Source organism: Dermacentor silvarum, chromosome 6 (genome assembly GCF_013339745.2).
Source record: "Dermacentor silvarum isolate Dsil-2018 chromosome 6, BIME_Dsil_1.4, whole genome shotgun sequence".
In the NCBI taxonomy this organism is placed as follows: Eukaryota; Metazoa; Arthropoda; class Arachnida; order Ixodida; family Ixodidae; genus Dermacentor; species Dermacentor silvarum.
Genome location: NC_051159.1, coordinates 70,386,400 through 70,458,488, shown reverse-complemented (window position 1 = coordinate 70,458,488; position 72,089 = coordinate 70,386,400). Strand labels below are relative to the sequence as shown.

The 72,089-nt window shown below is 46.2% G+C and overlaps 1 protein-coding gene across 1 annotated transcript; it reads right to left on the bottom strand.

Annotated features, from left to right (window-relative positions):
- Window positions 1-11,814: 11,814 nt before the first annotated feature.
- Window positions 11,815-49,450, bottom strand: LOC119455571 (uncharacterized). Its single transcript, XM_037716972.2, has 6 exons — window positions 49,033-49,450; window positions 21,680-22,051; window positions 19,073-19,423; window positions 15,163-15,183; window positions 13,398-13,490; window positions 11,815-12,440 (listed from the first exon to the last, which is right to left on the bottom strand). The coding sequence occupies exons 1-6, from the start codon at window positions 49,082-49,084 to the stop codon at window positions 12,379-12,381; spliced, it is 951 nt and encodes a 316-aa protein (XP_037572900.1). The 5' UTR covers window positions 49,085-49,450; the 3' UTR covers window positions 11,815-12,378.
- Window positions 49,451-72,089: the final 22,639 nt, after the last annotated feature.

The following is a 72,089-nucleotide window of genomic DNA, read 5'->3' as shown; positions in this document are numbered from 1 at the left end:
CCGAACACGCAATACGCGCTGACAGACAAGCACAGTATTGCAGCTCAGACACAGTAGCTGAAGGTAAAATGCTGCAGTTTATCGTCAAAAAAGGGCCTACATATCACTATGAGGGCACAACAACAAAGGAACCGCAAGGACAAGAAAACAATGCCATACTCGCACATGTACATACTGAAGCCTATCAGACGATGCTAGGAGCAATCCACACTAAATGTGTGGGTGATGGCGACTCCGCTCGATATTTCACAGGTTATAGTGCCCTGGAACATTCCGTATATACTGTTCTACAAACCTGCGGACTCACATTTCAAAATCTCGAGCAGATCAGGTCGGCCGACAGCGCCAAGTTGCCACCTTCAAATAGCGGTCGCTCTCGCGGCGCGGCCGCGGAGTCCTCCCTCTGACATCATACGCGAGAGGGCGCCACTCAAAGATTTTGGGACTAGTAGAGCGGTAGCGAAAAGTCTATCATGAAGGCCCGTAGACCGCAGGACTCTGAGTAGTGCGAATAAAGCCTTCTGCGCTCAACTTCTTTGAGAGCACTCACCTCGCAGATTTTGTTTTGATATTGTACGACTGTCTGGGTGGTCGAGCACTGTGCACATCACTTGCCGCGCGGGCAGACACAGATATCTGTGAGCGTCTCATCGCAGCTGCATGTGTCGCACGTGGTGTTCTTCGTCATCCCAATAAAGAAGGCATAAGAGGCATAAATGCGATGCTATAGCCACAAACGGTACAAAATAGTCTGGCAGTCGAGGCGGTAGATGTATCTGTAGATCTGGAGACAACGAACGTAAACAACGCATGCTGAGCACGAGCTCGCGGGATCGACTCCCGGCCACGGCGGCCGCATTTTGATGGGGGCGAAATGCGAAAACACCCGTGTACTTAGATTTAGGTGCACGTTAAAGAACCCCAGGTTGTCCAAGTTTCCGGAGTCCCCCACTACGGTGTGCCTCATAATCAGATCGTGGTTTTGGCACGTAAAACCCCTCAATTAAATTTTTTTAAACAGCACATGCTGAAAACGTTCGTGTCCCAGAAGGCCAAAGTACATTCACGGGACATCAATCGCTGTGCAGCTGCAGCGTCAGTATGCGAAAGTGGAATCAAAACCCATTGACCGCTTTCATGCACAGATCGGGCAGCTTCATCGGCGTGGTCATTCCCGCTGAAATTGCAGAATCCCGGAAGCTATTGAAAACTGATATCATGTCTCTTGTTATGGTTGCGATGATAGGTATTTCGAAGTTCTCAGTCCTGTTGTTCATTGTGTGCTTGGCGCATTGGGTTTGTTATGCAGTGAAGGGTTGCCTTGGAAACACACAACACTGTTCATTGTTCCGTTGGCTCCTGAATAATGAAATCAAGTGCAGCACGGAGTGCAGCAAGCTCGGCACCCTCCGATGTGGTCGCACATGCTGTGTTCAGCTTGATTTCTTCTTATGTCACCGAGATCATGACTGCAGCAAAAAAGCTATTGAGTTTCACCGAACCATCTGTGTAGGCATGTTGCCGGGTTCTGTACACGTAAATTTCTTGCAAGGTTGCTTGCTTTAAAGCTTGCAACGGTGCTCCACCTTTCTTTATCATGCCCGGAATTGTGAATTGTACTTGCGGTCGGGGCAGACACCACAATGGTGCTGACATTCCTAAAGCACGCGTGAATTGTGTTGGCAAATTGGCCTGATTTCTTACAATAGTTCTCACAAATATTTAATGCAGCCCTTTGCTGGCAGGCAAGCAAGGTCAGGTGCCAAATGTGTTCTCTCATGACATCTATAGCAATGTAGACTGTAACAGGATAATCCCTGGCCATGGCCACTGTTGCGATTGATGATGTATATCGCGGGGGACCAAAACACGTTCTGAGTGCCTGGGCTCGCACACAATGCCGCAAATATTTGTTGTGCAAGTATTTTCTAATACAGCTAAGCTGTAGTGCAAGAATCCTAAAAATAATGCGTTCTCTAATTGCAACATTGATGGTACTGGAACGTCCCTGTAATACCCGGCTAGATAAGGGAGTGTCCACAATAGCAGCCAAACGCTTTCTCATGTTCGAGACGTGAGGGCTCCAAGACAAGTCTCTATCGACGATGTCGCCAAGAAATTGGTGCGTTCGTCTGTTTGGTACAATTTGGCCATCGATCCGCAAAGCGCACGACGCCTTCACTTTGCGAGTAATAGCAACGAGTACATGCTTGCCTGGTGAAAGCTCTAGGCCTTGCCTACTCAGGTATGTTGACACTGCCGTTGAAGCCTTCTGAAGTCTTGTGCGAACTTGCACACGTATCACTCATGATGCATTATGTAAATCTCGTCCATATATAGGGATAGTACGGTTTGCTCTAATGAATCGGCGAGGCCAACGAGCACCTGGTTGAACAGTGTAGGGCCAAGTACAGCGCCTTGTGGTTTACTACAATAGATAAATATAGACGGCGATGGTCCGTTTTCAATCCAAACAAAGCAATATATTTCATCCCGACAGCTGCGTATCCAGCGAAAGACGTGTCCACCAATCTCAAAAGCTTCTAAGGCATCCAGAATTGCATGATGAGCTGCATTGCCATGGGCGTCTTTCACATCTTGGAATAAAGACGCAGGGATTTGTTTCAGGTGTTTCAGGTGCTTTACAGATGTTACAAGGTCAATAACGATGTCTAGTGACGAGCGTCCGCGTCAAAAGCCAGACATTGCTTCTGAATACACGTTGCGAAATTTCAAGTACCATTCTAACCGTGTCAGGATCCCTCTATCCATTACCTTACCGACGCAGCTGGCCAGTTCTATTGGACGGTAAGATAATTCCAAGGGAGATTTGGCAGGCTTGAGGACTGGGACTGACGCGACTGGGTTTGCACAAGGTAGGGACGAACCCGCCACACCATGATGCATTGCATATACCAAGAAGTGCATCTCCAGCCTGTTGACCAAGTGCAGAGTATCTGATACCGTCGGGTCCTGATGACGGAGAACGCCTGCACCCACCGAGTGCGGCCTCCAGTTCTAGGATGGAAAAGGGAGCACCAATACGCGGTTCTCGGGCGCCAGGGGTGACAATAGAGATAGGTGTGCCAGGGTTCCGCAGTCCAGGACTCCTGCGGCTTCGGCTACCTTCCGGCCCTGGCACAGCGGCTCTCACTGGCCATGAGGGTACACGTTGGGCAGCAGGGCTCCTACTGTTCTGGTGTGGAATGTAGGATGGAGGGAGGGATTGTTTTGAGGGGACATCGCCAGGTGGTATGACAGAGTGATGCCTATTCTTCACAGTGTACACATATATAGGAGTACAGTGTTGGGTGTATGACGTAGTAAAGACTAAGGCGTGGGAAGGTGTTTGTAGTTGGCGCCATGCCACGGGCTTCGTCCCTTGTGAGGCGGACATTCATCAGCTTTTGTAGCTGTGTCCTGTGCTCAAGGTACTTGGCAGAATATGATCAGGGAGGACAAACTGCAACCGAAGGTTTCAGTAAACTATACTTGTTGGGTAACGGTAAAGAAATGCGCTATATCATCGCTGCAGTACCTATACCACGCAAGGCTGCATGCGTTTATCTGATGCCCCTTTTGTTCCTTTTTTTATACTACGCATGCCCTGTGGCCAATCAATCGAATAAATAAGAAAGAGTACAAGCGGGAGTCGGTGAAACGCGGAGAATTTCATTTGTTTCATGTTAAATACTCATTAAACTACAGGCAAGGAACATTCTAGTATTTGGGCTACGCAAGTGAAATCGCACTCAAGGTAATGACATCTCTCTTCTTGCTCTCAGTATTGTTCTAAGAGCATCGGAGCGCACGGTTCACCTTGATAAAAAGAACGGAGATGCTGCAGGCTCCTAACTCGGCAAGCTGTCCCTTGCAATTTATACAAACCAAATCCGATAGCAAGCGCAGAAGTTCTGTGTGCGGGCCTCTTACAGTGCAGTCTGTCCTTTTTATTAGCACGCAAGTTCACGCAGATATCTGCTTCAGGAAGTTCCACTCATTGCCCTACCTTCTTCGCTCGTGTACTTTGATCTCTTTCTTTTTTGCGTCGCGAATGAGCTTTTCATTAAGAAAGCCGTCTTCCGTCCTCTTCAAACTCTCCCGCAGAAAAGAGAAGGGCGGATTGCTTAATTAATTGCGCTCGTCTTCGCTCATTAGCGCTACAGTTTCTCATTCTTTCATTTTCTCTGTTGTTTTTATAGATCTTTCGTCTGTAAATTTTCTGCAGCTGCGCAGATTACTTCCGGAGCAGGAGCGTGCAGACGTGAAATTGTGTTTTGGAGTCTGGTGCTATTATGTGCAGCAGAACAAAGCGGCTAGCTGTCAAGCCTTTTCTGCGAATATTTTGACGTAATTTTCTGCTCGCAACTGGCCTTGTCCTTAGGCATTTCCTTTTGACTTACTTTAAGGGTAACGTGCATTCACGAGTCATCGAGTGAGCCTTACCTCCGATGGAAATGTATTTCAGTAATGTTCTCTTGCTTTTTTGCGTAAAACTGTATCAACCTTGCGAATGCCCGAATTGTTCATTTGATTTTACTTGCGCCGACGCCGCTAATTTGCATTTTGATTACCAATGAAGGCTAAAAATGCTCTTTCAGCGAGTATTGTATGTGTCTGAGGTACTTCCCTGACAGACAATAGGTTTCGTACATGACTTGAGTTCCATTGACTGCGTCGAGAATGATCAAGCTTTATAAATAGAATTTCGTCTTGATGAATCCTCGGCGAATGCAAAAGTCACTCCTCCCCATATACCGAAAGTACCGATCCTTTATTTGGAAGTAGCTGTGGGGAGGGTATGAAGGGTTGACCACATGGAAGTCGGTTGTCCGAGGCCCTTGCGTGTCCTACATTGACAACGTCACGCCGGTCACAGTGAAGCCACCCGGCGGCTGCCGCCGCATTTCGATGAGTGTGAAATGTAAAAACACTCGTGTGCTTAGATTTAGGTGCACGCTAAAGAACCCCAGATGGTCAAAATAAGTCCGGAGTCTCCGACTACAGCGTGCTTTGTAATCAGATCGTAGTCTTGCGCATAATACCGCGAAATTAAACGAAGTTTTTTTTTTTCTTAACAAGCTAGTTAACTACAAGTATTACGGCCACCGCATATGTCCGTAACAGCAACAACTACTCGCATATGCCATCGTTCGACAGCTGGCGGAGCAGGTTTGTCGTCGTGTTGATAACCTCGGACACTGCCTATAGTAGCCAGTGCTACCAAGTTGCATGTATTCCGGCGTCAGCAAGGTGCTAGAAAGTGTTCATCATCATGTACCTTAATTTTTATTGTGATAGAAATTATATGGACACCCCAAGCCCATGTCTGCTGTCGGCATCACCGTGGTGGTGGACGTCGCTGAGGGTTTCCGTATTTAGTTCAAACACGGGAAGATCGTCGCCGCGCGCCGTACGCTGTATGAGCAAGTGAAAGCTATAGCGACGGTGCGGGGCGGAAGTGCGGAAGGCGGGGCGGAAGCGCGCTTTTTCCGTTGCGCGCGAGGCATGATGGGGAGGCGAGAGAGCAGAGGGGGGGGGGGGGGGGGGGGGATGGAGTGAGGGCATTCTACTCTGGCGGCGGCTGCTTCCGGCGCGGCCTCGCAGGCGCCGTATGTTGAAAGCGATCTGCGACGTGGAAAAAGTGCGCGCCCGCGTGCACCTCATCTTCAAAGTGATCTGCGCTGTGGACAAAGTGCAACTAGATCCGGTAGCTTTGTTTGCGCTGTGCTTTCGACGTTTACTTCTCGTTGAAGCGAGAGATGGCTCGAAGGTCAATTCGCTCGCTGCTGCTGCCGAGCCCAGCGTTCTGACAGCGAGTTTCCGCGTTCATCGAGCGAGATGTGTTCATCTTTACATGTGCATGCGTGACACCGTGCTTGTTACTTTAGTTAGTAAGTGAATGTTTACAAGTTTATACGGCCGATAAAACTGCTATCCTTAGTTCGTCTAGTTGTCTACCAATTCGCTATCGCATTCGATGCTTCGCCTTTCGGGTGAAACTGCGACATTTTTTTCTGTAAGGCCCTCACCGCAGGGAAATTCGATGAAAACAGGTGCAGAGCTCCCTCTGAATCACAGGATGGGAACGTCTGTCTGTGGTTTATCGTGGGGAAGGAAGCTAAGCACAACACCAAGAGTGGCAAATTTCGCAGCCAACGATATCATCAGATAGGACACGTGGAACTTAGGGACAATGGCTGTCGCTGTGAAGCTGTGGCCTAACTGTTCTGGTCGACTGAGTCATCAGCGTAAATGTGGAGTTCGTCGTTGTCGCATCATCAACGTACAACAGGTCTATCTTTAATATTTTTACAAGTGATCGCACCTATCCGTGTACATGCAGAACTAAAACCAATTGTGCATAGTCGCGCATACATAAAAAGAGGAGGATGTATTTCGATAGCGCGTGTTGGTGAACTAGTTGGTTCGGATTCATGATTAAATAAGGGCAGCGCGACTTCACGGAAATAGATAAAGAGCTGTGAAGAAGTTTCTGTGGGCCTAGTTGGTGCATACTTGATGAACTTTTTAGAGCGCAAACAAGAGACAAGGCACAAAAGGGAGGTCAAAGTTGAAATTAGCGCCTGTCCTGTGTTTGACCTTCCTTTTGTGCCTTGTCTCTTGTTCGCGCTCTAAAAATTTATGAAATAAAGAGCTGTGTTCGTGTCCTTTTCGTTCTTTGTCCTCGCCTAGCCGTGCTGCGCATTTTTAATCAGGAGGATATATTTGCAATGTTTTGGGATCATTTGGCCATTTGGTGCAAGCATATATCTGCAGAAACAATTCTACGCAAGGTGTTACATTGAAAAGCTTTGGAATTATTCCCATAGTTCTTCCGCGCCGGGTACATGAGATGCAATGTGAAGTTCATTGGCGGGAACAAATTGGAGGGATGAGAAGGTACCTCTGGGATCCGTAGCACAAATGTTTTACCAAACCAGTAATAGTGTCCGTTGGAGGCAACCGCTGGCTACCCAAACAACAGCAATAGCTTGACGGAAGTCAAGGTCGTATCGTCATATACGCAGATGATTACGTAATTAGGTATACTGAACGCTAGATGAAACCTTCGCAATAGTTACTGCGTGGCTGTCACCGAAAACGCACGGGTACTCGACAGCGAAACCTACTGCAAAGATCTGCGGAGACGAAGGGCTCCAGAGATGAATAGAACATAATATGGATACGATAAGCTACCATGCCGACAAAGAATGGCTACAAGCCATACGAAGTACGGGTGCAAGAAAAATAGTGTCGAAAAGCCAGAGATAAAGCTGCAAAGCCAAGCAGTGAGAAACTGTTCACGTCAAACGCACCAGGTCGACTCGTTACACCGAAACACAAAATAATATGACATATAGGATCAAAATTCACAGCTGGCATCAGAACCATGATCGTGCCATTGCATCTTTGCGCCTGTGTCTTGTTTTCTAGATTGGGCACGGACAGACGGCGTCCACGCAGGGTTACTGGTCGCATTGTTCTCCTTTGTAATTATTATTTGTATCCTCAGCATTGACAAAGCATTCCCTCTGCAGGAGACGGCTTTTCGCCTACATGTTTTTGGTGCAAATAACCGGAAACAAATCGTTTTTCTCAATAAAAATGACGTCCGGTCACAAATTCGCTCTACAAATCAATGTTAACGCAACGCTTTTCCGGAAGTAGGTGCGAACTACGTTGCCAGGGAAGTGGAAAACTTGAATCTCGAACAACGAATTAACCGGAATTCGCTAGTGAAATCAAAGGTGGAAATGTAGCTTATGAAGACGCGCAACAGCTACTGCAGAAAAATTACTAACTGTCAAGTATTCACACATATCTTACAGCACCCGTCGCGTGACCAGGCGTTAAGCCGATTTAAGCCGTTAGTACTCGACAGCGACTTATAATCATGCTTCTTTATCGCCTTTCGTCAAACAAGCTTTTCTAGTCTCAATAAAGAGCACCGAGAGCGTGCTGCTCTTTCATGCAACACTTATTAACCAAATGTCGGCAGTATACTGACAGAGCATATTAGTTTACCTTAAAATGGAGTTTCTTGTATTTTTTTATTTCCTTATGCGTTGCGAGCTTTGTCTGCTTGGGTCGACGCGTTTCACCTCAGTCTGGTGATATCGTCTATCCTAACAAATCGTACGTAAATATTAAAAAAGTGGTCAAAACATGGCTCCTTTTGATACCGCCTCTACCTAGATTTCAAAGGCCCATCATCAGACTTACACACCAGGAAATTCAAATGCAGGAAGCACTCAATAAAATGTTTCATCAGAACAAAACGCTTGCTTTTATTCTCTCTTCTTTCAAAATTGATAAGAGCAAGCTTGTTTTTACGTTCCGACTGAGGCTCTCACCGCCGCTGAGTAACTCATGTGTCTTTCTCGCAAACGCTACACCGCGCGAGGAGAAAACCTAAAGCATGTACGAGAGGTTTGAAAGAAAAAAAAACGAGAGGAGATTTGCTTTGCGACGTCGCGTAAGACACACAGTGAGGTCATAGCCCTCAGAGCCGAGGTAAGGCCACGTCTAAAAAGCAGCTTAATGGATCAACGCACTGTGGAGTGTTCCATTCCTCAGAAGCCAAAGCCAGTTCTATAGCAGCCGAACCATGCGATACGCCCGTCGCGCCGAATAGTCTGGCTGACTTCAAATAAATTAGGTTGAAGCAAGCGCGAAGATGTGGGGGAGTGAAAGTACACCTACACACATACCCGCCGCTTCGCAACAAGCAGCAAGTGAGGCGGTGTCTGAGCCGATTCTGCGCGTAGTTCTTTTGAGAGAATAAAGTCTCTCTCTGTGCACGGTGAGTGGATTTGAAAGAGCTCTTTTCGGCGATACCATTCAAGCCGCACCGACCCCCGTTGTCTGCTCTTTCTCTGCTCCCATCCTCGTATCTGTCACCAATGCTTGGCTGGTCGGCCAGCTTTAGGCGGAATGCCGACGCAGCTCAAACACATAAAGAAAGAAATTATGTTGTAGCCCGTCGAAAGTTTCAACACACTGCAAATCAGTATGAAATGAGGACGGAGTAGAATTGCGCAGCAACTACAATTTTCTTTCATTTCTTTTTTTTTCTTTTTTCTTTCCTTCTCTTTGTGCGTCCCTTCAAAGCTGATAATTTCGCAGGAAGAAACAAATGCAACGTCCGCCTCAAAAAATAATGAAATTGACAGCCCACTCGAAAATACACGCGAAGTAGTAGGTAATCTTGTGCGAGGGCAAACTTTGCGGCTTTTAAAAACGGATGAAAAACTTCCCGAGTGACTGCTATACTTCAAGCCTCAAGCGAAGGTAAAAGCATGGAACAGTATAGTGCCGAAGGGGTAGCAAATGTAAATCATGAGAAGAGCGTCAATCTGAAACGTATGTTGAAACAAAAAAGACTGTCAAGATTGTGCGCAGGCTATTATAGGCTGTGTATACTTATAATGGCTGTGTATAATGATGTGTATAATGGCTGTGTATAGTATAGTTATAGCGAAAAAGGTTAGGCCTAAGGTTAAGAGACAGGTGTGGATTAGAGAGCAAACGGGAATAGCCGATATTCCAATTGACATTAAGATAAAAATATGGAGCTGGGCAGGCTACGTAATGCGTAGAATAGATAATCGATAGGCCATATCAGTTACAGAATGGCTACCAAGAGAAGGGAAGCGCAGTCGAGGACGGCAGGAAACTAGGTGGGGTGGTGAAGTTAGGAAATTTTCAGGCGCCGTTGGAATCAGCTAGCGCAAGACAAGGGTAATTGGAAATCGCAGGGAGAGGCCTTCGTCCTGCAGCGGAAATAAATATAGGCTGCTGATGATGATAATTATGTTATGAGAGTTATAATGCGAATATCAGGAATACGTTCATTCGAGGGGCCACAATGTTTAAATTTTTATTATGCAGCGCAAGAAAATTTTGCGACGACGAAGGGTCGAGCCATTGTGCGGCTAAAACGGGTTGTACAACATGCGAAATGAATTATTTTCAATCTTCGGAGATGTTGGCTGATTCTGCCATTCCCATCGCCTTATCATCATACGCTTCTTTAACATCTTTACACGCTCACTCGGCATTCTTTTTTTTTTATTTATCCCGAATGCTCAGTTTCATCGTCAGCTCGAGATCACACCTGCTTTTTTTCCGGTGGCACGATGTGGGCACATTCAACCTTTAGTCGCCACCACCAAAATAACTACTGGCTGTAAAAACGGGTCGATGTCGAGGTCGCAAGGTCGAGAAGCTCTAGCAATCTCGACATCGACCTTGCAAATAGAAATCGCCATATTATCACCTTTCAATGGATACCTTCGCACTGTGGTGTGATAGGGAACGAGCAGGCAGACGCTGAAGCGAAAGCTGCTTCAAATAATGCGACTGAAGTACGCATTCCATTCTCTCGGCCAGACACAAATGCCCTACTTCGTTGCGTAATACGCAATTGTACGTTGCAGCACTGGACCCAACCAGATCATCAACACAAGCGAGTGCATAAATGGGGCCCAGAAATGACATACCGCATTCCTCACAAGCTCAAAAGAAGCCAATCAAGCATCGTGCACCGGATACGCCTTGGTGTCGCATTCACGAATCGTTACAGACATATGATTGGTTGCAGTGGCATTAGCCCCAATTGTGAATACTGCCAGGTACCAGAAACACTTGACCATATATTTTGCGTTTGTCCCGCGTACGCGCAAGAACGACAGAAACTGGTCTCTTCAATTGCAGAAGTCCATAAGAGGCCCCTATCAGACGAGTTTCTTTTAGGTCCTTGGCCCAATGCAAACAGCGCAGCCCTGATAACCAGTGCCGCTTTAGTCTTTCTACAAGCCACTGGGCTAGACGCGCGGCTTTAGAGATGCCACAACGTTGTAAAATTGTACATACACACCTCCTCCAATTATCATTATCATCCATCAGCCCTTTTCCTCCCCGTCCCTTCTCCCCAGTGTAGAGTAGCAGGCCAGAGCAAGTTACAGCTCAGGCCGACCTCTCTGCCTTTCTGTAAATAAATTTCTCTCATACAATACAAGGCTGTAAAAACCCTGGGGTTCTGTCATGGGCTTCTCCCATTGCCGATGCGAGCTCCTCGGAGCATTAAGGTTGCTCATTGGGCGTGCACTCCGCACTGCAGCACTTATACTTCAGACATCATAGTATTGGTCTTTATCCAAATTTCGTTCTGTTCACTGACAAACGGCAGCGAGTTCGTCGAGAAAGGCGTTGCGCCACTAACACCAGTGCAATACACCGAAGATTGCACAGATTCGGAAGATTCATGAAGCCATACAGCGAGAAGCAGTCGCTTTCATATTTTCCGGCTGTAAACGCACTTTCAAAAAGTCGTCGCACAGCGAAGCTCCTCATTTCCTATTTCAGGCTCGAGTCTCTCACCCTGCAAAATAAAATTCTTATGTAAGGTTCAAAGCGACCATCGAAAAGAAGTGCAAATGTGATTGGCGTATGAGTATAAAACGTAAAATGCAAGCTCATCTTTTAAGCAAAGCCAATGGTTGCCAAGAAAAATGAAGTTTCAAGACCTCCTCATCAGTGATTGAAGATTAAGGTGTACACGTGAACGCTGTCAAATAAAGCAACACTTTGTCTGAAGGAGGCAAAACCCTTTTTCGGAACGCTGCCTCCAATCTGAGGCTCCCACTGTATACAGCCAATGAAACTTAACTTTAACTAACTTGTCGAACCTATACTAGGACACGGCTTCGTTCAGGCTGTGTTGTCCTCATTCAATAGTTCACACAACACTATAGATTGTAATATTGGAGTGAGTCTAAAACTATGTTTCTCTTTAAAAATTATGTTTTGACAGCAGCTTTCAAATCTTCAGTTTTATTTTCACAGCAACAAGCATGCAATGCCCATCGTAGCTGGATCTCGACGCAGGTGAAACACTTCGACCATGACTCTTACGAATGGCGTATCGTGACAGTTTCTGTAAATAAATCCACACAATACATCCTTCGCGGTGCGGACTCATCCGAGGTCATTTAAGCGTTAGCAAAACCGCACCAGAGTACAACAAGTTGTAGAACAAGGAAGTACTTTCTCACAGGGCGTCGAAACACATCTTGGCACATGCCTTTGTTTCATCGGAGAGAAAAAAATGAGCGGGCAGTCACCACTGGACGAGTGTGAAGACTGCTACGAGGGTCACATGCAGCAACTTGAATCGGTGGCACTTCGTTGGCACCGCTCTGTCAAACATCCCCACAGTGGTGTCTCCTTGGCGCTGTCGGGTGCTTGTGCACGTTCACACCACGTTGGCGTTGATTTTGTTCATCTCAAACGGGCACCTTGTCTTCGAACCTTGCCTTCACTATGCGTGACAAACACTCAGTTACGGACTGTCACACGTTGCAACAATGCTCACTACGTGTCGTCCTGTTTCTTTAGGAAGTCCTCGATGATGTGATGCTTGTCCTCATTACCACCTGTAAAAATTCAAAAATGTGAAGTTTTAATGTTTCCACACATTTGAGACGTTGGCTCAGACGGCTTTTAAATTTAATCTGAACTGCAACGCTTTCTTTATGCTCGCTTGCTCGAAGCAGACAAAAAGCTGTAAAACAGGCATTTGCTCTTGTCGCACAATAAGAAATGATAAAAATTAAAATTTGACCACTTGACAACACGTTCTTGCGACGCAACAATGCATTTTTTTTTTTTGGGGGGGGGGGGGGGATACGGAAATAAAGGCATGCAAAGGAATTAATGAATACGGCGCTGGTCGCAGGCGAGTGTCTACTTTGGGCGACTGATGCTACGACTGAAGGACCGACCGAACAAAAAGAACGTGCAAGGCTTGGTTCGCAGAGCATCTACAGGTTCAACTGCTTCCGCAGCGTGAACAGGCATTCTAGAAAAAATTCTGAGTTCAGGTGGTCGCCATGCGGTACAGCACTAAGTTAGTATCTCACTCTCAAGTAAACTCACGTATGTGACTGGGTTAAGGTAAATGCTAACCAAGCCACGTTTTTATTACATGTCTTGTGCCATAATATATAGCGTGCTCCTTACGAAAACTTCAAAATTTCAGCCATTCTTCCCCTTATAAAGCTAGCAGTAATACAATTTCCTCCCCTATTCTTGTAGTAACAATATAAAAGTCGTAATTAATTACTTGCTACATACACTTTTACTCATGGAACTTCTTCAGTATTAAATATTCGATATTGCCAGTCATTTCATGATACGGCTACTGCTACGGCCCTAGCAGTGGTTCTCGTTCACAATGCAAGTTGCACCCAATAAGACGCCAAAAAGTATTAGTTACAAAGATAACAAATGTTAGTTTATAGCATAGCTCAAAACTTCATATTATTAGAAGCGAGAATACACACAATGACTGCGGACACATAATGTGCACATCAATCAAGGCTAGACCTCACCGTTTCTATGTGGCGTGTAAACAATATAGATGCTTAAGGCCAAGGCAACGAAGTACAGTGACAGGATCGGCACGCACGATGCTCCGGGAGAACCTGCAAAAATTTCAATTAGATTCGCACACGACCTTCTATAGATTACAATCATAAATACTTTAAGAACATTCGTACGTTTCGTGACAAAGTTTCAGACAGGCAATAACCTCCAGCAGGACAACGATGAACGCCGTCTTCCAAGTGGCAGCTGGATGGCAGTATGTTGCGCCACATTGCTGATTAGTGCCGAACTGATTTGGTTTTCAGAGTTTTACGTACAGTTCGCACTACACATGACCGTTCATTGTTGCGAAAGCATGAAACATTAAAGAAACAAAGTCTTATGGGACTTCGGTATATGATCAGTCTGGGTTATTTTCGTGCAGTTGTGGTGGACAAAATACAAACAATTTGCAGAGAGCATTGCGATACAATGTAAAATGTTAGCTCTCGCGTTGGCGCAAATCACTGAAGTCGTTAGTGCAGAGTGAGTTGTCACATGTACGTCTAGCAACCATCAAAAAAAATGAAAGAAGAGCGACGCGCTACGGGCGGCATCGGAAGTGCTTGCATACAAGAGAGAAGAAAACAATGACACTTACGTCATTCTCTTATTTCCGGTGTCGTAGCTTAGATTTATCAAAACGCATTCGTGGAAATCCCGGCGTGAATTCATGCGATTTTCTTAGGATTGAATACACGTATTCCGGGGAGGTCCAGTCATGGAATCGCGATAGCACGAATCACTCAATACTTCATCAAAACTAGGACAGCTGTTAGCTGCAGTCTATTGCGGGCGCTCAAAAGCAACTATACTGGGATCTGCTTGGTTTAATGAATTCCATGGTATTTCTTATTAACCTTTCGGGCACACTTTAAGACACAACAGTAGGAAGCATCCACCGTGCTTAGGCGGCGGCTCGTCGATTCTTCTGAAATTAAAATTTTAAAGGCCACTGGCATAACCAGACATCTGCTTGCCACAGTTACCGCATAGGTAAGCATAGCAGCGACTCCGTGAAACTCATTGAGACTCATTAACCCATGACTGTCCCATGGTGGGTTTCTGGGGTCCCAGAAATGCTACGTACGCATCGCATGCTGCGAAACACGACCACGCAGACGGACTACGCAGTAGCCCATATGGGTTCCCAAACGTAATTTTTTGCTTTTTTTGACATGGTCACTGACTCTATTTTATTCCGTCTAACGTGTTTCCGGACCAAACAGATTTTCGTCGAACGGATGACTCCAGCCATTCACTGTTTCTTTTGTTTTTTCTTATGAACACTGCCGGCGCGCCACACAAAGGAAAGGTTGCGAAGTTTAAAAGCCTGTGAATTTTGAAGGTTTCGCTTAGCAAGCATGCTTTCTTTATATTTCCTAAGCACTCTGGTGGCCATAAGCAGGCGTTCATACACTCACCTTCCTGGTACAGTGATCTCAGCACCACTTGTCTAAGAACAGGAACCAAAGTATACACTGCTTTTGTTCTCATGTTATGAGGGAGCACAACTTCAAATATATCAAGAAGCAAACAAATTCTCTAAGGCCAATGAAAACAACGTGGTAGCTTCACACTCTTCAATTCATCAGTCCCAATCAACTCCACATGTGTGGCGACATCTTGGACTTTGTTCGGCGAAAACAGGATGTCGAAGTTGTTTACCTAAAAAGCATGCAAACGATGAACTCGTATATAACACTACAAAAGCAAAAAAGGGGAACTCACCATAAGCTCCCCACGTGAGTTCTGCAAAGGACAGAAGTATGACACAATTATGGCATGGCAACAAATATGCACTGTCTGCAGTGAAATCAACAAAACATTGCGTCAGTTATTGCTGTAAGCGCACAGAGGCTCAGAATACGAACGCAAAAAGGAAGTGTTTGTCTACAGCCTATTCGGCGCATTAAGCATTCAGCAAACATTCGAAAGACTTCACGTGATTAGAAATTATTCACAAAGGAATGTAGTGAATGTTTGGCCATTTAGTACAAATATGTTACGCAGTGTCGGAATTCCTTGCTGAAGATTGATATTTTTTTTCTTCCACAATGAAAACAGAATTACGAACTCCGCAGTGATAAAGACAAGTAACGAACACCATAGGCAAATATTTTAGATGCACCTGCATTCTTAACAAAGCGTTGTTTATGCATTCAAGTACAAAAGTAACTGGAACGCCAGTGCATTTCTCCGCAAACTTCAGGAATTATTATCCAGAAAGTGATATCATCCTGAGAACTTGTTCCAAATAGATCCGCTTTGTGAACTCCACGGCTAGAATTTGTAAATTGCAACATGGGCCATAAGGTAATTAGTTAAAAACTTAATTAGTGAATTTTGTTAACTAGTCGATAATGCATTTCAATTTTTTGCAAAATATGTTCGCCTCTTCGAGTAGACCGGCACATCAATTACAATTGTGCTATCTGCCACAGGCAACCTTCAAAAACTTTTGAAAGTGTTCGCTCAAACACCGGTATGTATGCAGCACTTTCCTTGGTTGTGTGAATTGAACGGGGAAGCGTGCTCCTCTCGCGAATAATAATAATAATAATAATAATAATAATAATAATAATAATAATAATAATAATAATAATAATAATAATAATAATAATAATAATAATAATAATAGCTTTATTCTTGAAAACAAGTGGTACAAGGTGCCAAGGCATTAGGAAAAAAGTTGCTACGAACAGCAACTTGACTAGTCCGGATAACCAGAGGGTCCAAAAGGCAGCAGACAGCAAGAAGCGAGCAGATGAAACATCGGAGGTCCTATTGAACATTAGGACATGAATTGAACGTCGGTGCAAAACGACGTTCAATTCATGGCCAGATCTTGCATCCAAGAATATGTACACGTTTTATTTTCTTTGTGTATAAATACTACGAAACAAATTGGGCACATGCCTATAATTCTGAATCGCGAAACTAAAGAATGCAGGGCCGCTATAAGGTAAAGCTGTTCCAAACTTTTCTATTCCAATTCTGCAATCAGCCCACAACGATTGGTCAAAACATTTTCGGACCACTCCCAACTTCGCCTGTCTGTCACGCGACGTCACGTAAACCGCGATAGCTCCCCATCTTATATAACGTGTACACACTGATTATGCATGATTAAACCGCACAAAAGAAAAATAATTATTCCTGATTCGACGCCTTTTCACCATTAGCCCTCTGCTATTGGTCCAATGTTTTCGGGCTGCGCCCACTTAGCCTGTCTGTCACGCGACCTCACAACACCGCGAAAACTCACCACGTCAAAATGACGCGTACGCGAGAAAAAAAATCATTAATATGCCGAACAAACCTGAAAATTTTTCTGAATAGCCGCAGACTGCCCCGTTCCGAAAGGAATATAAGATGGCTGCCCGCCGATCGCTCAGGCCCTCGCTACTCGCACCTGCCGGTGAGCATGTATTTATTTGCACATGATAAACCTTTTTGCGTGGCAGTAAAACGTTATCGAGCCCTTTCGGCATGCATACGACATCGCTCTGCCAACTCTTCCTTGCTGAGGATCCGCTTTAGCGGCATTTTTATCCTTTCGTTGCACGCCGCCGCGATTTCCGACCAGCCACCGCAAGCTAAGTAAGGCGAAGCGGACCAATCGGAGAAGCCGGCACCACCCTCTTCATGCGGTTATCAATTTTTACTGTGCTGGCTCGACCCCATCGAACCCTCTCCACTAGAGCGTGCTCCTCGCCTCTTGTCAGCCAATTAAATAACAAACAACTCTCAGTGCAGGTAATGTTACTCGTTTTGAAACCGCCCGATGCTTGCGTCGGTGGTTACGTAGATTTGACGTCAGGAGTTTGGAATCAAAACAGTTTGGAATAGCTTTAGGTTATAGCGCCGCCCCGTACTGCTACACCTAGAAAGAATAACGTACAAGTCTTATTATTGTCGCTGTATTGCTCATTACATGAAGTATGAGTGCAATATGCTTATTAATGCAAAATTATTATTTGCCCCATTGCGTAAAAATCCGGCTCGTCGTCGGCGTGACCGAGCCATCGTACCAAAACTGACCGATAGCGCAAACGTTAAAAACACGTCAAGAATGTTCTAACTGGCGTCGGAATCCTCAGGGAGGCTCCTGTAAACACAGCAAATTAATGGCTTTGAGAGGAACATTTGCTACATTTCGGTCTGGGTGGGAATATAAACCGGACCTCCGAGGTGCCAGACGAGCATTCTTCCCCGACGCCGCGGCGTCTCCACCGTTCTGGCTGACTAAAGGTGTGCCTAGTGCGTGCGTCATTGCACACGTCGCGTCGCAACCATCTGGCTGACTAAAGGTGTGTCCTAGTGCGTGCCCATACCTCGATGACGACGACATTGTCGCAACAGAAGATGACATAATCTAGACAGAGCTACCATTAGACATAGAGGATCGCATAGCTGCAAATAAAATTAATAGTTCTGCATCAAAATGGTCCGAATGTTTCTGGTCTCTGGACAACGTTTGCGCAAACGCACCGCAACTTTAACGCATGTTGAATACATCAATCGAAAATATTTCACTAAAGGGACTATAATGCTTTGACATTCCCACATGTAAGCAGTCTTAAGTGTCTGCCGAGCTTTTTTTTTCCTTTTAATGCTATGTTACGATATAACCTATAAAAATAATTACTTCATCGGTTTGGTCCTAATGGCTTTTCAGCAGTACAGAAGACAGAATCGACCATTTCCAGCTAACCACTAAGATGTTACCAAATTTTTGAAGGAATATTTTAAAGTGGTTTTGGTCGTCTGTAAATGCTATAAATAAAGCCTAAGAAAGTCTGATCGTTGACTACCCAGCTGATACGTATATCAGCATACACATTCACTTCCCTTAATCAACACCCACTAGCACACACAGAGACAGGGTAAAGAATACAAGCAAATAAAAAGTGTTCTGAGAGACGTCTGCGTCTCTCACTGGTATGTAGTCTTGAAGACACCATCAACAATTTTGTTTCACACTGGACACGGAAAGATTGCCTTCACTCAAACGTTTTCTTCGAAAAATTGTGGCAAAAGTCATCGAAGATTATTGTCAAACTTAGCAATATCTTTGTGCGTAGCCCGCTGTAAATTGCCATGCCATCCGTGAATCGTGAAACTATATGGGAGCATCAGCACACACACAAAGTGGCCATCTCGCTGCCCACCAGAATGTCGAATAATACCACGGCACAGTATATGTTGTTATCACAGCACCCCAACTGAAACTCTAGAGCTGCCCACACTATCTCTAATGTTTTTGGCTGCAACGTCGTTGCTATGGCATACCCATCCAATGGCTACGCTCGACGGAAGAAGGTCTTGGAGAAAGTAAATGTACAATTTCATTTGTTATTTCTTCAGGTGTCTATATTTCGCAGTTTTCGTGGATGGGGCACTGGCAGCTGGCACGCGGCCTCCTTATCTTCGCCTCCCCCATTGTAGGACGTTACACTTGCGCTAACCAATCAGGTGCCTCGCTTTCTCTTCCACTCTTTACTCTTTTCCTCATTTGCGTTGAACCCTGTGGTTAGTATTGTGGGAGATGATCTAACGTCCACCCAAAGTGGTTGAAGTAGCTCAATGAAACTATAGCTTTCATACAGAGCAGTGAAAATTGGAATGAGGCTCTCACCATGCGCGATGCTCATCCTGCGTGTCAGCGCGTAGTTGCTGTGCGGAATTTCCAGTATGCACTCAAAGAGATCAGCCAGCGAAGAAAGCTGGCTGTCTGGCATGTCGGCATGCAGGACCACGTCGAACAGCCCCTGTTCGACTGTGGTTGTCGTGAAAGTTCGAAAACCCGCTTCGTCTGCCGACCTCCTCTTGGCTCCCTTGATCAGAAACAGGCTCAGTTCTGGCCTCGGGTAGGTGCCCCGCGCCACGCACAGCAGTCTTAAGGCGTTCACCACAGAATGTGACCGGGACTGATGAGCAGAGCCAGGAGTCGAGCTGCTGTAGTTGAAGGAAAACGACTTGGTGGGCACTGCGAATTGTGATACAGAGGCCAAGGGCGAAGGGACCGTGCAGAAAGAAATGAACATTTTTGCTTGCTGTATACTTACGCAATCATTAGAAAAAAAATTGTAAAACCGAGAAGTTGTGTATCTCGGCAAAATGGTAATTATAGGCTTACATGTATACTGACCTGCTGTCTGTAGCTTTGAACTATGTGATAAGTAAATCTACGCTGCCCCGGTTGAACATAAAGACAATCGACTAAAACGTAACATTTTAAGAAGTATGCAATCCCGCAAACGAGAAAAAAGTATACGATCATTGAACACTTTATTCTAGCATGGCACTTATGTAATGATTTACTTCATAAGAACTTGTTTTGTATCAGTTCTTGGCATGCCCCACCCATAGCGAAGGCGAAAGCAATGTTTCGCCAGAGTGTCTATAGACTCTGGAACACACCGGGACGAAGTATAACGAAGTACTTACGTTTACCCCTTTTGCGGCACCCTCCGCTAGCCATTAAACTAAAGCACGTCTTCCAGCTTTGTTAGCGTTGCCAGTATACTGGGCGAGTATTGTACGGGCTCTGCTAAGCTGCCGGAATTACCACTTCACAACGCACACGCTTAAACTATCTGGCCTCTTTGTCAACCTTAGGCCAAGCTCAGCAAGTTCTACCAATACCATTAGGTACAAAGCCCATTTGGAATGTACAGTGCCGCACGGTGTTACAAGCACGCCATGCAAGAGGCGCGGGTCAATGAATGCACGAATAGACAAATGCGTGGAATGCGTAGCGAATATCTCAGAAGCATTGGCGTGATTTGTTGTACTGTACAGTGATTTTCACAGAACTGAACAAAAAATTGGAGGACGCTTAAGCATCACCTTTAAGAGTGGAACGCGATAGCGTTATCGGGCTCCGTTCGCATCGCATTTTATTTAGTAGGCTTCACTGCAACACAGGACGTGGGAAAGCCAGCTTACAAAGACCAAGCTTACACCGATCCCCTTCACTTTTAAACAGAAATGCATTGCTGGGAAGACATTTTTCCTGCAGCAATATAAGTCATCTTATATTAAAATGTGAAGGCCCTAGCACCTTTCTTTTTACTTTATTAATTGCTTGCTATCGCCCCGACACGCGCGCGTGTCCGAAACGCATCCGGCAGGCGAAGTCCCAATTTGACCTGCCGAGGATGCGAGCGCCATCGCAAGTAATTTCGCAATGAATTTCGCAAGTAACCTATCCGAGACTGCCGCTGTTGGTATGGTAGAAATGCTGGAAAAGGGGTTTGTGTTTCCCCGTAAGAGAATTATGTTTTCTCGTACATTCAAATTACAATCCGACGCCACCATGTCTGTAGGTAGCGGTTAAGTCGTACTTTACCCTTTTTCTGACGGATTTCAGTGTGAGAAATTACATTTTTGTTCACTAACACCTTCTGCCTTGCACCACGAGGAGGGCCTGCGCGGTTGGGGTGCTTCGAGATGATTTTCTCCGCCACGGATGCCGACACCTACGCCGACACCGACGCTAGATTTTCAGCGACACGGGGCCCTTAACGCTATCGCGTTAATACAGATGGTCGCTTCTGCTACATTCAGGGAAATAGCCCTACCCAAAGCCAGTATAAACTTTTTCTGCTCTCGTATGTCATGCATTGCCGCACAATAAAGAATCCCAAGTGGTAAAAGAGAATCCGGAGTCACCGACTAGGCATCATGCCTCAAACTCACATCCTTGTTTAGGCGAGTAAAACCGCATAATTTAACAAGTTTTTAGCTCTTGGCGTTTTTTTTTTTTTCTGGCAAGACCAAGCGCCATGAAAATGGCGTATTTTGAAAATGTGGGACTCGTAGCCTATGTGCGTTATGCGTTTCTACTTATGCGAACATCTTATGTTAAACTACGTTTGTCTAACTTCCTCTTTTCCTAATTTATTTGAGAAGTGTTGCACGCTTTCTAACGGCACTACACTTCATGCGCTTAGAATGTTTTGCATCAAGCGGAGCATGGCAAAGAATAATGTGCAATTGCCAAGAGAAGCCGGTTTTGAAGATTAAGTGTGGACCATCGTTGCACTGGTGGCCTTTCCCGGAACGTGCAATAGAAGGACCCGGCGCAAATGAAGTCTAAAAGGCAATAACATTTTTCTTCTTCAGTCTGTCCATTTTACTGGATTCAGTGAACCGCGATGAGAAGCTAGCTATAACCTCGCAACTCATCCGCGGAATGGCGCTCGGCCCCGTAGCGGGCATGATACGGAACGCCACTCACCGAAGATGGTCATGTCCTGATGGCGGACGTCCTGGCCAGCCAGCGAAGTTACCACGCAGGTGTACTTGCCGCTGAGTTCCCACGTGGGTCTCAGGATGCGGATGGCGCGATACTGGGAGTAGGCGTCGCGCGAGTTGACGGAAAACGCGTCATCCAGGCGACCCTGAAGCACACCGAACGCTTCCCGGAGTCTCATCTCGGGTATCCACTGGTACACGGGCTCGGGTCCGTCGTTGAAGAACCACTTGACCACCAGCTTCAAGTCGTTCTCGTTGTACACGTAGTCGCAGTCCAGCACCGCGGGTGTCTCGGTTCCGTTCTGCACCCAGCGCGGTACGATCAGGCGTCGGATGGTCACGGCACAGCAGAAGCCTGCGCATGGTACCGGAAAGTTGAAAAAAAATTAAATTGATTTGTTTCTTTTTCAATCAGCACCAGTGCTGCATTAAGATAGAGAGTGCATTTTTGCTCGAAGTGATGACATAAAGGTGGCGTTTGTTGTTTCATTGCGCCATATCGTAGTGAACAAAGCCGGTGACCGAGCACATTTGTAGCTGTAGTACAGACGACTGTACAAGTATATACGCTCACTAGTTATATGTGTGCTGTCTTGTGCTGCGCCATGTTGGGTAAAGACGTAGTTTCCGTGAAACGTTCGTCGGCGGGAGACCTCGAGAAAAATTGCCTGTAGAGTAAAAACTTTATTTACGACAACCCGTAGTTCGGGTCGTTCATTGTATAGAAGGAAGCACTAGATCCTCCTCTTGCGGAAGAGTCAGGTGGTATGCCTGGAATGTGTGCCGCGAATAGGGGGCCATAGCGACGGGTGCAGATGCTGGGAAGGAGAGTTCCAATTCTCACATGTGTAGGCGAGGGAAGGGGAGAACATGAAACTCGTCTTTGCGCGCAAGAATAGCGTTCGCTGAAGTTTAGTATAAAAACAAAGCAGATAAGTGAGAACGTAGGAAATTTTCTCCTCTGTGGCTTCGGTTCGCGCATTGTTGGAAAATATTACTGCAAGCGGCCGCCAAGCTGCAGTATATTTCATTACTTTGATTGAATAGATTGTTTTTTAGCAATCGTATCTCTGTCAAACAATGCTCGCCTCACCTGTTCGTATTTACCGAACCAACGGCTTAATTTCGCATAATATTTCACGCTTTTATTTCCAGATTCAGAATAACACAGACTAGAATTGCGTTGTTGCTTTGCTAAAACTTTCACCGGGAAATAAACAGGTGAGTAATGTTGTATTATACGAGGAATATGAAAATAATGCTGAGATTGTTTTCCAAGAAATGTAGACACTGGCTGCGAATAATTGCACATAGTTTCCTAAAGGCAGTTCCGCTTTCCTACAGTGCCCTTCCTAAGCTAAGCGCGCCCGAAAAAATAAGCGGTTGGCTTTCGGTGGAGATCTTACTTTGGTAAAAGATAAACGTCATTGCAAATTCTCAACGCGAATCTTACTTTCCATGGCCTGGAAATGCCCAGTACTTTGCACTTCTGTGCACCTATGCGCTTTGTGCGACTGGGCCCGACTGGGCTCTAATTGCCTCTTCGGCCGTTACAAGCTCCAATCGCGGCTTTTAGCACAGCAGGCCATACAGCATACACCTGGTTCATTGATTGATTGATTGATTTATTGATTGATTGATTGATTCTATTGCATTGTAAGTGATGGGTAATTTTTTACAGCACATCTTAACTCTGTAAACGGCTTCAAACGAATACTAGCAGAATAAAGGAATGTTCTAGAAGTAGTGTTTTTTGTCTTCTAGTGCATCCGCTGTGTGATCTCATTTTATTGCGATAGCAATTATATGGACACTCAAAAGCAGATTCCTGCCGTCGGCGTCGCCGTCGCCGTCGCCGTCGCCGTGAGGTTCCGTATGACGTCATTTGGAGAATAAATCGTCGCCGCGCACCGAACGCTGTATGTGCGAGTGAAAGGGCGCGAAGGGCGCGTCTTTCACGGGGAGTGAACGCACGGCGGAGAACAAACGCGCGTTCTGCGCCGTGCTCGCTTAAGGGCTGCAGAAGTAGGCGTCTCTGTTCTCCTTCACAATCACCATGTATGTAGAGCAAACGCGCCTTCTTCCGACGAACGAGAGGCCGGGGGGGAGGGGGAGGGAAGGGAGGCGACGTTTAGCTGCGGCACGCAGTGCCTATTTATATCAGAGGCTCCAGCAACAGTCACCAACGCCGCACGCATTTTGAGCGAACGCGGGCAAAACGCCGACGGCGTCGACAACAGTTCTGCGTGTTGCCGATGCTGCTGCATGTCCAAGTTTATACAGCTGATAAAGCTAATATCATTACTCCGTATAGCTCTCTACAAGTTTGCTATCGCAATTGATACTTCGCCTTTCAGGTGAAACTGCGACAACTTTTTTACTATACGCAGCAATTTACGAGCTTTAAAATTCTTTCTCCCACTACTTCATTTTTTGCAAGTGTCCGATTGTCTTTCTCAAGGGCCAGTAGCCGCGATTGTGGAAACAACTAAGAAAGGCCGCGAGCGATTGCGACAACACGAAAAGGTAGGCCCTCGGCACCCACGCATAAGGCGTGGAGCCATAAATTGTCTTTCTTTCTTTCTTCTTTCTTTCTTTCTTTCTTTCTTTCTTTCTTTCTTTCTTTCTTTCTTTCTTTCTTTCTTTCTTTCTTTCTTTCTTTCTTTCTTTCTTTCTGCGTAGCCTGGCGCAATATTCGGCACCCTTTTCGGCGAAAGCGCGACAACGAAAGACAAACAACGCGGCACGACACCACGGTCGTGCCTCGGCCCTGGCCGCGCCCGGAGCCCATTCAATATCCGCTCCCTCGGTGGCTTTTGTTGCGTTTGTGCTCGTAGCAGCCGTCAGCTTTTCGACGGGCAGCCATCGCATCGCCGGCTGCAGCTTCCTGTATTCGCGTTTTGGTCCTCGCTTCGCATGCCTCAGGGTGAAGAGTGGTGCAAATGGAGAGTTTTAGCCTTGTCCATAACATAATGTGACCAGATCCCTCGGACGCCCAAGCGGGACGGAAGGTGAGGGGGGTTGTCGGAGATGGAAACGCGATTCAACATTTCCTCCAAGTTTTGTTCATTTCATATAAAGCATGTGTCTCGTTCTTGCAGTAGCGTGCACATCTCGCTCCCAATATTTCACATCAGACTGTATCCTATTTACCACGTTTTTATTTTTCCTCATATGCGCGATGTACTCGCTTTAGCACGTCATGCGCACATTCACTTTCAGCACGAGCACTGTTTCCTTCTCCTTCTTTCTGGGGTTTGAGTGTTTTCAGTGTCACCAGTTCAAACTGCGCCTTCTCTACGCCAACAAATGTAGCCATTGTAGCCGGATTCATTTTAGATCCATTGTCCATTGTAACTGGATCGCAAAAACGTGCAAGTCGCAAGTGGTCATACGTTTTAAAAGGCCAGGTCCAGGTGGCGCTGCCTCACTTACGGCAGTGTTTTGTTTTGCCGCTATGCCTCACGAGTCTTTTTGAAGGAGGCACCACTGCAACCTAGAAACTGAACCGTCGATTGGGCACCACATGGCAGGCATTTCGGGACAACTCGGGTTCCGTAAAGTCCAAAGCGGGACAAAGCACCATCCCATATGAACTCCGTAAGACTGTGAGGCCATGACGGTAAAAGCGGAGCGTGTCCCGATTTGGGGCGCTATAACGTAAAATGATTCCAAACTGTTTTAATTCAAATTTCTGCAATCAGCCTCCACGATTGGTCAAAACATTTTCGGGCCACTCCCAACTTGGCCTGTCTGTCACGCGACGTCACGAAAACTGAGATAGCTCCCCATTTGATATAACGTGTACACACTGATTATGCATGATTAATGCGCACGAAAGAAAATAATCATTACTTATTCGACGCCTTTTCACCATTAGCCCTCTGCTATTGGTCTAATGTTTTCTGGCTACGCCCACTTCACCTGTCTATCACGCGACCTCACAAAACCGCGAAAACTCACCGCGTCAAAGTGACGTGTACGCGAACAAAAAATGCATTAATATGCCGAACAAAACTGAAAATTTTGCTGAACAGCCACAGACTGCCCCGTTCCGAAAGGAAGAGAAGATAGGCTGCCCGCCGATCACTCAGGCCCTCGCTGCTCGCACCTGCCGTTGAGCATGTATTTATTTGCACATGATAAACCTTTTTGCGTGGCAGTAAAACGTTATCGAGCCCTTTCGGCATGCATACGACATCGCTCTGCCAACTCTTCCTTGCTGAGGATCCGCTTTAGCGGCATTTTTATCCTTTCGTTGCACGCCGCCGCGATTTCCGACCAGCCACCGCAAGCTAAGTAGGGCGAAGTGGACCAATCGCAGAAACCGACACCACCCTCTTCATGCGGTTATCTATTTTCACTGTGCTGGCTCGGCCCCATCGAAACCCACTCAACTAGAGCGTGCTCCTCGCCTCGTGTCAGCCAATTAGATAAGAAAAACCGCTGAGTGTAGACACTGTTATTGGTTTTTGAAAGCGAACAAAGGTTACCTCCTATAAAAGAGGAGAGTGTTTGATTGGGTTGTTCAGGCAACGCTGCAGGTCACCGCCCGATGCTTGCGTCGGCGGTTACGTAAATTTGACGTCAGGAGTTTGGAATCAAAGTAGTTTGGAATCATTTTAGGTTATAGCGCCCTTGGTCACTTTAACCCAAACGTATTGCAGTTTACATAATATTTGGTTACCAAAGGTGTTTCTTTTAGTAGCCGCGTTCGTGGAGCCATCTTCTGGCGCATGTTTTAATTACAGATAGAGTTATTATTGCAGTGGGCAACCACGTTCTAGTTACCTACTGTCGTAAAAAGTAGGCGGCGACGCTGTGATTAACACGTAGTCTGCCTGTCCTTTTGCTGTCGTTGTTGTTTTTTGTTTGACGAGAACACCGATGTAACAAAATTATTTCTAACACATTGTGGTCCGACAAAACCTCAAAAAATGTCGTAACCAGTGTTGCTACTACCGTCCACTGCTCCAATCATTCTCATTACAAACGATGCGCAAAAGAAAGTGGACACAAGCAAAGAACGACAAGGACACAGCCACACTCACGTTCACAAGGACGTGCCCATATTCACTTGTGCATTGTCTATAATGAATCTGTTCCCAATAGCCCAGCTTGCAGTCGCCCTCCACTATCACGTACTATGCAAACGCAATGCATTTACGGAAAAACTAAAGCTCTTTGATAATTTTTTTTATTTTTCCTAATATGCGCGAAGGGGTGTGTGAAGGGTCACACAAGGGGTGTGTGACCACTTTGTACCTTGTTATGGCTTGATATGAAAGGATCACTTCGCTACTGTTGTTGTTTTTGCTGTTGACGACGTTGTTGACGACGTTGTTGTTGTTGTTGTTGTTGTTGTTGTTGTTGTTGTTGTTGTTGTTGTTGTTGTTGTTGTTGTTGTTGTTGTTGTTGTTGTTGTTGTTGTTGTTGTTGTTGTTGTTGTTGTTGTTGTTGTTGTTGTTGTTGTTGTTGTTGTTGTTGTTGTTGTTGTTTAAGTGCGACAGTACGAGAAGTTCCGCTGTTGACGAGGCCGCTACGTTCTAATCACTTCGAATCACAACGGAAAGTAGTGCAGTATGTTGACGCTTAATTCCAAGGTATAAAACTAAAACACGGCACTAACATCGAGGTACACCGCGCGTGACGGGTACAAGCAAACGACCAGTTTTGTCTTTGTTTCTTTAGGCCCCAAATTTTATTACGCTCTACGTGCGCGTGCTACTGCCCCTTTTCGCAGTACAAACAGCGGCGGGCTACCTTTTCAGCAAACAAACGAGGCGTAGAAGAAAGGGAACCGCCACGTGCTACGAGAAGCGGCACAGCAGGAGATTAATCACGTAGATAGAGTGCCCAACAGTCACGTAAAAAGCACGACCTAAAAAAAAATATACATAACGTATCAAGCGGCAACAACACACTAAGTCGATAAAAAAAAATGCCAGTAGATAAAGCGCGCCGGTATTCCGGGCTTCTTACTGGCGGTGGGCACGCACAGAACTTGCTGTCAGCTACTGACTCCCTTTATTTATTTATTTTTATCTTGCATTGCGCAGGAAATATTCAGAAACCGGTACACCAGAACACAAAGTGTGTGCGTCAGGGAGTGTGCACAGGTACACAACAGCGAAAGAGACCGGGTGAAAGCGGGACAAGAGGCAAAGTTCAGTGAACAGATGAAGGTAGATATCAGAATATCGAACCAATGGGCTTGGAAGTCCCTACTAGGCACGCTTAGCGACTGCTTCGCGAGACAAACAAGCACTACTACCCTGTACACTTATATCTAAAGAGAATGAATATTCGAAACCTATTAGTAGACTACCCTTTCTGCGATAAGCAAAAACAAACATAAAACACACCTATCGTAAGATGAGGCTCGATAAGCCAGGAAAGAGCAAGAGACAAAAGGCGGGGGCGACGCCGCCTTGACGTTCCCGCACTAGCTGGCCGTGACGTCATAGATTCTGACGACATCTGTTGGATTATTTATCCGTACAGATTGACCGCGTTGTGTTATGAAAGAGCCACAGAGTGGAACGTGGCAAGTTTCGAGAACTTTTACCGAGCCACAATCACAGAGTTTCCTACAATAATTACTAGAGGGAACTCCTGCGCTACGATCGTTCTGCGGTCACGGTAATGATGGTCAGTAAGTGGATTTGTCTGATTTTCGTACTTGTCGCTTCGGACGTTCTTGTGGCCTTGTTTGATTTGTTTTATCTCTCTTTATTGGACTAAGTTTCTAAGCAATCTACACTTTTTGAAATGCATAATTCAGTAAGACGCATAATCACACACGCATAATCACTCCTGATTGCAGTGGTTCCGCTTGTCCGTGCAACCGCGGCGTAATAGGTTTCAACATTAGGCTTCTGTGCTAGAGGCCCTGCGTTCGAAATTCTGCCGTCGGAATACGTAAATAATGTTTATTATTTTCAACGCAGTACTTTCTTGAAATCGGTCAGTTTGAAAAGTCGCGAATCCATTTTAAAGCCAGAAGAACGAAGTTTAGTCAAATCCACGTACTATATCTCTCATTCCCATGCTGGCTGAATCGCCCTGCTGTGGCACCTACCGTATTACACTGGTGCCACAGTTGCCTCCGGTATGGCACTCTATGGCCACAGTGGCCGGAATACGCGAAAATACATTGAAATTCATGACGTCACACTGTCGCACCGGCGTTAAGGTTCTCGCGCGAATTTCAAAGCATGAAACTTCGGCCCTTCGTCTTTTCGTAATGAACTTATCGCAAAATTAGTAAAGAAGTAGAGTTTTCAAAGAATAATTTATTAGCCTAAACATGTTTAGTGTTTCTTTTTAGTGTCGCCTTAAGAAGAGAGGCAGTGATGGCACCTCCTTTTCCCAAGAGTTCTATAATTCTGGTTCTATAATTAGCCTTCTGTTGACTCCTTTTTCTCGAAAATTATCTTCTTTCCTCGTGCAGTATATTCACTCTGCTTGGGCACAAAAGCAAGCATGCAGCACGGAGACAGTGATGCAAGCCCGCATTTGCAGCTACTGCAGCCGCCGCATACGAAAATGCGATAAATGACGCTGCCGTAATGTCTTGCCTTGGTCAGAAGAGAAAGGGTAATTTCCTGGAATGACGCTCAAAGTTTTGGAGTGCTTTTCTGATCTTCTTCCTAAACATTAGCGAAAATGGTATAGCATAGGACCGAGCAGCGGCATATCAGACTGGAAATATTTCCTCTTTCTTATTCTTTCCGCTAGAGCAGAGTAAGCGGCAAGCGTTCAGACCATGCGTACGTGACGCAGGAAAGCGGGAGAATTCTCGATGTATTACACCAAAAAGTAAAAAAAAAAGATGTTCTGATGCCGAAAACATACGAGTCGACTCGGTAAAAGAAGAGGCTCCGTATCGCCACCGTTTTCCGAGTGTCATGAAGTTCCGACAAGCACATTATGCTGCAGAAGCGTTTTTCTTCGGCCTGACTTCTGGCGAATCAGCATATTAAGCTCTATCTTTTGGGGGAGAACTCCCACCTACGACAGCTCCAAGGCAACGAAAAAGTTTGAAATGAACTTAAGCGACAGAGCCATCGAACCGCCACAGTCACCCATCAGAATATTAAATTGAGCCTGCTAACTCTTTCTCGCCTGAAGAACATGTCCTCTGCGGTTATTTTTGGCATGTTCGTGTGCGTGAGTGTGTGTGTGCACGTGTGCGTGTGCGTGTGTGTGGGAGACGAATGCAGGACGCGATGGGAGGAGAAGCGGACAACGAAGTGCGCGTGCTTTAGCATAAAAGTATGGCGTCTCAGCCACGGCACGCCTCTTGCTTCTGACATTACACACACACACACAGACACGTATATATATCCCGCAATTTCGTGCTCATTGATATCGACCTCCAAATTATGCGTGACCTTGGCATCATAGCTTTTGTAAAACTACTAACTAAAACGTCATTCTATTTTCGTACATTCTGCTCTGACCTTGTAATCGTGTCGCTCATCGTCTTAAATTTTCGTCTCCCGCATTCCCCGTGATGTCCCTGCAATTCTACTTTCGTGTGACTTTAGCAACGCATGTCATAACTGGTATCAACAGAAACATTGTTGCTAAATGGACATGACTTTAATGCTGTCGGTATTCAATGCCGGAATTGATACGCATGCCATAATAAAACTAATAAAAACATCATAAACATCTTTTATGAAACCTTGGTAATTTTCCGTACAAGTCATGCCCACGTCTTCAAGTAATCCACGGCAGGATCGTGGTACTTAATTGCCACACCCTATCTTCTTGCGTACGAGGTAAAAAGAAGATGCCTTACACGTTTATCGAGTGTAAAGCATTCATTAGTTTGTTCCTTCTTTCATTCAAGTTGCTCCTCTTGCAAGAGGCCTCCATGCTGCAGTTACTTACGCTACACTTCTGCAACTCACATTTTAACTGAATCAATAAAGAACGCATCGAAAAGCAATAACTTTCATTGACATGAAAGCGTGCTCCACTTCCGTTCTTGGAGGTAAATAAAAACAGTAAGTTGAAATTATGCGGCAGTGACCATTAGTCTTTCATATAGAATGTTGTTTAGCTGAAACTAGAAAAAGCTTCCCAGCTTGAGCATCTACCCTGTTATATATAGACATATCTTGAAATGAACCAAAAGTAAATTTCGCGGCACGATACCGAGAGCACGGTCACAGGCAATTTCGGGCAGCATTATTTACGTCTTCGGGCAATAAGGGAAAAAACATCAAGTTATGTTTAGCAGTACGTAAAAAAAGCGGACGTATTGCACGAAGGAATGGGCGAGGAATAAACTGCTAACAATGCGCCCAGATAAGGGAAAGACGCACGAGGAAGTGGCACAGAGGGGAAACTCAATAACGCGGAAGAGAAATGTGTCTCGGTAATTCGTAAGAGAGGTGAAATCAAACAAATAAAGAGTAAAAATATTCCGTATTTGCTCCGTTCTAATGCGCCTTCGATCGTTACGCCCACCCCAAGTTTCGTTGAACCTGAGTATTAATTAGTTTCTTGAAATTATATAAAGTTTCAGCAGGAGGAATTTCAGACTTTGAAAAAAGTGCGAAATGCTCTACCCTTGATTCTTTGCTCCTCAGATTTTCATCATGAAACAGAGAAATGTCGATTTGTGCTCTCTCGTAAACAAAAAAGAAAACTTATTGTATCAGAGCCACGGTGTACCGGGAATCACTCGTCGGACAATAGCTATATGTAGTCTCGAATGAGGAGAAACTACCGGCGATCGCAGGAGCTTCTTCTAACAGCTGCAGTACGACAAAACACGGCCATCAAGATTGGAAATTGGCAGTCGACATCGGGGGATGGGATCTAAACACCACCTATTGCAGTTTTCATTTCGTACTCGATTCTAACGCGCATGTCATATTTTAGTGAACTTTCCCGGAAACAAAGTGGGCCTTAGAATCGAGCAAATACGGTACACAGTGAGCCGCCGATACAACTATCGATCAAAGAAAAGTGTCTAAGGAAAGACTAATCCTGGCTGGCTCTTCCGCTTTTCTTTCTGACAGCGATGTTCGCAGTTTCGTGATGTGCTATTATTCTTCACATTACTTTAACGCAGGTAACACCTGATCTTTGTGCACTAAAACAAAGTAATAAAAAATAGACCCCAATGACGATGAGCAGTAGTTGAAACTCGTCGCTCTAGGAAAAGCAAACAAGATGAAGTCGATTTTTTTTTTATTGACTCTCTCTTTTCATGCGATGAGCCAATTCTATGAGTGCATGCTTTAACGGCAGGAGATGTGGGATTCCTATTACGTCGCGCAAAGAAGAGTGCCGCGGAAGCCGGTAATCAGATATTGCTAAATGTGCACTACAGAAAGTGGAGAGAAAGAAGCAAGAAAAGGCAAGTATGTTAACTGGCCTCACGTCTGGTTTGCTACCCTGCTAAGCGTGGACGGCTGGGCTAGTTAGTCGTGATTAGCGTTATGAAACATCGTTCCAGCGCACAAATAAGCACAGATTAGATGATAAACACCCTTTTCGTCCGTGTTTATTTGTGCACTGGAACGATGTTTCATATTGCTACCCTGCGCTGGCGGAGAAGGAATAACGGTGTGAAAAGAGAGAAAGAAGAGAGAAGAAAGAGAGAGAGCACTAGTAGCGCGCCCACTTGAACGTGTGCACCAAATCATGAATGATTGCAGATACCTGTCGCCTTCGAATACTGTAACAACGACGTCGTTGCTTTCTACACCAGAGCCGTGCACGGCCATAGCTCAACCATCTTCGCTTCTGAAAACGGCGTTGAGTCCGACCGGTTTAATGCTGTTCGCAGAGGGTTGCGGCTGCACGTCGGTTTACGAGAACAAACGCCCGAGACGCGTTCAGTGGTTTCTTCGGTCCCGCAGGGGTCGCACGTAGATCTGTCGGTACATTGCATTGCGGAACGAGTAAGCTTTCGTGGATGCCACCTCCGAGGGACATTGAACCTACTTAGACTGGTTGCGTGTCCTTTCGAAGTGAGCCATGTGTGTCGACGTTGAATGTATGACGCGCAGCTTGTTGCGCTCCATGTCAAGTTCCTCGTGTCACCAAATGTTGTTATGTTACCACATTAAATGTGGCGAGCTTTAGAACTCTACCGCGTTTTGATCGGTGGCGCTCGGGCGCAGCAAATGGGAAGTGATCGATGAACGACAGAAAGCATCACAAGAGCAGAAGCAGGCAAAAAAAGCGCAGTTGCCGCGAAGTGAAGTACGCAGAAAATGGGAAATACACCGGTAGAAAAATATCTGTGTTTCAAAAACTGGTTCAAGCAACGATTAAAGGTAAAAGTGAACGTTGGTTGTTACAAATACGTGAAGAAAGGAAACCCGCACCTAGAAGATTTTGCAACCACATGACCTTATTAAGCCAGGAAATCTGGAACAATATATCCTAGATGAGGATGGAACAAATTGCAAGTAGACGCGGCTATAAATTACGTGCTTAAAGTAACAGCCGAATCATTTCAAGGCAATGACGAGGTGGTTTTTGAGAGAAAAAAAAAGAGCATGAATGAGAAGCAGGTGAAAAAGAAGCTGGTGTTGAGAAATTTCAACTGGAAGAAACCCGAAGAGAAAATTTCTAAGCGCACAGTCACAGGGTAATACGAGGTTAATTCCCGTTAGGCTGATTAATGAACTAGGACCAAGTAGTAAGGAAGCTCTGTTGAAAGCAGTAGAAAAAGCTTACAAGTTAGGCGAACGCCAAACAGTTGGCGGCAAAGTAGTATGAATTTATTTTATAAAGGTAAGGGGAGAAAATATAGAAATCGCTCATATAGACCGTTGACCTCGGTAATATACAGGTTAGCAATGCAGGCGATTAAATTAAAACTGCAAGCATGGGCAGAACATAATGGCATATTGGGAGAACTTCAGAATGGCTTCAGAATTGGTAGGCGTCTGGATGATAGCTTATAAGTTCTTACTCTGTGTATTGAAATATCCAGAGAAGAAAGGAGACCATTATATGTGGCTTTCTTATACATTACTGGAGCGTATGAGAACGTAACCGCAACATTTTGTGGGATATTCAGGAAGGGGGAGGCTAAGGCAACGGCTGTACATAGCTTCTGAGGGAGATTTACCTAGGAAATACCATTCGTGTAGAATAGGAAAGGATGACGAGTGAGGAGAAAGTAGATATCACCAATTCCAGGTTTGTTGTATGCGGACGACATTATGTTGCTTGCTAACAACCAAAGGGATATGCAACGTCTGGCTAATATCTGTCGACAGGAATGTGATAACTGGGGATTGACATTGAGCGTTAAAAAGTCAGGCTTTATGAAGCCTGACTCAACGAAAACAGTGCATTCAACGAAAACAGTGAACAGACATTGTCAATACCGGGCCGGGAAACACCTCGGGTAAAAGAATACAAATATATTGGTGAATAGATAAACGAAGGCAATAAGTATATATGGAAACACAGAAAAATACGATAATGGCTAAGGGGAAGACTAATGCAGCCACAGTGAAACACAGAATGCTATGAGGATACAGCACGTACGAGGTGCTCCGGGGTACGCGGAAAGATGTAATGGTTCTAGAACTTACATTTGAAAATGCGGTTATTTGCTTAAGTCGGAGGTACAATCAGGACTGGATAGCAACCAAAGGTCAGAGGGACAACTCGCTTTGGGTGCTCACTGGAGGACTACAAATGAAGCTGTACATGGTGACATGGGCTGGACAAGTTTTGAAGAGAGGGAAGCTCTGAGTAAAATTGATTTCGAAGAAAAACTGAGAAATATGAAAGAAAGTAAATGAGTTGCGAGAGTGTTAGAGTATTTGTACAGAAAAAATATTGACTCACTATGGAGGAAAACAACTTAGAATGTTACGAACAAGTATGCGGACGGTATAGTAAGCAACATGGTAACAAAGAACGTCAAACGGAAAATCAGAGACGCTGCGACAATCTCCTGGGGAGTGGCAATGGGAAAAATTGGCTGTGCCTTAACTCAGTTGTGTCTGGGTGTGCGTACCGAGAGGTACGTTAATCTTATTGTTTAGTTTGGTTCTCTCTACGGTTACATTGTAGCTCCCACCAACGCCGCAGCGCGGAGCGCTATGGTCGGCGCTGCAAAGAGAAGAAAAATATAGAAGCACAGCGCGTGCTCGAAGCGCAAGCTCGGCACGCGCGGTGTCGTTCTAGAAGCCAGCCACTTTAAATTATGGGTATGGGGTTTTACGTGCCGAAACCACGATCTGATTATGAGGTACGCCGTAGTGGCGGGACTCCGGAAATTTAGGCCCCCTGGGGTTCTTTAACGTGCACCTAAATCTAAGTACATGGGTGTTTTCACATATCGATGGGCGCGAAATGTAGCCGCCGTGGCTGGGATTCGATCCAGCGACCTCGTCCTCAGCAGCCCAACACCATAGCCACTGAGCAACCACGGCGGGTCTAGAAGCCAACCACGCAGGTCATTGCAGCCGCCGCTCCGCTAGCCGCCTTCGCCTTTTCAGTTAGGAACAACGGCACGGCCCGTACGGCCGGCCGCCTTCACGTTCCTCCTACATTAGTGACCCGGCAGAACGCGCCTTGCACCGAGCGACACGCTGCATGGCCACCTGGCCGGAGCCGCAGTGCGACCCACCACTGCCGCCGTTCTCGTCCAGCTACGTCGGCGCATGGGTCGCCCAGTTCGAGGTGGTTCTGGAGCTGAACCACATATGGATCCAGGAGTTCAAGCACGCGGTACTCCTCGACGTCCTGCCGCTTGCCCTCCAGCTCCACCTCGGCGTTCCATCGCCTGGCCCGCGCCCTTACGACAAACTGCGGCAGTCTGTCCTCAACTTCTACGGCGCTGCCTACCGCCCTCTTTCAGAGGTTGACCGCACGGTGCGCGACTCTGTGCCAACGTCCTCCCGGCCAGCACCAGACGGGCGTCTCTTTCAACGCCTGTAAGCCACCATCAGGCGAGCCTTCCTCCCTCGACTTCACCCGACACACTCTCGTCGGCGCTACCGCACAGTCCCTGGCCTGCGGCTCCCTCCAGGGGTCTCTTTCGTGCGAGTACGCGCATAATGGTGTCACCAAGGGTATCGACACGACCATGATACCGGCCTGGTCATCGACTTTCTCGCCACCAACGATGGCAGGCTACAGTGGTGCCATCACCGACCCTACGCAGGCTCCTGTGCCGCACGCCATCGCTCCTGCCATTCGGTCCCCGACCAACCCTTCACCCGATTTCTCCACGCTGCCGGCTGAGCGCGCCTCCGAGTCGGCGCGCGAACCCTGCCCCGTGCCGACTCCGCTGCCTCTGACCTTGTCAACTGTTACTACACCGCGGCACCTACAAGCCATCGAAAGCGACGCGGCAGCAGTAGCGATCTCCGTCCCTTCCCTGCGCTGCCCGTCCCCTCCTTCGGCCGCCTTGCTGTCGGGCACTGCCAGCAACAGCTCTGACAGATCGGACATTGGAGGCTATAGAAAATCGCCACGCGACACGGATGGATCGACACCACCTACACCCGACACGAGTCCTTATGGTGTCTCGCATTTACCACCTCATCCTGTCCTTCAAGTTGTGCCCGCATTAGAGCTCGCCAAGCACCATGACTCGGCAGCTGCTGCCCCGGCTCTCCCATATCTTCGCCAACCTGCGCCGGTGCCGTCATTGAGCGTTGTTCCACGACGCCTTCCTCGTTGTCTCGAGCGCCACTCGACTCCAACGCCGCTGACTGTGGCATCACCCAGGATCCGCCAGGCACGCGCCGGACCCTCTTCTCTTGACGCTGGCGGTATCGTGCGCAGAAGTTTGCAGCTTCCGACGTCTACCGCGGGTCGGGCAAGACCGGACAAGCGCGTGCACACGGCGCATCCACCAGGGCTCGCGCACGTGACGATCGAGCTTGCGGCTTGTCGTGCCCACCAATGACTGCGCCCGGTCCCCGTTCGTTCCGCCTGGCCTGCGTGAACTGCTGCAGAGGCGTCTGCCTTAACCTTCTCCATGCCGGCCTGCTGTGTACCGTGCGTCCGCACCGCCACTCGAAGCCTCGTCCACCGGAAGGACTTGCTATCCTCATCTGAATCCACTCGCCTGGCCACTTCGCATTTACGACGCTTCTCGAGGCATGCGGCTCGTTCTTCCTTCGTCTCCTCGGCTCGCTGCCTGCTCTTGGTTTCGTGCCGACGACGAAGCCTGGCTTCTTTCAGTCTCTCCAACTTACTTTCCATATCTGCCGACGAATACCACCGATCCACCCCTTCTATATATACGATGCAAGGCCGGCTCCTCCTCTGTTGCAATGCGGTTTTACCGCCTCCTCCTCTGACGTCATGCCAGATGCAAGCGGCGAACGCTTGCAACACAACTGCGGAGGCGGCGGCACGTCGCGGCGCCCTGGTAACTCGAGCAGACGACGCCAAATGGCGTGGCGAGCGGCGCTGCCAGTCTCGGCGGTTGCTAGGCAACGGCTCAGGTCGCGGTTCCACAGCGAAACGGCCAGCCACAGCGAAACGGCGAGAATGCGGCCAGTGTAACTCTTGCTACAAAAAAAACCTGCTTTGAGTAACCACCTGAGAGGTAAAAATGAAATCAGGAAAATTTTATGCTAACTCAAGTGGAAGCTTTTAACTTTTCGATACACGTTCTAAGGATGCCTTAGAACGCGTACTTTAAACCGAGGTACACCTAGCATCATGTGCTTGCTGCGGCAAGCTAGGGAAACGATGGGACATGTTTTCTTAGAATGTGAAGACATCTACCTAGCTGTCGGTTTAGGCTCCGCTGGCCTCCTTCAAGCCATGGGTTCAGGCATAGCAGTGGGAAAGCAAACATGTCCGCAATAGAGATTAGTAAAAGGCGATTGGAGGTTGGGTGGCAGTAAAGTGGAGAGATAACAAAGAATGGAGGCGTAAAAAAGAAAGTTACCAATAGTGGTTCCGACAGCTTGACGCTGGGAATTCTTTGTGCGCTTCCAAAAAAAGAAAAACGTAGGTAGGACATGAGGCAAAATAAAAACAAGAGCTTGGTGGCGCAACCCAACACCCCGTTTCAAAGGGGACGCTCATAGCATCCATGCATCCTTGACCTGGAGCAAGCAACACTCCTGCTCCTCCTCCTCCTTTCAAGAAGGTCCCTTAGGCGCCAGGCTAGAACACGCGAGAAGAGCACCATCGTATGTTTCATCAAGCACATACCAGAGCAAGAAAGTAGGATTTCCTTTTTTGCAAAACTAGCTTGTGTTCTTACTCGTTCTTCTCGAAGACAGCTAGTTACGAATTGGAACCACCTGACCACCTCATTCATCATCGTCATTAATATTTGTGTATTTAAAACTGCCATCGATGACTACTGTATACTCTAACTACTTCATGATGCAACTATGTACTTTTAATCTTTCGTCACCACTAACTTCTGCAACACCTTCGGAAACTGAAGCTATTTGAATAAAATAAGGAGGCAAATAAATAAATAAATAAATAAATAAATAAATAAATAAATAAATAAATAAATAAATAAATAAATAAATAAATAAATAAATAAATAATGCTGCTTCTTAGTATCCGCCTTTATTCGAATAATTGCACATGTCTCAGGTGTTCATACCAGTGGTTCGTGTTGTGCCATCTAACAGACCGGCTAACTTAGGGTACTAATGTATTTTTCCTGGCAGCCGGACGCGATCCAATTTACGACTGCAAAACAAAAAATAAGCAAATATCTGAGAAGGCATATATTTCCCGATCTCCTTTCTCCTTTTTTTTTCTACAGTACAGGGACGGTCTAGAGAACGACAAGGCCCATGCCGTCCAAGCAAGGAGAGATGCTCTCCGGGGAAGCACTGAGATTTCCCTCCGGTTCCCACTGTTTACACCTGTGTCCAAGAACCATCGTAGCTCCAACGCCGCATTAAAGCAGTGCGTCGGCTCTCTCGGCCCACTGTTGCTCCGTGCCGGGCAACTTCAAAGAAACAGAGCTGCTCCCAGTATATCGAAGACATTCGGAACGTGTAGCTCGTTTGTCACGATGTTCAGAAGAAAAGAAATTATAAAGCTAGCGCAAACAGAAATGGTTTTGCGCTAACTCCGTAATTTACCAACCCTCTGTTGTAGTCGCGTGGTTCTCCTTTTTCCTTTTTGTTTATTTGCTTGTGTTTGCTTGTTTGCTTGCTTGCTTGTTTGCTTGTTTGTTTGTTAGTTTTTTTTGCCTCCTTGCTTGTTTGTTTGTTTGTTTGTTTGTTTGTTTGTTTGTTTGTTTGTTTGTTTGTTTGTTTGTTTGTTTGTTTGTTTGTTTGTTTGTTTGTTTGTTTGTTTGTTTGTTTGTTTGTTTGTTTGTTTGTTTGTTTGTTTGTTTGTTTGTTTGTTTGTTTGTTTTAAGGAGGACGAAGAAAGAACATTCACTAGTTTCCGCAGAACTATATCCCCGGTCCCGTCGTCATTTAAATCTCAAAAAATAAAATGCATGCCACGTCATTGCTTGGAGCACACCCTTGAGGAAAAGTTATACAGGCCACAGACGCCGTGCAACAAGCTGGAGTTTGTTTATAGCCTTGGCAAGCAGTCTGACATTCAAGAGTGCAATGGGAGTATTCTGATAGCCGAAGGTTGCACTGCCTTTCTCAGCTACAGGCATTTTTGTAGACCGCAAGGACAGTTTACTTTCTTGAAGGCATCGATACTTTGTCTACTTTCACCTCCCAAGCGTCCATATAAAGCTCAGCGTTGTATCCCCCGAGTCTGTTGTGTTAGTACATTCACGGCCGCTGGTACATTTGACCGCGGCGACAATACCTTAAAGTCAAGCATTCTAGGCGAAACGCCCCGGAGGTTTCTGACCGTGGGCTGTGGTGGTGCAGCTTCGGCTGCTGGTGTCTTGCCGAATCACACAAAGTACAACACTCATGGTAAATCGGCTTGAAGTTTAAAGTTTATTTGTAGCGCAAGAGAAAACAAGCATACATCTGTACATGCAGCCCTATCTCTACTACCCCTAATGATGTGCTGGTGGCTGGGTTTGGGCTCTACGTAACTAAGCAGTCAAACAATAAACGGTACCTAAATATCTTCTGTGTAACAAATATAGCCCTTGAAGCGCGTCATTCCTTTATTTTAAAAAAATTGTCGCAGTTTCACCCGAAAGGCGAAGCATCAATTGCGATAGCAAATTAGTAGAGCGCTATATACGGAGTAAGGATAGTAGTTTTATCAGCTGTATAAACTTGGACATGCAGCAGCACCAGCAACGCGCAGAACTGTTGTTGACGCCGTCGGCGTTTCGCCCGCGTGCGCACCGTTGGGGACTGTTCGGCGTTGGGGACTGTTGCCGGTGCCTCTGGGGGCGGCTCGGAGGTTTTCGACGAGATCAGAATGGGACACTCGTCGAGCCGCGTCGGAAATCTTACCCACCTTCTCACCTCGTTATATAAATACGCATTTGGTGCCGCAGCTAAACGTCGCCTCCCCTCCCTCCCGTCCCCCAACGGCGTTTCGCGCGACGGAAGAAGTCGCGTTTGCTCTCTATATATGGTGATTGTAGATGAGGAAAGAGACGCCTAATTCTGCAGCCCATCAGGGAGCACGGCGCAGAACGCGCGTTTGCTCTCCGATGTGCGTTCGCTCCCCGTGAAAGCGCGCGTCCCTCGCGCCCTTTCACTCGCACATACAGCGTCCGAAGCGCGGCGACGATTTCATCGCCGTTGACGTCATACGGAACCTCACGGCGACGGCCACGGTGACGCCGATGGCAGAAATCCGCTTTGAAGCGTCCATATAATTGCTATCGAAATAAAATGCTTTCCTGGAGTAGATTTGGCGCGTCTACTCGGTCGCCTTCTTGTTGGGCAAGGTGGGCTGGTCCTAGAGATGATGCTGTAAACAAGGCTGATCCCGAAGAATGTGTGATGAAAAGTGGGCCTATTCTACAGACAGTGCAATCCGCGATCACGTGGAATCCGTGTGTCACGCGGTCGCGGTTTCCGTATCTTGCTGACCATAGGGTAAGGGCGCGTAATCCCTGATGCTGCAAAATGCGTTGCTGAAGTTTGTAACGTTTACAGTTTCAAAGCGTCCAATTAATCTTTACACGAAAGTATCGCTTCACATAGTATGTAAAATGTGCGTTTAATCTGCTTAATTTTTTAATATTCTGGTAGCCATCGCTTCAGTACCACATCTGCAGTTTTCTTTCCCGAAGGCTTGGTTACTACATGAAATCCTCGCCCACTCATCCGAGTGATACAATAGATTTTTGCGGATCTCAGGCAGCGTTTTTATCATGTAGGCGACTTCTATTCAAGAGTGCCGTATGGTTACTCGTTTTAAAATTCAAGTTGAATTGGAGAAAAAATCTAATAGAAATCCGTTTATTGGCATACTCACCGTTAAAAAATCTCATTATCTACACAACATGTTGCAATGAATACTGGCATGTGTCACGTCCTCGAACAACCTACGGCTCTCGATCTCTGAGTTATATGTTGCCATCCGCACTTTAAAAAATTACGTATAGCTGGCGAGTCATCTCTTCGTTTTCCATATTAGAGCTTTATAGTCCACGACTGACCATTTATATATAAGCATTGAGTCTTTATAGTTTACGGGTCTGGTTGGTTGTAAGGGTCTGCGAATATTCGAAACTTTCGAATAACGAATTGAACAGTGTCCTATTCGATTCGATCTTGGAGTCGAATAGTCGCTATTTGTACATACGAATATTTTCCGAACAGTTCTTGAATTCATGAAAACATCGACAATGCGCACTTAAGCACACAACTCGAACACAATTACAACACATTTGATTCTGGCGGGCATAGCAGAGGCATAAAGCACGAGAACTTACGTAGCCGAGCGGGTTACGTCACTAAGAAAGCCGTACTTTACTGGCACTACAGCGACAATTCGTACTCTCCGAAGAGTACAGGGTATGGGAGCGAGCTGCTTAATTATTACTAATGCTCGATTTGTGCTTATAATAAAGAACGCTTCATAACGGGCAATGTAAAGAAAATAACTTGCTAACTTTATGAATATTAGGACGTGGACGTCACTTTCCAATGAATGGGAAATGGCTGTTCATTATTCGAAAGCTATTAGAAAATTGTTCGATATTCGATTCGATTCGCTTCTGACACGGCTCGACTTGTATAAGATCCAGTCTCAAAAATTGGAATTCACGCACCCCTAATTGTTTGCATTCGCAGTTTCGGTATACTGCTCAAGAGTGCAATTGTTCTTCTTTTAGTTCTCTCTAATGAGTAAACATTATCGGCTTTTATTATTTCGTGTATAATCTTTCTACATCTGCTCAATGTAAACTGGATGGTACATGTGCAAACATAAATTTTCATTAGGGTGTAATATGTTTGTCCTCGGCACTTGAATATAATCAATATTGTAGCGCTGTGTTGTATTGTGTCCGGTGGGAACGTCAATACGAAATCGTGTGTCGACTCAGTGTGAAGCTTCAAGTGTGCGTGAAACTGTGCTCTCCTTTCTCTCTAGCTCTTTACATCCCTATACCCCCTTCCCCCAGTGCAGGGTAGCAAACCGGACGTGCGTCTGGTGAACCTCCCTGCTATTCCTCTCTTCTATTTCTCTCTGTCTCTCTCTCTAGGCGCGTCTTTTTTAATACATAAGCATTTTTCGGCGTGTACCTCAGCAAAATATGTCCGTCACGCGAAACGTGCAATGCCTTGTATCTGTACAACTTGCGAAGTTAAGACAATTAATCGTTATAATGGTGTGCATGTAGATGGTTAGTAGCTTTGTAAACGATAAGGAACAATTCAAACCAAAAAAAAAAATGATCGGAGAGAATACCCACATGGATACATAGGGTTCCTAGAGAATTCACGGGGAGGGCCAACTGAAATTTGGGGATGGGATGGGTCAACTTGAAATTTGCAGTTTGCCCGTCTTGAAATTTAAGGGTACGCCAACGAAAGGTTGGGGTTGGTTCAACTAAAATTGGGGGCGGGCCACCTTAAATTTTGCTGCGAGCCAACTTGAATTTGAGGTGGGCCAACTGAAATTTGAGGGTGGGTCAACCTAAATTTTGGGAGTGGGTCGAGTTGAAATTTGAAATTTGGCCAAATTGAAATTTGAGGGTTGCGCAACTGAAGTTTGGGGTTGGGCCAACTAAAATTTGAGGTTGGCCAACTTGAAATTTTGTGGTGGACCAACTGAAATTTGGAGATGCACTTACACATACTTAGACAATTCCAGTACAGTTTCTGCATACTTTTTAATGCACTTAGCATTCTTATTTTACGTGAGTCTATTGCATTCCACCGGTGCTAACATATGAGGAAGAAACTTGAAGGATAACAAAGAAGCTCAAGAACAAGTTAAGGACCGCACTAAGAGCAATGGAACGAAAAATGTTAGGCGGTACAATAAGCGACAGCGAGAGAGTGTTGTGGATCAGAGAGCGAACCCGGGTAGCCGATATTCTAGTCGACATTAAGAGAAAAAAATGCAGCAGTACTCGTCTCACGATGACCGTCAATAGTCATGCGAATAGCATTTGAGCAATGCAGCGATACACCATGCTTTTTTTTTTCAATTTTGTTTACCATTTGTACTTCTCATTCTGAGAAGTCCGTTGCTTTGCTTATATGTGGCATAATCCAGTATTCTTCCATGTTTCTATGACACTCGTTTGCCATAGAAACGTTTGAAATTGCGGCATGACGACCACTGCATGACTCCGATGCACTAACGACTATGGGATGACAAAGAAGGCATGACGTTGTTGGAACGACGAAGTCTGTATGTCGAGAACGGCATGATAATAATGAGATAATCATTCTTTTTGAAATGATGACGTTCGTATAACGACGACAGCGTGACAGCGCCGACATGAGGACACTTGGATTACTAAGAGTGTATGACGACGACGCCACGATGACGCTGACATGACATCGGAGGCATAATCACGATTTAATGACGACAGCATAATTGCAGTAGACTGAGCAAGATTCATTGACGTCGACGTAATGACGATGACAATAGGACGACGACAACAGGACGACGACGGCAGGACGACCATACGATGAAGTTGCTGGAGTTAGAATGACGAAGTTAGAATAACGACGATAGAACGACCGGGACGGCATCACGACCACAGTATGACGGCGAATTCATAACTACGACTGTATGACGACGACACAATCACGATGACGGCATCACAATGGTATGAGGACTATCGGACGACGACCTGAACAAAGCTGAAATTACAAGGATGGCACGACCATGAAGCCATGACGACCACGAGCGCATACCTAGCGCTCGAAGCTATTAGACTCTGGGTTGGCATAGACGACGTGACGACTACGGTATGGTGAGAGTCAGATGACACAGGTGGAATGACGGCGATGGACCGACCATGACGGCATCATTACAGCATCATGAGCACAACCTAGTGGCCCAAGCTGGTAGAGAACTTTAAAAAAATTAAATTACGGGGTTTTGCATGCCAAAACCACGATCTGACTATGAGGCACGCCGTAGTGGGGGACTCCGGAAATTTGGACCACCTGGGGTTCTTTAACGTGCACCTAAATCTAAGTACACGGATGTTTTCGCATTTCGCCCCCATCGAAATGCGGCCGCCGTGGCCGGGATTTGATCCCGCGACCTCGTGCTCAGCAGCCCAACACCATAGTCACTGAGCAATCACGGCGTGTGGTGGAGAACTACGTAAGAGGCTAGATAGACAGATAGGATAGATAGGTGGCTATAGATGAATAGATTGGTTCAAAACGCCTCAAGGAGACAAACAATACCAATCGCATTACAAAATGGAGCTGGGCAGGCCTTGCAATACGTAGGGCAAATAACCGGTGGATCATTAGAGTTGCAAAATGGGTGCCAAGGTAAGGGTAGCGCAGTCGAGGACGGCCGAAAATTAGGTGAGGTCATGAAATTAGCAAACCCCTTTGACGACAACTTGGATTACTGGGTATGTGCCACAGGTTACGTGCTGCTGTTAAATAAAAAAAACTTCTTTCAAATATTGGTGCCCAGACCCACTAAAAATACGCCGGACTCAAATCTGATTGATTCGATAATAAAGTTTACGTTCTTCTTAAAACATCGGTGGTGCTGGGCCGAATCGAACCAGCGTCATACACCGGGTGATCAAAATTAAGCTTTACGGAATTTTTTCAAACGCCTGTGGCAAGTAGCATAATTCTTATCGTTGAGCTGGGTTATTCGAAGAGGCGGACATTAGTAGCGCGAGAAATCGAAACACATATTCAACTAATTAACAAAAATTGACTAATTAATTTCTTAGTTACTTATTTGACGACACATATTGTAATTTACGAATTGTAGCCGGTGAGTTTGCAAGACGCATCCACTTAAAATGAATTTGCAGGATGACACCAGTTTCGGGATGTTATTTCCCAAAGTGTGGGACGAAATTCATCGGCGTTCCAGTTAATTTTGTGCTTCAATGTATAAAACAGCATCTTGGTAAAAAAGTAATCGGAACAACAGTGAACTTTTGCTGAGAGTTTGATCGCGCATATCTCGAAACTGATCTCATTTTGGAAATTCATTCCAAGTGGATACGCCTGACACGATCAGCGGCGACAATTCGTATATTACAATATTTGTTGTAAAGTAAATAACTAATAAGTTATTTAGCAATTTTTGTTATTTGTTGAAAATGTGTTTTGATTTCTCATGCTACTAATGTCCACTTTATCGAATAAGCCAGCCCAATGATAAGAATTATGCTACCTGCCACAGGCGATTTCTAAAAATTCCGTAAAACTTAAAAATGAACACGCTCTATATTCAGACAGCTGAGTTCTGCAGGAATTTTTTTTCTTCACCTAAAACATGTAGATATACGAAACAATAAACTTTAACTCTAACTTAAGCATAATATTTATCCTTAATTTCCTTACAGTGAAAGCGTGGCCACCCGCCTTCACACTAGCACGCCTGTATCAGATCTCCGAGAAAGGTAACATGTCAGAAAACAGCCGTCGTGAAACGCTAGCTAAAAACTATAAAATTGTACCGTTTCCACTCAGGCTTCACACATTAACAATGGTAAGGAAAGTTGGAGCCTTTCCTGTGATGTTCTGACCGTAATAACACTATAAATTTAAGGATGAAACTTAACCTCTATGGAACACGTTTGTCATAGGCGAGAATCCAGAGAACAAAAAATCATTGAACAAAATATCACATGTCATCTTAGAATCAAAATCAACAGTGCTTCAGTAGTAGAAATAAATGCATAAAAACCCATTGGTTCAGTAGGACTGGGTGAGAGATACTTGAAGATAAATGCATTGACATAGTAACTACCACCATCGGTTGCGATGTCATGGCCAGACAAAAGAAAGAATTCGTAGAGTGCTGTAATTTGCAGTCAGCTGAATACTGAGAGATACACAGAAACAAGAAGCTATACCATGCAATACGGCCCGGCCAAAACCAAGCGAGCTACTGGCACTGGTGGTACGGGGTCATGCACGTCAACATTATGCAGCACAAAGGAAACCTCAGGCCTATTTGAGGCAAAGTATATGTACATAACCGTGATGCGCAGCGTTCATTTAACTAAGAATATACATTGGACTGGTTTTTACGTTAGTAAATGAAAAATCAACGCGTTCAAAATGGTGTCGAAGAGACGCTACGCGTTAAAAACAAGCCGACTGAAACCGCGGTAGCCACCTTTGAGACAACAGTAATAAAATGTCCCAACAGATGGCGGGAGATCCGGGCGAACGCGGAAAATTTGAATTGAATTCAGCAAAACCCCCATTGCATTCATCATGGGAGAAGTGAGAGAGGAGGGGAAGAGCGTGAGGTGTAGGAGGGTGGAGAAGAGAGGGTTCTTTGTATCAGGAGCGGCAGAAGACTATCGTCTTTCGACGTCATTTGCAGCGAAGCAAGCAGATATGCGGCCATTTTTTTTTTCATTACAAACTTTAACTTCGTATGTGTGCTTTTATTGCATTTGTTTATTTATTGAACAATGTTTTATTGATTCTAAAATTCCAGAGACCATGTGTTCTGAGAGCTTCGTACCTGATTAACTTGAACTATTCGGGGTTATACAACGAGCACAGAATACTCGGTGAATGAGCTTCTTTTTGCATTCCACCTTCATCGGTTGGAGTGCCGCCGTGGTGGGTAACCTAACCTGCTGTCTAGCAATTTTTTTTTTTTTGTCGCAGTTCAAACGAGCAATCGTTTCTTGCACTGAAACGACACAGAACAGACAAAAGAAAATTACACTTTCCTTTGGTGGCCCAGGAACCTCGGAGGCATGGAACAAGCACTTTCATTCAGATAATAAAAAAGCAGTCTTAATACCAGTGCTCCCGCATCAGATGGACATATTGCAAGTGAAAGGGTCTAAGGGAAAAGAAAACATGTAGTTAATGGATGCGAGTCACTAGAGGCGAAATAGTGGCAGCACTAAATATTCAAAAAGCGGTGATGATCTCAGGTTATTTAAGTGATGATCATTATTTGTTATGACCAAAATGCACTGCTCGGAGTTTTCTCAAGAAGATAGGCTACATATCAAGTGTAGCAAAGACGACTGTGCAAGAGAAGGAAAATATATGTGTGACATCGCGGTGGTTCAGTCACCATATGAAGACTTTTAAAATTTGTAGCAATCGATCTAGAAATATAGGCAAGCAAGTCCACGTTGCATTAACTACAACCTCAAAGTTAAGTTTAAAATAATCAGAGGAGTTGCCAGCATGGAGGCGGAATGCATGGAACTCAATCCGGAATCCCCTAGCACGGTGCGCATCATGATCGCGTCGCGCACGTGAAGCCTCCGAATTTTATCTTCGCATAAATCGCGCCTTCGAGATGCATTGTGTACCGTATACGTGCACAGAGTCACTCCTGCACTGCGGTGCATGAAACCTGGGCTGCTGACATGAAAACATTTAAATTGCATTCTGGTGTTTTGCGTGCCGATATCACGATCTAATTGTGAGGCACGTCGTATTAGTGGAGAATTCCGGATTAATTTTGACCACCTAAGGTTCTGCAACGTCTCTGAGTACATGAGCGTTTTTGCGTGCTACCTCCATCGAGATGAGGCCCCTGTGGCAAGGGTCGAATCCGCGACTTCGTGTTCAGCCGCGCAATGCCATAGCCACTGGTCTGCAATTGAGATCGAAAATGGCATTTCACAGAAGTGACAAACACCGAAAATTATGTCAGAAAGCGTTGGCAAGCAATGAGCTCAAACGTAAAGGAAACAAAAGTCGCCTAGCCGCAATGGGCCCGTTTACGGGTTCCGAGAAATAGTCAAATGCGATCTGCCAATGCATCGCGAAAGGTTGTTAGGATGCAAGAGTACCATTCTTTGGTGAACACGCAGATGAGGTGTATATGAGTATACTTTGGCAAGGGTTCATTAAAATAAACTATCAACTTATTGCGAGTAAAAAGGTTGTGTTACAACGCAGAATGTTACAGGGCGGTGCTGTTCGCGGGCAGCTCTAGGCAACGCAAGTTGGTATACCGCGTGTGCATGTCTAATATAGCCGGTTCTAGTTCGTATTTGCCCCTTGGCTGTGTGAAGAAGGTCAGCGCAAATAGAGCTTCGGTGCGTTCCGCAGCTGCTGAAGGTCATTCTCATTGTGCGTAATTGCACGCCAGCTTGGCGAGACTCTCGCAGGCTGACGGGCATTGCTGCTGTTTCGCTCTCTTCTCCTTGGCCCGTGCAGTGTCCCTGGACCTGTGCCTTCGTAAGTGGCGTAAGTGACTCCACATAGCATAACGTAACAGTGCAGTTTTCCCTATCGTAGCTAAAATACTTAGCCACAACCACATGTGCCCCAATGAAATTAATCCTCAAGTTTAAGCGTAATCTTAAAAACTTACATGAAAGGTCACAACTGAGACCGGCTGAATAACATCTTCTTCTCTTTCAGTTGAATGCATTAACTGTCTAGTCTACTTACGTGATTCGATGCTAGGACGTGATACACGGCCCTCTGTTCACGATTTTCTCGTACCCTAATTTAACGGTCCCGTCTAACAGTAATGCGCCCTTAAAGACTTATCTGCGAAGACAGCTCTATACTATAGCGATGTTGCAGATAAGCGACCACGAAAAACAATACGCGATTGGCTAATCCGACTGCGTGATAATTTCTTTGACCGAAGCACACGAGCAGCTCTGCTACTGACAAAAAAAAAACAGCTGTCGAGCCCCCCGTGACACCACGAAAAACACAGAGACACCCTCATACTTAACCACCGTTCTGCGGTTATAATAGAGTGTGTCGAGTCTTTTTATCGGCGTAGTCGATGCAGCGCGGACCAAGTGAGCAAGGCTCGAGTAAAACTCACCTCGCAGCAAGAACAGCATGACCAGGAACACGGCGCACGCGCGGCACATCATCGCCCGGCTATGTTCGCAGGTGTCTGTATCTCCTCAAAGGTGAAGTACGAGCCAAGGCCACTGCCCCGTCCAAATCCTCACAATCCACACGGCGCCTTCCATCGGATGTATCCGTGCCGGCAATGTACGCTTGTCATGCTCATTCACAAACTCGCAGCTAGGGGTCCACTTCACTCCCCACGCATGTTAACATCACGCCTGGCTGCAACGTGACGTATATCAGGCAGCTGCCATCTCGAAGTGTGAGAGAGTGACGCTGAGGCACATTGTCTCATGGCCGTAGAGACCAAACTGCCGTCGAGCGCGTAGCACCAGCTGGGCCGCGCATCTGCGACCGCAGCCTCATCGGACTTGATGTTCACTCGGGCTCGCGAGCCGACTGCAGCCCCTTTTGAGAGCCCGCGCGAGGACACGCGGTCTGGCGAGCGGCGCGTGACGTCACAGCCCGTCGGCTGGGGCCCAGGTGCCCCCTCGCGGAGAGCCCGGCATTGGAAAGTCGCGAGCACTCGCGGGTCCTCAGTTCTCGCCGCGCGATTTGGCGGCTCGAGTGCCCAAAGTGCCGCGCCGCTCAATAAGAGGGTCTCGTCGACAGGACGGCTTAATTCCTCGCCAAGAAAGAACGCTTCGCGCAGCGAGAAATGTTAGCCCTCTCTTGGAGGCTGTTCGTGCGGCGGGAGGCCTATCGATTAATACTTGAAGGTTGAGTGTGCTCGCTTATTTTCGTCTGCGTTGCGGTTGTGGGCGCTTTCCTTAGCCGGTGGGCTGTCGATGGTGGAGGTACTTAGCAGATGTCTTCTAGGACGGCACGCTTTAGTCAGCTTTTGCTTCGAAAGTTTCGAGAGTTTCAGAACATGTCGCGCACGGGAACTTGGTGCAGCACCATGTAACGCGATTAAAGACTGGGCAATCAATGGTACACGGTATTGCCAGTACGTGACCTCCGACCGATGAGATATTGCACTATTACGGGCATCACTTATAAAAAATGAGGTTACGCAGCCACACTGGAATTTTTTTACCCTGGCGTATTCAAGATTGTGTACTCTCCTGGCAGAGCACATCCTGGCGAAGAATATTTTCCTGGTGCTGTGCCGCACGCTGTGTGGCGCTCTTTTTTTTTACTTTTGCATTACAGATCGACTTGTTCGACCCTGCACATTGCTTGGCAACACTGCCATCACAATAATGTGGGGGATGGCGTTGCTACAGGCGGGGTTAGCCTAAATGTTGGGCCAGAAATTGGTCTTCCTGAGCGTCGCTTTCAGTATCCATCATAAGTCTATAAATCCAGTCTCTTGCAGAGAAGTGAGGCAGTTCATGGCATTTTCATATTTGCTTTCACTGCTCACCTAAAGTCTTGTGAACTTGAAGCCTTTCTTTTTTATCAAAAGAAAGTTTCACATATTCTTTGGCTTATCTAATCTTACCTGCACCTTATTTAAACCTAATAATACTCGCTTTATGGACGCCTAACAAATGTTTTTGTCTTTACCTGAGGTGAAGCTTCCTGCTAACGCCCTTTTTTTGTTCTTTCTATCACACCAAGCCTAGCTTGAGAAGAATAGGGGGAATCGAGTGATTCGATTTTGAAGCCAATGAAGCCAGAGATGCCTTATCTGGCTTTATCTTGCCTTATCTGGCTTTATCTGGCCTTATCTGGTCGGGTCAGTCTTATCTGGCTTCATCGTCTGTCATTTCGTATGATCAAGCATAAATTCTGGTTGGTAAGATGTTTGCAGAACTTGGCTGTAGACCTGCGCCATGAGCGCAAGTTCTGGGCCATAGATTTTTACACTATAGGATAAGTAGAGAGAAATTTTGTGTTCTTGCCTTCCAACCACCGAAGTAATGATGACCAGTGCATAAACATTTCTGCGACTTAATCGAGAAAGCTTACTGCGGCATCGTTTATTGCTCTTCGTGGTTCATCTTTGTTGCATGCTAGCAGCAAAGTGTTTCCATAACGTATATTCCCAGTGTTTTTCGTTAACAACCGCTTCAGTGGGTCAAGTAATTTCTAGTGAGAGAAATAAGTTACCCCATCTGTTGCAATGCGCCTGGCTGTTATAGAACAGTACTATGCTACTAATGAAAGGGGAAATGATAGTAATCATCACCAAGCAACAAAATTGGTATGATAGGTTTATTATAAAGTAATCAACAAGACGGTTTTCAAAGCTAAAATATAGAAATTTATCGAAAAACGTGTACTTGTTGCACGTGAATTATGGCACGCGTAACACCTCTATTTAGCGATGCATAGGCACCAGTGCCATATTTTTATCTAATGATATTAGCATAAAACTCTATGCTCTGAAGCAATATTCAATCGAAACCTTCTGCGGAGCTAACATTGCGTATATCTGAGAAAGAGAGTGTTCTCTATTTCGTATATGCCTTAAAACACATGTGTGGGAAATCATGGTGCACATCTGCACGCTCCATGAATGCTACAATTATAAAAAGCTTTAATTCTGGTATTATCACACTACAGCCTGCCAGTGTTGTCCAATGCGTGCAAGTGCAATGTTCGCTCATTGGGGAGCATACAGGGTCACGCACTGCGCACTCGTCTGGGACTACCTTGAAGTGCTTGAACTTCTCCAACAATCGTACTTGCCAGAAATCATCCAATTCAAACACACACTGCTGTTGATAGTCTCAGCGCGCACATATCGACAGCATTCCCGCGTTATCAATTAAACAGCTATAGCCATCTTGCCCTCACAAAGACGTACACTTACATTTTCAGAAGTTGTTGCCACTCATAAAGCCACGATTCCATCAGGGTATGCACCAGCAGCGAGACATTCAACTTCCTTGTGGTTTCTCCACCAGCCTCAGGTATGTCTTATTATTCCGGGGATAGCTACGAAGGCCGATCATCCAAGAATAGGTTTAAAACGAACAACGCTGCTGCTATTGAATGAGACATATGGAGACGAAATGCACATCTACACCGACGGGCCAGTCTTTTCCATCATCTAGTTGCCTTGGTAATTCCAGCTATGCTAGTCACAGGGAAAGTTCAATTATCGCATATAGGAACGTCTACGTGGCAGTGCTTAATTGCTGCCTTGCGCGCTGCTATACAACACGTCCTACAAAAGCGATCTCGCAGATGGGTCATATTGTGCGACTCAAGGGCAGCCCTTCAGAGTTTACAGTTTGCCCTACGCCTTAGGACTCACGAGCAATTGGTGCAGGAGATGAGTTGGTAAGGGCCAGCTTGTTTTCTCATATTTAGTATATACCTGTTCTATGAGAAATGTAGTAGTCAATGCCACCTAAAGGCGCCAACATCTTTTAAATATCGTGTACATAAAGAAAACATCAATGACCTCCATCAATGTTTTGATAAAAGGCACGACATAATATTTCAGCCGCTGCCAAGGACATACTGGTGTTACTAGTAATGACTTCGCCGGCCAGGCTACCCGGTCTGCCAAGAAGGAACCCAAACTGTCCCGATCCTGCTATTCAAAAGCGACGCTGGCGTGCTTGCTGCAGCACGGGCAGATCGTTTCTCGATTGGCGCGACGATAGACCAACTCAGCATTCTCGCCATCGGGAGTTTGGTTGCCCTTGGTGCCCATGGTCATCATTGAGATAGCAGGCCGCCGTGACCTCAGGGAAACTACGGATGGCGCAGGGACAAGAAGACGACATGTATTCCGAGGTGGCTATCCGCAGCTGCCGGATAGCGCGAGGCTGGCAGTGCCCCGGCAGCAGAACGATGCAGAGTCGCGGGGCCCTGTGCTAGCTGCCGGTTTTCGGGCAAAGCACGGAGTGGCGAGCCAAAGTCCGTCCAGTGGAGAAACGGGCCTCTGGTGGTTCAGGTGGAGCTCTCGTTGCGCCATTCATTCGGTACGAGCTCTCAGAGGGAACTCTCCTGGCTCGGACTATCATGCACACTTATCAGTCATTACCTAGTTCCTCGAGGAGTGGTAAATCTGATCTTTGTTTAACTAAAGCTGCATGTGCCATCCCGAATCTCCCGCTCCATTGCAATGTTGTGCTCCCTCTTGACTGGGGAAGGAGGGGGGGGGGGGGGTGAGGAGGGAGCATTCACGAAAACTTAATAGTTCCGCATTGGTATGGCCGACACCGACCTGCTGACTCCTGCGGGACTGAAGAAAATGCTGAACACATCCTGTGCTTCTGTTCTTCTTCATCTTTCTGGGGTTTTACGTGCCAAAACCAGTTCTGATTATGAGGCACGCCGTAGTGGAGGGCTCCGGATTAATTTTGACCACCTGGGGTTCTTTAACGTGCACTACAACGCAAGCACATGGGCGTTTTTGCATTTCGCCTCCATCGAAATGCGGCCGCCGGGGCCGGGATTCGATCCCGCGATCTCGTGCTCAGCAGCGCAACGCCTTAGCTGACTGAGCTACCGCAGCGGGTATCCTGTGCTTCTGTTCCCGTTATGCGTCAAGCGCCACCCTCTCCTCACAGACTTAAACCGACTGGTGTCTAGACAGTTTTCTGAGTCCAATATATTTGTACCATGGCCATGCGCGTTGCTGGCCCAGAAAGCAACCAGGTCGTTGCTACAGTACTTGAAGTCGACAGGTCTCTGCGAGCGTTTGACTTGGTGTGCACCTTCAGATGTGCGCGCAACTAGTACTCTTTCTCCCTTCTTTCTATCTTTTCATCCCTTTATTCCCTCTTACCCAGTGCAGGGTAGCAAACTATCTAAAGCGTGTAACCTCCCTGCGTTTCCTTGAATCTCTCTTTCTCTCTCTCTCTATCGGTGCTCCATTGTCTGTTACAAGAGGTAGTGGACACGCTTGCAACGTAGTATTCGTACCAAGAGGGTGAACTTAAGTGAAACACAGAAAATATATATCTTAATGCCATTCTGGATTCTATACAAGTTTCTGCTCCTACTAATGAATAAGATTAACCGTATATGGCATTTTTGTAGCACCACGTCTGACATAGCGCCTTTTATTTATCTTTCTGTTTCATTTCTTCCTTTCGTTTTCACCGCGAAATCTATAGATATTCAGTATCGCAGGCAACCTTTACAAAGGAGACAATTTATAATCGTACAGTATGCGATGTCAACAGAAGTCCCAAAACTTTCAACTTGAGACAGTTGCGAAAACAAGGTGACGGGCAGTGCTTCTTTCACAGAAGGTTGTTGCGCAAAAAAAAGTACGCTCAAGCTGAACGAAAACTTGGCTCAGCACAAGCCTGACATCCCCAATTTTCTTTGCACTGGCAAACTTTGGAGTCCGCTATGCACGCGACAGTAGCTCAGGGGCACCGGGAATGCGAAGCCGTTCCCAGCATAACCTCGTCGGTCACATGCCCCTGGCGCCTGGATGGCCCTGGAAACCGCAGAAGCAGTTCCCACCAGCTGCGTCCGCGAAAAGTTTGCTGCGTTTTCCATCGACGTGGCAGCTTGCCGCAATAGCAGTGGCTTCGTTCCTCTTTCTTCCCTTTTCATTGCATCCTTCGCCGTGACAATAACGATCGAAAGTACTTTTTTTTTTCTTTTTCGCCTTGTCATCGCGAAGTTTTCGTGGCAACGACCATGACAGCAAACAGCAGAGAAAAAAGAATTTCAGCGGCGTAAGCACAAAGTGAAGGAAGTGGCGATGTTTGAGAAAAGATGGGCGATAAGCGTCTTGCAGTCATTTTCGAACATTTGTGCCCTTCCCTATACGAAGTCGTTAAGCGAGGCAGCGTATCTCTGCATTTGTTATAACTGAAGCTTTTGGCCATTTGGAAGCAAAACAGGAACGAAAAACCTTCCGAAATGCTTAGAATATGAATGCGGAAGAGAGTCACGTTAACATAAATGAAGTCTCTCTTCTGAGTCCATACCTTTTCAAGCGTGCACGTCAACTGTAGTGTGATTCTTCTCGGCGCGCTTTATGCTCTCGTCGATCGCAACGTCTGTGATTTCGTTGTTGGTATAGTGCATGAAAAAAGGAAAAAAATGACATGCAAGTTTTCTGTGCTATGATTTATGAGTCTTAAGCTGCGTACATTGTTGGTTACACTTGCTAGAAAGAGGCGAGCACTTATTAAGCTATTATAGACAAGCAGCAATGGGAACGGCCGTTCCTTTCATCCCGCTAAAAAAATGTTTCTAGAAAGATGCCTGAGTAAAAACATTCGAATGACTCGCTCCTTTATTCATCATCTCTTCCTATCGCGATAGCGATCGCGAAGTTCGCGCATGTATGCAAATTTCAATGACGGCATTATCACAAGTTGTTCCCACCCCTGGAATAATTTTTTTCCCTTTTACGAGCACTTTGAGACCCCAAAATTTACCTATACTTTGTTTCTTTTCTTCTAGGACAAAATTCAGCACATGTTTTCCACTCGCTGAACAGGAAGACATTGTCAGCAAGAAGAAAGAATGAAGGATCCATGCGACGCGCCATCTCAGAACAAATTCTTATATTCGCAGAGGAAGCAAGAAAAAAAAACACAACGTCATGCTTCAGGCGAACCAGCAGTTGGGCCCATGACTTTCGCTATACGAAGGCGCTGCTCCTGCTGCAAACGACGCCTCCCCGAATAGAATGCCGCAGCACAGCGGGTGCATGGTTGGTCGTCGCTGTGGTACCAGCTGCACCCGATCACCGCGTTTTATGGCTGCAATTCTCAGGCCCTTTGTCTCAACTGCTTATCATATATCGGCCCTTCCCACAAGCAGGAGAAAAATCTGCCGCTATAAGCTTTATTGTGTGGTTGCCAACGCACGAAGCAACGCTTGGAATTTCCTGTACCGTTTCCTTTTAGGGGGCTGTCGAATAGCAACATATAATTGCTGTACCGACCGCACAGTGGGCGCATTTTCATGAAAACTATTCGACAGTGGTTCCCCTCCTACCTTTTTCTAACGTGAACCTCTACCAACTAACCCTGCGTTCTTTCGTTCTAAGCTTCATTTCTAGTGCACTGATCTCCTATTCTTCTCCCATGCAGTTAAATGCATAGCCCTGAAACTGAAGGTTCCGTGACTGCTATCTGTATGCTCCGTGCCAGGACTATTTCCTTGGTTTGCCCGAAATCGCGCCAGGGCCCTTTCGAAGTTCAGATCATGTGCGGCTTTCTGCAACCATCGACTCGTCATGTTAAGAGAATATGACGCCACACCCTACGGTGTCCCCATATTGCGCCAGACCCTATGCAGAATTGTGGGGTCAAGGTAGATTCCATAACTAGTCCAGAGTCTGGTGTCGAGCCAAGGGAGAACACCAGAACCACCTATACCCTGAACGTTGCAGGACAGCCGATCAATGCACGGAACTTCTGTGCAGTGTGAAGCCACGATAGTTCCTACCAAGTATACGAGGAAAGGCTTTTTTCTACTTCGTCATGGCCAAACAACTTACTGGTCATCGGAAACGCCTTCATTGATGACAAACATAGTAAAACTTCAGCTATAGGATCTAAATACTGTTTTAAGACTCAGATGAAACCCGTAAACGTGTTGAGCCTACCGTGCCACATTACTAGATTTGTTCCTGAAGAAGAATGCCTGTGTATTTCGAACGGTATTGCCAGCATCAGAGTCTCCAGTGCTAAGTGAGTGGGTCAGACCATTGTTTACTGATGTCGTAGAGAGATACCTTAGACCCGTAGTACCTGATAAGAAAGATTGTTTTGTCGTCATGACAGAGGGCATGTTTTAAAGGAGCTTTCTCGGCAATTCAGGAGAGTTTTAAGACTATGAACACTAAGCCGTCTGTATTTACGGAACGTGCTGTCGATCTCCTGATCAGGCATAAGCCAGCGAAGATCGCTTCTAAGGTGAAGGAGGCCAAATTGATCACTTTAGAACTTTTATTGCGATAGCAATTATATGGACACTTCAAGCGGATTTCTGCCATCGGCGTCGCCGTCGCCGTCGTGAGGTTCCGTATAAAGTCCAAGGGCGATAAAATCGTCGCCGCGCGCCGTATGTGCGAGTGACAGCAGACAGGGGACGCGCGCTTTCGCGGAGAGCGAACGCACGGCGGAGAGCAAACGCGATTTCCTTCGTCGCGCGAAAGGCCGTGGGAGTATGGAAGGGAGGGGGGGGGGGTGATGCTGTGCTGCGGCACCAAATGCGTGTCTTGCAACCGGGCGCAAGGGGAACTGGCGACTCAATCTCCCACGCGAAAGGAGGAAAGCGGGAAGGCAGCACGGGAGGGATGGGGGGGGGGGGGGCGACTTCTATTCTTCTAACAACTGCGTACATTTGCGCCGGTGCGGGCTGTCGCGCGCACCGTACCTTGAAAGCGATCTCCAGACGGCTCTGACCTTTGTATGCGCTGTGCTTTCGGCCACTCCGTTTCCGTTGAAGCGATAGACCACACAAACCTTCGCTCGCTGCTTGCAGCGCTTGTTCACGCCAGCGTTTTGACAGTGGTTGCCTGCGGTCATTGAGTGCGATCTATTCATGTTTGCTTGTGCGCGCTGACACAACGCTTGTTAATTCAGTTAGTAAGCGAATGTTTCCAAGTTTATGCAGCCGATAAAACTACTATCCCTACTCCGTATAGCTCTCTACTAATTTGCTATCGCAATTGAATATCGCCTTTCGGGCGAAACTGCGACATTTTTTTAAATGTGCAAAGCACTTAAGGGGTCCGGGCTGTCGGCGTGTTATGTGATCTCATGTCGTGGTCACGCGAAAAAACAGGGTCAATACAAGTGCAGAATTGATCAACACCGGTTAAAAATAAACTAACATGATTCAAAATAGTGTAAACGATATGAATAATCGAGCATCAAGCGCATTAGCAGAAGCTCGTGAAAATCGTGAAAATCTTGTAATGTGATTCTTATGTCGGCGTGGTCACGCGCCTCAAAAGCTTTTGCTCCATGTGCGTGGCGGTTTCCCACCAGTTGTAGCACATGTGTCAAAACGGATGATGTATTGCGAAACACAAGACAAACACAGGATAAAACAAGATAAACACAAGGAAAACACAAGGGAAACACCGGCGAATCACTGCTTCGCACTTCCCCAGCTTTCACGGTGAGTGGAACTGCATTACCGCCGAGTGTACCAAGGCCACTGTCCCGGACCAGTACCCAATCTTTTTTTTTTTTTTTTGATAGAACACATAAACAGGAGTTATATTGTCCAGCGATTGCTTCGGAGAAAGGGGCCTGGCAATATGTTGTCGCTAGTAACTTGCAGAACTGCTTAGCATCACTGAGCGTTTCAGACCCGTTTCGCATACCGAACTCCCGGGCACTGGTTAAGCTTTAGCAACAAGGACTTTCTACTAAAGCTCAGCTTTCTTTGGCTCTTCTTTCTACTTTTAGAGTACCTGGATGCTGCTGTCTTGCCTGTTACACAGCATAATGGGCCACTGGTTATGTGCTATGTGTTACGCTTATCACACAAGCACGAGTCTATTGCTCTGAACTTGTCAAAAAGTTACAGCTGCTCTCCGCTTGAGTCATGCCACTCATATCAAGCCTGTGTAAACTCGTAGACTGAATACTCGAATCGTGCTGCGCAGTGCCGGGGGTCTGGTCGGGTGCCTTGTCACAGCTCATATGTTCTATGTATCGTTCTTATCTGTACTTGTACGATCTGTTACAACCGACATCCCAGCATTTGACTATTTCACACACCATAAAAGCTGCGATCATGAGAGAAGTAATAGTTACTCCTATCAGAGAGTGAACTATGTGGCACATTTCTTTTTTTCCTTGTAGAATGACGGAAAACCCCATGAACAGAAACTGTCAATGACGCTACAGAAAAAGTGAGAAACAGAAAACAGAAGGAAACAGAAAAGGTGGTGCAACTAAAATAGTCATACTTTTTCTCTTTTTTATCGCAAGATATTTTTTTAGAATGCACTCTCGTTCAAGTGCTGCAGGCTGCTCTGTCGTTATCAAGCTTGTTAATTCGTATTCTTGCTCAACGAATCAGCCATTGCCATCCGCCGCATAAAAATAACAAATCCTACTAAAGAAAGGAAAGCAACGCGTCTGTGGGGGTTAGGTTAACAATATAGCCGGGTGTACTAGTCAACGAGGAAACCGAGCGCTTGATTTGGGGAGCCAGTTCCTACAGTCGCGTCCGCTTGTTTTTACCTTCGTCAACTCGCGATCGTTAGGAACATCGTAGACCATCAAAAGAACGAAAGGCCGTGCACTTAAGCGCCTCTCGGGCTCAACGGTCCTGAATAATTCTATTTAACGGCTTTCGCCGGCACAGAAATGCCTATAGTTCGACAGAAGCGGGGGAACTGTCTGCATGCTTCTCTGCTCGACGCACTCTGGCGGAGCCTACATGTTCGGCGGGCCTAATTGAATTAAAACAGCCGGTGCCAGCTATTTGCGTAAGCAGGCCAAGTTAGCGGCGCCGAATGCCTGTTTCTCGCTTGAATGGCCGCGTCCCTCCCTTCAGCCTCTGCACCTCTGACCATTCGAGGGTCAGGCACCGATGTAAGTTGGCGCTGTTTCAAGGCCGCTTGCACGTTCATCAATGTTTCATGAGAGGAGTGCAGTTCGGGGCGCCTCTGAGACTTGTGCTCGTTCTGCAATGCGCGCGCATCCCTTTCCTACTTTCGCGTGCAGGTAAACGTGAACCGCCAGTGGTTCGTCGGGTAAAGCAGTGCGCCCATTATGCGACCTACCGTCCATTTAGGTTCACACAAACGTCGCCGCTAGTCTACGTTCCTGCATCATCCTGTCAACTACCATCGTCAGGTAACTTAACGCACACGAAAAATTAAGGTTTAGAGAAACTTGCCTCACAAAATGAGAAAAGGCTTCAATTTCGGACCAAAATGTGCGGAGAGTAATGGGACAGGAAAAGCAGAAAAATATTCATTGTAGTGTGATGATAAGGATTTTTTTTTTTGCACAAGGTCATTGCTTAATTGACTGTACAGCCACGTCTTCTTAAGCCGATGCTTTCTTTCACACCCACAGTGCAATCGAAGGTAAGGCAGTGTAATTTTTCGTTATAGGGCAGGCGAACTTCCTTAGTTGCTAGCTGCTGTGATTGTTAAGAGCTGTAATTGGCTAAAAGGAATGCTCCCTTCGCAGGTAACGGAGAACGCTTCAACAACGAATGTATACGTATCGGTGAAGAAGCATGCATTCCTCGTTGATCTTCGTCGGGCAGTGCGATGCATTCATAAAAGAACAGAACCGATTCCGTGACTCAGAAGAATACGTCGTATCGCTCTCATAATATAGTTAAAATAACTTCATTATTGCTCTTATTGGCATAAATTTCGCCTGGTTTGGTCTGAGTGTTCTGTTTTCTGTGCGTTGATGTGGCAAATATGCAACGTGCATGCGACGCCAAGCGTATAATGCAGTACGTTATTACGACAAATGGCATACGTAAGATATGACTCATAAAAGAATACGTAAACTGTCATATGCACAAAATATACAAAAAAAGATAAGGCATCGTAGGCGCAGTACGTACCTAGCTGTTTGTTTCCAAACCCACAAGTACCGCGTAGACCGTAGAACAAGATGTAGTAGCACGTGAAAAAAAAATGCTACATTTGATTGTTGCGCGGTGCCTATACAAGTTACGTTGTCTTCTTTTTTTTTTCTGCGCGACGCCGCGAGTATAGCATAGATGAATCATTCTAAAGGAGCTGTTATTCACAGGTTAGATCTACGGGTAGCGTGTTTAACGAATAGTGTGCTCAGTAACGACCCGTTTCTGTAATTTTCGCATGCAGCTATGCCAGCGGCACTTCCATGCAGAATACTTCATCACTACGCTATCATAATCAAGATGAACAGACATGAGGAGCAATAGAAGTGAATCGTGATAAACGTCAATTGAAGCTTGTACCTTCCATCTTCCCGAACTGTCCAAAATACTTGTCCTAAAAGCAAGCGCGTAGTGATTTGCCAGCAAGGAAAAAAGCAAGGGAGAACGCTGCTTTGTAGGAAGCTACCAAAAAATCACGTGCATTCAACGAACTTTCTCTCCTGCACTAATCAACGTAGTATTGTTACTTCGCAGGCATTTTCCTTCCTGGAAGAACAGACCGACATCGAGACATGCAAAAATGGCCACGCTCCACAAACTCTCTTGCGCTTGGTAATTCGCATGGCAACCAATGTTGTTTTGAACAACTTCTGCGGACTAAGATATGACGGCATCCAAGACAATTCGCAGAAGAAGGCCGCGGTGCGGAAAGCAGCAACGCTGAAGAAAAAAAAAATCGCCGTGCGGCCAAGCCGTCACTAGTAATATTTTAGGACAAGCTTGATGATGTCTTTTACCATGAAGTATTAGCGAAACCATGATTGTTTTCTTTAACTCCCTCAGCAATTTGGCCATTATGAAAGCCATTTCTCACTGTTTTAGTTTTTATTAGCCAATATAGTTAGCACGAGTTAAGTCGTAGGCTCGATTTGAGCGGTGAATTAAATTTTATGCGTAAGTGCCAATCACCCATAGAGCGAAATGCAGCTCCACTAACGTGAAACCTGGGGACGTGCGAAGTGTGCAGTGATGCACCGCTATGGGCTCATACTGCCTTAAGCAATGACTCATAACCCCATAAACGCGGCTTCCCCATTACGACGACAGAAGTGAAAGTCTACTCTGGAATGATGAGCGGCAAGGCAGCCAACTGTAGAAGACGACGACGAACGCGGGAGCAGGGGCACAAGCGCGTGCCGAGCGCGAGCACGAGCCGCTTGCTTACCGCGACTTCGACGACGAAAGAAGACGCCGACAGCCCGGGCGCATAAGGTGCTTCGCACCTAAAACTGGAGTCTAACGCAATAAAAATGTTGACACAGCGCCTTATTGCTGTTTATATGCGAAGCATTTCTTGGCGAACATTTGCTACTTTGACAGTATCTATATATCTATCTATCTATCTATCTATCTATCTATCTATCTATCTATCTATCTATCTATCTATCAAGCCGCCTACGTCTTTGTGCTCTGATGGTCATTTCGTTAACTTGGTATGCGCCAAAATTGGCATACTATGACAAGAGTATATGACGAACATAAATGATATGCCACGACATGAATGTCATAGCATGCATGTCATATAGATCATGAAACAGCCACCTACGTCTTGGTGCTCTCGTGGTCGTTTCGTTAACTTCGTAAGTACCAATACTGCCATAGTATGATAGGAGTGTATGACGAACATAAGTGATAGGTCATGACAATGACCCAGCGAAAAAAATGAACACTCAAAAACCACTGAAATGGGTTTGGACCTGGGTACTAAGTGAAGGAAACACTAAAGGATGCTGGTAGAATTCATAGTCATGACCATGACTGAGCAAAAATAACAATGACTCATCGAAACAAGATTAGCACTGAAAAGCTGCTGAAATGGGTTTTGGCGTGGGTTTTAATTGAAGGAAACACTAAAGGATGATGGTAGAAGTCATAGTCGTGACCATGACTGAGCAAAAATGACAATACTCAGCGCAAAAAGAGTAATACTCAAAAACCACTGAAATGGGTTCGGACGTGAGTACTAATTGAAGCAAACACTAAACATGATGGTAGAAGTCATAGTCATGACCATGACTCCGCGAAAAAAGATTAACACTCAAAAACCAATGGAATGGGTTCGGATGTGGTACTAAGTGAAGGAAAAGGAAAAGTCAAAGTCATAGCCATGAGCATGACTAAGGCTTTGACCTTAAGGTCCCTTAGGTGTAGCTAAAGGGACTCCTGAGGACTTATGACAGGAATGTCAAGAATGCCTGTCATGTAGGTCATGAGTGAGCAGCCTACATCTTGGTGCTCCCATGGTCGTTTCGTTAACTTCGTAGGCTCCCCGCACACTGCTTTGCATAACATCGATTCCCACGTGGCGTGGGATCTGCCGGCTTTTTCTTTCTTATTACAAGGGTTAATCTAGCCACGGAACGCTTCTGTTGTGCCCAAATAGGCTTCTCAAGGACATGGCATAGCATTTGCCACCAATTACAGACTTCGAGAACAACAGTAGTAGCAAGCGCGATGCTCTGAAATAGCAGAACGCAATGGCCGCATGGACCCTACGAGTGACCTCACTCAACCACTGGAAAGGCCTTAGTTTACCTATTGGATGGGGGTGTTATCCGCTCGTTGCTTGTCCGCGCAAGCTCTCACCTGCGTTCTAACTTTAACTCGGTAATCGCTATAAAAAAATTTTGTACAAAAAAAAAATCACCACCCCTTCCACTACGTGAAGATGGTCGAAAAGCGAAGCTGTACACTGAGTGTTACGAGCGTTACATGTGCATGTGTTCCACGTGATGCAATTGCGTAAACACAAGTAAACAGAGATCTACAACAGGCGCTTATATTGAAACGTTGCGAGGCAGCAACTTTCGACGCCACTCGATGAGTGGCCAGTCCTCTGGTCGAAACCTGCCGAGCCGCCGCCAGGGGCATCGGCTGCAGTCCCGGACACCACGCACGTTCGGCGCGAACGCGGGGAAACGCGGACGGCGTCAGCCGCAGCTCTGCGCGTTGCCTAGTTGCTGAGGGCCCAACCACGCTCGCCTAATTTTCTTTTCAAATAAAGTTTATTCCTCCTCCTCCTCTCAGTGTGTGTGTGTGTGTGTGTGTGTGCGTGCGTGTGTGCGTGTGCGTGTGTGCGTGTGCGTGTGCGTGTGTGCGTGTGTGCGTGTGCGTGTGCGCGTGTGCGCGTGTGCGCGTGTGCGTGTGCGTGTGTGTGTGTGTGTGTGTGTGTGTGTGTGTGTGTGTGTGTGTGTGTGTGTGTGTGTGTGTGTGTGTGTGTGTGTGTGTGTGTGTGTGTGTGTGTGTGTGTGTGTGTGTGTTTCGCGTGAGGTTTCTCTGTGTTTTGGCGTGAGGTTTCTCTGTGTTTTGGCGTGCTTTTTTGGCGTGTAAGTTGCGTCGCCCCTTTTTTGCGCGCCAGTAATGAGAGCAAGCGACAAGCCCGTTAAGGAGCCAACTCTCGCTGGCGCTCGCGGTAGGCAACCCATCGCCTCTCCTCCTCGCGCCCAGCGCGGCCTCTCATTGCTCACCTCCTCCCCCCGCGCGCGCCCTATCATTGGTCGCCTCCTCCCCCAGCGCGCCCTCCTCCTCTGCCAATCACGTAACCTGCCCTCCCCCGGCACGGCTCTCATCCATTTCTGGTCGTGTGACCTGCGTGACACCGGAAAGGCGTTGAAGGCTCGACTAAGAGCACCTCCACTGTTAAATACAGAAGAAATTCGAAAGAAATGACGTTGGCGGTAGCGAACTTCGAACCACGATCCCACGCTCAAAAGTGGAGTGTCTTACCCACTGGGCTACACCAGCGCCTCCTAGATATCAGGCCGGTGCACTCTGCTGTATGACATCATGCTACTTGGACCGAAATTTCCATTGCCAAGTCCAGTGTGACGAAAGCGGTGGCGTCAAAATCATCGCCGCTTACTCGGGAGCGGCCCCATTACATTCTGTGCTAGTCGGGCAAGGTAGCATTACGTTACGGATTGTAGTGCACTGTACTCATGCTATCTAGGAGGCGTTGGGCACGCGTCTCAACGGGCTCGCTTGCCCGCGAGGAGTTCACAACTCGAAGGACCGCTCAGCGGCGTTCAATTGGACATTATTGCTTTCGAAACTCAGAAGTGCTTAGGTGTCCTCGAATGTTGGCAGCAAATATAAGCCTTCAACCACATAACTTCTATATTTAAGTGAAGTTTTCTTTGCCTACCACGCCGGGGTTTAGCGCATCTGCCCGGTCAGTGTTTCGCCGAGTAACCTGGACCGACGCCGGGGGACAGTGCAACAGCAAATCAAAGGGGGGTGCCTGTCCTGGAGGTAGTGTAATCAAAACTTGGCTGGTCCGGGAGACAATGTAATACGCGGTCACGCGGGTCACATGGCTCGAGTGGTGGGGATTTCCACGCCTTGCCATTCTGCCGGACAGGCTCCTATGATCGCTATGCTGCGAAACGTGGTATACAGAACACGAACAGTTATCAAACCAAAAGACACCAAATTCTTCGACCAGAGAAGTACGTGAGGATGTGCGTACATGAACATAGAAAGTTGGCCGCGATTCAACCTCTAGTTGAAGTCGAGGGAAAACATTGTTTTCCAGGGCGAGTTGGGGTTGAGAATGGGGTGTACGAACTGTATGATGTTGATGTATCGTGAGATCCACCCTGGGGCGGTATTCTGTAAGAGTCTACCTAATGGACTGCCCATTTCGGCTGTCGCCTATTGGCTGCTGCTTGATGTGCAGGATGGAGACTGGCTGGCACTTTCCTGCACATCAAGCAGCAGCCAATCAGCGACAGCCGAAATGGACAGTCCAATAGTAGACTCTTACAGAATACCACCCCAGGAGTGATATTTGATCGATGTCAACTCGTGTTTGAACCACCTTCCAATTTTTCATTACGCAATTATATGGACACTCCAGGCACATTTACGCCGTCGTCACCGTGAGGTTCCGTATAAAGTCCACGGGCGATAAAGTCGCCGCCGCGCGCCGTATGCTTTATGTGCGAGTGAAAGCGTGCGAGGGTGAGCCGGCGATCGCGGCTATCTCCCACAGGCAAGCGAACTAAGTGGAAAAGAAGCGCGCCGTCTTCCAGACGCGTCCAACTCTCGGGAGGGAGGATAGGGAGGGGCGAGGGCACGTACGACGCCGCGCGCTCCCGCCCGCGTAGCTGTATCTTGAAAGCTGCGGCGGGGGCAGAGTCCTTCCTCCCTTTCGCGGCTTAGTTCGTGTTGATGCGATCGGCGGGACGAAGGTCAATTCGCTGGCTGCTGCAGCCGCGCTTACTCACTACAGCGTTTTGACAGCGAGTTTCCGCGGTCATCGAGTGAGATCCGTTCATGTTTGCTTGTGCGCGCGTTGCACCATACTTGTTAATTTTGTCAGTATACCTATGTTTACAAATTTATACGACCGCTAAAACTACTATCCTTACTTCGTATAGCTGTCCATTAGTTTGCTATCGCAATCGATGCTTCGCATTACCGGGCGAAACCGCGACCTTTTGTCATCAGTTATCATCATCATCAAAATAATCATCCCCACGTCATAATCGTCACCATAATCGCCATAGTTGCCATCATCGTCGTCATCATCATCACCATCGTCAGTTTGACTAGAATAAATTATATTGTTCATCATCATCCTTATCATCATTAGTTATCATTAGCTCTGTCACATGTTTGACTGCACAATCTTCGGCATCGGCCCACGTGGGAAGTCAGAAGCACACGTTAGAAACATACATACCCGATGCGAAAAATGGGATAGCTCGCAAAGACAGTGTCTTCAAAAACTGTAGGCATCATGGGTTTCATTGCATAGCATTTAATTGAACGATCCATGAGAGCATCGCTTAATGTTGATTTAATATTACAGCGAAGCTGTTCGTGTGACTGGAAGCGCTCGAAATAGATTTATATACTTCGTTTCATGCTGTACTGGGCGGGGCGCGCCCCGCCGGGAGTCCTTGGTCATCGCAGGAGCCCTCAGACCAGGACCCCACCATGAGCCGTGGCTGTCCGGCGCGCTCTCTTGACCAAATCGAGTCGACGCTCCCACTGCTGTGCGTTCGGGTGTGGGTTGCGCGGTATTGAGTTCGTTACCTGGAATGGCCACGTGGCGTGCCAAAACGTGGCCGGTGCGTTGCAGTCGCGACAAGTTTATCAATATCGTGCAGGGTACAGCGCGTGATATAGCGTGCGATGTGAGAATGTGTTCGTCTGTAATGGCCTACACGCCACCGCCTCGTCGCACGTGAACAATGCGTGAGGCGTGGGGAATTCCCGCTTTGAAGTTTGAAGGGCTGGAGGATGGCGTGAGAGTGTTTAGGGATAGGTTCCAATCTCTCTCCTTCACGATCGTATCGTCTCGCTGAGATGATCGGTAGAGGTGCGTTCGAGCTTAGACACGGGCCATCAGCTTCCCAGCAGAGAGAAATTCGTGACCGGAGGTCCAGTTGATCGTATAGATGTTGTCGGCAGAGTAGACATTCGTAGGATAGAAAGCGCTAACTGTGAGATTAAACCTCTAGCGTAATTTCTGCAAGCCGCTTGGGAATCGGTGAGCCCAAAGACCGGATCTCTGCCAGGGTCTGTGTCCAACGCGATCGCCGCTTCTCCCGCGTCGTTAGAGTGTCTAGATCATTCACCAAATTCATATTTAGAGGAAATGTGCAGGGGGCATATTAGGGGGGATGTGCAGGAAGGTTTTGAAGATTGTGGGTTACTTAGGGACTAAAATAACATTGCTGAAGCGTCATTTTCTTCCTGTGTGGAAGCGGTATGTGCAGCTCTTTCAAAATTACCCCACGTACCTGATTTAAATATGGCAGCAATTTTATATCCGCACATAATTGGGACCGTGCTATGGGTGACGAGTGGTCAAAGTCTGAAGTGTGTAAGTTAGAGACAACCTTTGCAGAAAATTACTTATACAAGCGTTTCAGAGATTCGATAGCGTATCTTACGAGCTGCGCAGGAAGTTTGCCCAATGTAATAAAAGAACTCGACGTACCACAAAATGAACGATTTGAAGAAATTAAAGGGACGTTCTGCGTGATGCGCGAGCAAAGGTAAAAAAAAAACTTGGTTAGCTACAGCCTTTGCGAAATTGCATGCGTTCGTTAAGCATGGGTTTGTTATACGACTGTTATTACTTTTTTTTTCAATGTCCCGAGAGAATGTTCAGTGAAAATGAGGCGCACGTTAATTGGACTGTTTGCCAGAGCTGTAAAGTTTATGGTTTACTGTGAGCTTTGCGAATGTTTACAGAGCCTGCGTTTTCTACTCGTTTTCATGCGTCACACTAGGAACATAGTACTTTTCCCCGATGTCCTCGGTGAACTAAACAAGGCACCTGTTTTATATTTTGTTATAACCTGCCTAAATATAACCCGCATAACCTTCGTTAATATAAGGGGCAGGTTGTGCCTTATGTCAAGGCAAATTTTAAAACGTGTTGCTTAAATACAAACCTTGCAGTAAATCATGTATGAAAGCTCTCAGGAGTGTTCTAAACGCTTTACAAACGGCAACGTACGTAGCCCGCTGTCCTGGAAAAACTTTAATTGCCACCGAATTAGACGGGGGAGGGGGGGGGGGGCGATAGAAATTGTTTTAACAAGAGTTCGAGAGCCTCATACCACCGTTACATAACCTAATTCATTGAAACGTTTTCGCACGTCTGTGTTTCACCTGTGTCGTCTTCTACTTCTGTGCAGCGACATCGAGCTAAACCCTGGACCCACGAAGAAGATTCAGGAACAAAAACTTGAGCTAGTTTATAATACCGTACAAAGGTTTGAAGCTAAGAGCACGAGTTACTGAAAGAGTAAACAAGACGTTGCAGCTTCATATAACATGGAAGAACGAAATAGAATATGTAACCCAGTGACGACCCGAATTAGAATGCGAAGTGGCGGCCGCTGCTTCTCCTTCGCCTAACTACAATGAAACCCATAATTCTATTACGACGCGAATGTCCCAAGTGAAAAATAAGGTCGTGGGCGAAAGCTCAGCATGCGCTGTGACAAACCAAGCAGAAAATCTCGCCAGAATCCAAGATAAAATTGACAGATTGGAGAACCACTCACATCGGTGCAATTTGCTTTTGACGGCGTCGCAGATGCTGGTGAAAATCAAAAATTGGACGCCTCCGAGCAACTGGTATTAGATTTCTGCAATATTCGGTTAGGCTTGAAAGGTTCTTCTGTTGCCAGGGCGCACCGTTTGGGTCATTTTTCCTTAGACAGGAATCGACCGATAAATGCGAAATATTTAACAATAAAAGTTTAGACTGTACTGGTCATGGCGACAAGCTTAAAAATACTTCATTCAATATTGCACGTGACTATTCCGAAGCCGTTCGAGATAAACGAACCAAGCTTCTGCAGTTTTCCAAAACAACGAGAAAAGAAGGTGATAGGGTTGAGGTGGTTTTTAATAAACCGCTCGTCCATAATGACGTTTATGTGTGTGACACTAATGGCAATCGGACAACACATGCTTTACGAAGCGTTGCAGGTTGACGCACTTGCAATAATCGATCGTCCCAATCTGCACAAGTTGCGTTAACCCAGCCCAAATATTCACGCGATAACCGCATTTCCTTCCTATTCACAAACATTAGAATCGTGCTACCTAAATATCGCGCCTTATTATCCATTATCGATTCATGCTGAGCATCACTAGTCATACTCACTTAAACCTGGCTTGATGACTCAGTGCCCGATAAGCTTATTTTGTGTAGTTAGTTCAAGTTTCTTTTTTTTTTCTTTGTGACCGAAAGCACGAAAAAAAGTTGGAGTACGCTTAAGTTTCGCCTTTAAGAGTGGAACGCGATAGCGTTATTGGACGCTGTTGACGCCGACACCACAACACCGAATTTTATGCGACATGGGGCCCGATTGAAATTTAGAAAGGCTCGGTTTTCAACATTCCCCTCAGTGTTGCCTAGAACCAAAGTACAGCGAAACACCATCAGAATTGGAGGACGCTTAACCTTCGCCTTTAAGAGTGGAACGCGATAGCATTCAAAGATCCTTGGCTGCTTATCAGACTTTCTTTCTTGTATATTCAAATTACAATCCGACGCTATCACGTCTTTAGGTTGTGGTGAAGTCGTAGTTTGCAATTTTTCTGACGGATTTTACTTTGAAAAATTCATTTTTTTTTTTTCACTAACGCCTTTCGCCACGCTAAGGGCCCGGCCGGTGGGGGTGGTTCGGGATGATGTGGTTCGGCATAATTATTTCCGCCAGACGCCGATGATTACGACTACGCCGACACCGACATCGACGCTGGCGCCGGATTCTTTTGCGACACGGGGCCCTTAACGCTATCAAGTTAAAGCTCGGTGTCATTCCACTCTGTTAAGGTGGACGACCAGCGGAGCTGTATATATGGTGACAAACCGTATAAACCCGATAGCGTTAAGGGCCCCGTGTCGCAGAAAATCTGGCGTCGGTGTCGGCGTTAAGCATCGGCGTCTAGCGGAAATAATCATGCCGAACCACATCATCCCGAACCACCCCGACCACACAGACCCTCCGCATGGCGCAAGGTGTAAGTGAACAAAATTTCAATTTCTCAAAGTAAAATCCGTCAGAAAAATCGTGAAGTACGACTTAACCACAACCTACAGACGTGGTGGCGTCGGGTTCTAATTTAAATATACGAGAAAAAAGTATGATAAGCAGCCAGGGATCTTTGAATGCTATCGCACTCCACTCTTAAAGGCGAAGCTTAAGCGTCCTCCAATTCTGATGGTGTTTCGCTGTACTTTGGTTCTAGGCAACATTGAGGGGAGTGTTGAAAACCGAGACATTCTAAATTTTGGACACGCGCGCACCTCGCGGCAACAGCAAGCAATTAATAAAATAATAAAAAAAGGCCTTAGGGTCTTCACATTTTGATATAAAGTGGCTTAAATTGTTCTTGTAAAGATGTCTTTCCAGCAATGCATTTGTGTTTGAACGTGAAGCCGACGGTAATATGATCAGCGTAAGCTTGGTTTTTGTAAGCTGGCTTTCCCAGCTTTCCAAGTGTGTCTTGCTTTTTTTCGGAGATTTCAACTTTCCGAATATTAACTGCCCGACGTTTTCTGTTCCACCAACTTTAACAGAAGAGCACTGGTTTCTTCAAGCTTGTCTCTACTTTTCTTTAACCCAACTAATCACTTGTCGTACATGGACGACGGCTTCATCTGCTAACACTCTGGATCTAATTTTATCAAGTAATCTCGACTCTTGCTCTAACATGATCCCCATTGCTGGTCTGTCTGACCATGACATTATTACCGGTAACCTTGCCATCTCACCTAAACGTCACTAGTAAACGGACAAGTATACAAGGTGTTACAAGAGAGCAAACTTAAAACACCCGTGTACTTAGATTTAGGTGCACGTTAAAGAACCCCAGGTGGTCCAAATTTCCACTACGGCGTGCCTCATAATCAGAACTGGTTTTGGCACGTAAAAACCCCATAATTTAATTTTTAATTTGACAGAATAAACTCGGAACTCTCAGAATTGTCTAACCAATTCTTTCACGATTATTTACATAGATCAGTTATAAATACCTGGATTTGGCTTAAAAGTGCGCTCAATAATTTGATTAACACATACATTCCTGTCATCAAAATAAATGTTCTAATTCTACATCCTGCTTCAACGAGCGGCTCCGACTACTGAGCAATAAGAAAAAGCGACTCTATGAATGCTGACAGAAATCGTCTTTTTACTTCATAGCGACGCTACAAAATATGCGAAAAGGACTACCAATTTTTTCTAAAAAGCACGAGACGCAAATTTTTTTCAAGTGACGTTTTTTCTCTCCTCGTTACAGACGCCCGCCGTTTTTGTCGTGTGAACCAGCACGAACCAGCATCCGTACGTACGACCCAAGCATCCGTCCTGGAATCGTGATTACAAACGTAAACGGTGACGTGCTCTCCGCGATCTAGAAAGTGCTCATTTATGAAACGATAAATTCCCGTAAACCTTTGCGCACGAAGACATCATGCCCTGTCACCAACATTCGCAGTGATATAGCACAATGTCCGAAATAATTATTACAGAAGCAGGAATTTGCTCATTATTAAACCATCTTAAATTACCTTCGCCGACCGGTCAGCTCAGATTCAATAAAAAGATATATCTGCGAGCCTTTCGCCAATTGTACGTGCCCTTTCCACGCAATCATTATCATCCCACACCATTCCTCAAGGCTGGCAGGGGGCTAAAATTCCTCAAATCTGGCGATTGCTCATTGCCAATCAATTATCGCCTCATTTCAATAACCGCCACGATCTTCAAAGTGATGGGTTATTCATGAGAGACACAACTCCCTGGGTTTGCACACGACTTACACAATGCACTAGATTCTGAATTTCAAGTAGACGCCATTTTTCTTGATTACTCAAAAGTTTTTGATCGTGTTCCTCACTACATGCTACTGCAGAAACTGACGCAAATAAACATACACCGTAACGTCGTGGCATGTATTAAAGAGTTCATTTCACTTGGAACACACTTTACATCGATTAACACCTCAAATTCCTCCTCC

Bases quoted from the DNA above. Each gene is read 5' to 3' on its own strand.
- LOC119455571 (XM_037716972.2), bottom strand. From the start codon at position 49,084: ATGATGTGCCGCGCGTGCGCCGTGTTCCTGGTCATGCTGTTCTTGCTG. The intron at 19,424-21,679 runs GTGAGTGGCGTT...CACAATTCGCAG, and splicing joins TCAGGACATGACCATCTTCG to TGCCCACCAAGTCGTTTTCC. The intron at 13,491-15,162 runs GTGAGTTCCCCT...AAATTTTTGCAG, and splicing joins ACTCACGTGGGGAGCTTATG to GTTCTCCCGGAGCATCGTGC.